This window comes from Rhyacophila brunnea, unplaced genomic scaffold, assembly GCF_057557595.1.
Source record: "Rhyacophila brunnea isolate RB1 unplaced genomic scaffold, BYU_Rbru_1.0 scaffold_10, whole genome shotgun sequence".
NCBI classification, from domain to species: Eukaryota; Metazoa; Arthropoda; class Insecta; order Trichoptera; family Rhyacophilidae; genus Rhyacophila; species Rhyacophila brunnea.
This window is the reverse complement of record NW_028232752.1, coordinates 15,321,609-15,382,170: the sequence shown is the minus strand read 5'-3', so window position 1 is coordinate 15,382,170 and position 60,562 is coordinate 15,321,609. Positions and strand designations below refer to the sequence as shown.

The window sequence follows — 60,562 nt, the reverse complement described above, 5'->3', positions numbered from 1 at the left end:
GAATGGTTGATGTTTTTTTGTTTTTATCGGCGGCCATCGTCTACAGCGCTCTATTCCTCTTTCTGTCATAGATCCCATCCCCACACACTTACGATACATTCGTTATTTTTTATTTAACAACCAAAATATTCACTAGAAATAATTTATATGGCAGAACAACGTTTGCCGGGTCAGCTAGTAATATTATATAATTTAATCTCACTCAAGTAAAATATATCGACATTTAAAGCTAAGTATTCTATTACTCATTCATTTGAATCCTATTAAGACTATCATTAGTAGAATAATTCTACAATCCCTGTGGTGAAATATCAGATAATATACCAATTTCTCGTGTACGAGTATTACGTCATATCAGAGACACAGAACGAGTAGGTACCGGTCAGAATGACAGGATTCTCACTAGAGATGGGAAAACTAGTCGATTTTGAAGACTAAGTATACTTACTACCAGTATAAAAACTACTAAATATAGAAACTTGTTCCAAGATACTTACTAGTATTTGGAATACTATATAGAGCTTTTGGCGTGCTTATGCGACAAAAGTTTCATAGTCAACTGAAACTAAAACCAACTCCATATTAGTATTTGAAATACATATCGGCTCAGGGAACTCAGGCTTGTATCGGCTTCAATAAATCGCTAAAAATACGCTGAGCTCCGCTTGTCGAATAGTCCCATTTATTATAAAATTTTAAACACATTATAAATTTATGAGTTGTTTTTCTGTTAGGTTACAATATTCTTGTTATATAACAAGCCAAAGCCTGTGCGTGATCTCACCACTGTGCTGCGACACAAAATGTATGACATATTTTTCATACATTCGAATGCAATAGACTAATTAATTAAAATATACCTATATTCAAGTGCTATCTCGTTCGCGCGTATTTCATGTCAATAATGTTGAAAGTCTACCAACTGGCGAGTGCACAAAACAGCGACTCGCGATGATATCATCACAAGTTTTTTGGAATAAGTTTATTGGGCCACACATACTGAGTATGGGTAGTTTCATCCGAAACTTGAGTACACAAACTGGTGACAGTATTTCCAACTCACCTCTAATTCTCACTTATATTGGTATCGTGCCTACATATATCTCTTTTAATTTGAAACTAACATTTGTAGGATAACTTTACAATCACGCTAGAGAAATATCAGATATCAAAAAAAAAAAAATCCTCGTGGATCTACATATTAGAGACAGGATTTTCATTTATACTGTTATCTGCCCTGCATACATATTTTGTAACGAACTGTCATATGAACGAATGCTTGAATATAAATAAGTTCGAAAAGCCATGGATAATGCATATTCAAATGAATAGTAATCAAGTAAAAAAAAACTCCCACCATAAAGGCACGATTTATATCACTGATACGGGGCCCAAATAATCGACCCAATCTATGAGTATTTTTTTTTTCGACCATGTCCGATCCTGATAGGATCATATGGGCCTCCACAGAGTGGAGGTTTTGTATTGACAGATTTTGTTTTTTACGAGAAATGGATGTCAGCCACTTGCTCAACCTATTAGGTCCATACCCTGACACACACAAATTGAAAAACAATTTTTGAACTTGCCAGACCCAGGATTCGAACCTGGGACCCACGGCTATGTAGTCCAACGCTTATGCCGCGCGGCCACCGTGGGCGTTCATGAGTATTTACATAACTATAATATTCCTAAAATATTTTGTAGAATACACTAATTTCTTAGTTAAACGCCAGTTTGTTTTTTAGCATTTTAACTTCGATTTGTGCGTTCCTGATTTTTTACGATTTGTTTTTGACACAATAGCAAACTATAATATGATGATCTAAATTCTAAATGATACACGAGATTTAAAATCGAAATTTTATTACACACTCTTAAACTCTGCATAACGTTCAACTTAAAATCAAATTCCAAATTACAATGTAAACATATCAACTCAATATAGAAACTAATGAGACAGTCCTGTATATTGCCGTGTTTATCCATACTTATATCTAAAATACAAAACCAAGAAATGCAACCGCTGTGTATCATTCCTCACTACCCGAAGTATCGTATCACGCACATTCAACTCAACCTTCCAGAACAGTGATAATAATTGAGATTTTAGCATCATGTTCGATTAATCCCCGATACCGGCAGAAATATTCGGCTTATTGTAATATAGTGTTCTCACTTTACTTGTATTAACACCTCTACTACTACTACTACTACTAACTACCTAAAGAGGAGGGGAGTGGTTGTAACTCATTGTCGAGGTGGTTAACAAACATTTTGAAAATACGGGTTATTATAGAATGAAAACACGACATTTTTACGGCGTCGTCATGGTATATAGAGACACTTGACATAATGAAAGCTACACAAATTAATGATATTAAGCCGATTCACTGCGGAGCATTTAATAATTTTTTAATTACCACATTTAAATAACATGCTAATTATATCTTATGGCCCCCTAATCAGGACACAACAGCTGTGGCGTTCGCGCTGTAAGGATTAAAAGTGAGTCCTGGTATGCTGCCGTTTTTTGGGATAGCAGAATTTTAATTCCGGTCTGTTATACCAATGTTGTCCGCATATGCCAATATGATTCAATTACAGTGGGTCATACTAATCTAAGCTTTTTATGTCTCATTAAAATCAAGATTATCTAGTATTTTAAGATAAGATTCAAAATTTTTGTTTTAAATGCCATTACGATAAAAACGATAAAAATATAAGGAAAGGAGAAAATAAGGAGAAACAAACCTATTTCGGCAAGATTCTATCAAATCATTAAGAGTTCGAATAATCCATTTATTGATGCAGTAATTTTATATTTAGATCGAAATAAATATAGCAGTTTCTAATCTATAAAGCATTATTTTTATATAGATTATATTTTATCATGTACTTTTTGATCATGATTATTTAAAATAATTTATAAACGAATTTTAATAATATATGTTATTTTTATCATGCTTAATCAATGCAGTCAAATTGAAAAACAAATTAAAAAAACACATAAAGACATCATGAACGAAAGTTTCGTGTGGTTTCTAATCAGGGACACGATACATTCACTCAGAATAAGTTTGTGAAGAATATCCCATGTAGTGCCATAAAACAGACCAAGCTCATGAGTACGACGTGTAAATTGATATTTCTGGATTTTCATCTACACTTTGATTGACAACATATATAGTTCCGCAGTACGTTTACGTTTTTGACGGGTTAGTTTCTTAACATCACAACCATTACCATTTAACTTGAATTTTCTGATTAAGTTACGAATAGTAAGCTTTGTGGGTCGATTGTTTTGTCACGAAATACCCGAAACTTAGCTCGAATAGACTCATTATCGTTGTAATGCATTTTAATATACGTCGTACAGTAAAATTGTGTGTCTTTACATGATGATTTGTCAAACAATACTGTTGGTTGTAATGGCTGCAATGACGCTTTAAAAATCTAGAGTACTAATATTTTGATAACACTTTATTAACAAAAAAAGATCATAAAGGGAGTTTCGTATAGTTTATTATCAGTGATACGACACATTCTGTCAGAATGAATTTAATGAATTTAACGACCCACGTGCGCCACGTAGGTCAAAATGGAGGTTTTATGGTATTTTCAAAGCATAATCCTGGACATTCCTTAAACGCTGTAGATAATCTATTTATATAATTTTGAAGTCTTATTATCCTTTATATTTATTTTAAACATTTGATGACTGCATAAAGTATTTTTATTACATAAAATAGTATTCTTTTAAACCTGTCGATCTAATGATTTAGAATACAGTCATATTTCAGTGCATCCACATGCAGTGGTGTTAAGATTTTTTAGATTTATTAATTTTTAAACGCATTTATAAAACCATTAGTAAAATTAATGTTAACACTATATAGTGACATATTTACGATAAAAAAATATATTTTTTAATCTTTTTGATCCCAAATTTGACAAGAATTAGGCATTTTATTATTCAAAAATGGGCACGATTAACACATTTGAAGATAATTCTTAAGATACTGATTATAAGTTATGTCTTTTACCATTCAAATGTGATAAACATCCTACGAATAATGATTGCTTTATAATAATTATTTACCTAAGAATAAGGTTGTGTTTTTTTGAAATACGCCATTTCTATTGGCAGTTCCCAGTGGCTAAGCTACAACATACGGCCGTAGCCATAAATTGACGAACGATAAAATGAAGTAGAGAGTAAGATCATGTTAACGCACGTGTTTGAACATGTACCGAACCGAATTTTTAAAAAAAAATTTCGGTTCGGTACATGTTCAAACACGCGTGTAATCTTAGGTAAATATAAGCTCTCTTAACTAAAATACGGTAATATAAAAATATTTGACAAATGTAACTAAGCTAAGAGTAGCACTTTATTCATTCGGGTTCAAATGACTGCACCCAAGATAACGTGTCAGCTTACAATCTCGCGGGTCCTGGATTCGAATCACAGTTCTGGTAAATTCCCTTGTTGATTTTTAAAATTTGTTTGAGATAGTGGCAAGTAAAAATAAAGATCTGTTAATACAACTGTCAGTCATGAGTAAGAGTATTAAACATATATAATTCTGAAAACACTCATAAACACTGAAAACACTCATAAACACCAATAGAAAAAATCTTTTTTCGAAAAAAGTAAGACACCCGGCTGGAAACGAACCAGCGTCTCTTGTGTTTCGCGCCCTGTGCATTACCACTATGCTACCACTGCCATGCTTAATTGCGACAAACTTTAACTATTGGCTTATTATTAATACCTGCTCATTAGTGCTCTCCAAATTACTCTTACTTTAAAAAAAAATGTTTATTGGCTATATTTTCTCATTAGTATTTTCAGATTTATGTAGTATGCTCAATAAATAGAATGGTACATTCTTAAATCTTGTGAATTATTCGTTGAATAAAAAAATTGTTAATTAAGAGTATTAAATTAAAATATTTTGCTAGATTTTTACAGAATTACCAAAAATTATCAATATTATATAGGTTGGTGGTGATTTTTTGTCATCCCTGAAAAAAATATAATAGATATTATCACTGTTATCAAAATTTATCATTTACATATTAATATACACTTAGTATGCATTTAATATTATATAATAATCAGATTTTACGTGATTATCGAACGTATATAAACGAAATAAAAGTATCAGGTACCATTACATCACGATGTTTCGTCTTGCAGTGATTGCTTGTTTCCTGGTCTTTGCCAATGGTAATTAAATATTTTTAACATAATATATATTTAATATTGATACTACCGACCGAAGGTTTAATATTTATCATCGATGCCAAACTGCGAATCTTTTAAAACATGATTTTATTTTTAGGCTCTGTCCTTCCCTCCATTCCTATCGGGGATGAAAGGATTGTTGGAGGAACCCCTGCTGATATCAAAGAGGCTCCTTACCAAGTGAGCCTTTTCGTACAACATGTTAATTTAACCATCTATGTGGAGGATCCATCATCAGTCGCAACGTCATTCTTACAGCTGCTCATTGCTTTAAAACGTCATTGATTATTTTAGCATTTACCAGAAAAAGTTATGAGTTCAATAGTCTATCTTAGTCTGCTACTTTGAATACTACGAAAAGGATTTCGACAGTCCGCACCACTTATAAAAAAACCGCACTGGATAATAGTGGGAGCACTCCAAGCCCTCCATGAATAGCGAAAGCTGCATCAAAATTGGTGACACTTTCACTGAATGTCTCGGGATTATGTCAGGAGTCAGACAGGGCTGTATCCTTTCTCCGTTTATCTTTATCATCCTCTTTCTCTTCGGTTTCATGTAAATTGTACGCAAAGTATTTCAGCGTGACACAGTTCGCCGTGAGCTTTATATCGGAAAGAGATGACTATATACTATACGGTCTCCAATTTTATTAGATTCAATATGAACAATAATTCCATTTTCATAGCTGATTTTGGCAAAATTCATAAATTCAAGAATGAAAACCTAACCTAACAAATAATCCAGGCTATTTTCAAAATTTGTATACTGCTGGCTTCCTGTAAAGTGTAAACCGATAAGAACCGTGTTTTATTTAGACATGAATTTTATGTTAGTACTATACGACCCAAAGAGGTTAGAGTGGTTAGAAGATCTTTTATATACGGCCTTATATTTCCGATACAAAAATTCACGGTGATACGGCGAACTGCATGCGTACAGGTTGCCGGACACGTGCATTGGCAGGCATAGACTTGGAGGCCCGAGGCAATGATTGATTTTGGATCTATACGGCCTCTAATTTTATAAGATTCAATATGAACATTAATTTAATTTTAACAAACAGCTGATTTTGGCAAAATTTCTGAAATAAAATAACAAAAAATCCATTATATAGCCAATTTTCAAAATTTGTTTGCTGCTGGATTCCTGTGAAGTGTAAACCGAAAAGAACCGTGTTTTATTCAGACATGAATGTTATGTCAGTACTATACGATGTGTGATACGGGGAACTGCATACGTACAAGTTTCCGGACACGTTTTCACTTCATACTATGGAAGTCACTATCACCTGACCAAAATAAAGCTGTCACTATGGAATACGCCGATGATGATGTTATGATGACTCAGATTTCTCCCTGATTAGGGAAGGGCATTTTATGAAATGCATTGGCGAACTCTAATATGCTATACTGATTTTTGAAAACGGCGAATGTTATTAGGTAATTGAAAATGTTTGAATTTTATACTTACTTTGTAAATGATTTTTATATTTGTACTTATTGTCTACGTTTATAATAGCGTTTTCACCATATACTAGCAATTTTTCAATGATTGTCTATGCTCAAAAAGTGTTGCTTAGATGCTTTCAAGCATTGAGTAAAAAAATCTGACGTTTCTCTGCGGTGTACTCTCGGTAAATTGAGCCTTCTAAGGGTTAAAGAATTTAAGAGCATACTTCAGTGAAACGGCAAATAATTTTCAACTATTATAGGTGTGACGAAATTTTGGACTCGCTGGCAATCAGGGAGCGAAAGTCGAGCTGGGAACACGTAAATTTGTTTCGTGATGGCGACGGGGGTATTAATTCTTAAATCGTGTAAAGATGACTAAAAAAACGTTACCCATTTACTTGAAAAAGAAAACATGTCAATGAATATATTATTATTGTTACTAATAGAACAATAAACACAACCTTAAATTGACGCATGTTGAATTTATATGCCAAATTATATTTCATTCGGCACGTGTCATTTGCACAATCCGCGATTCATCTAGCCACGATCTTTTTAGACCATGCCTCAACTGAGGCATAGCCTTAAACATTCGGTGATTCTTTGAGTCATCCGAATTATTTATAATAAATAACTACCTTTTATTTAAAGTCCATAAAATTTCGCCAATCGATGACGATCGGCTTAAGGTAGATAATTGAATAAGTAACAACTAACTTAACTTATTATAACTAACATCCGAAGTTAGTCGATTTTTTTAATGACATTCTTGTGAGTACTTGCAAAATGAAATGATTTTATGGTCTTCCAGGATAAACATTGCTAATAAATGGAAAGTCCGTGCAGGGTCTACCAAAAACGACGGTGGCGGCCAAGTGATCGAGGCCACGAAATTTGTGAATCACGAAAAATATAACAGCATAACTAACGATTATGACATCAGTCTACTCTTCTTGGCGACTCCTTTGACCTTAGGACCTCTTGTAGCTATCGTCAACCTTCCCAGCCAAGGAGCCCCAGTACCAGATGGATCCAATGGACTAGTCACTGGATGGGGAAAGCTATCTGTAAGTATAAGTTTTCAGACTTTAAGTTTGTAGCAGTGTTGACAATAAGTTAACTACATTAAAGGTGATAGTAATGTAATTGTTAACTACCATCGCCTAGCACGGAATACTGTTGGTTATTATTATTAATTCCGTTTTTGTCATGTATTATGGATTTTATTCTTTATTGATAAAGCGCAGACATCATTATGTTACATTATTATAGTTTTCAATTTGCTTGATATATTACAAGGATTGCAGAATTTAATCAATTTTCGTGTATTGACAGCTTCCGAGATACTTTTCCTGATTCCTCTGTCCAATTATACCAGTTTATTCATAGTGTTGCGATGAGAGGTTTTCTTGTATCCCATGGATGAATTCTCCTTTTGTTATTCAGTCTGGTGGCTTAGGATGTAATACCAACCAGGGCTCAATTTTTCCAATTATTATAGATATTGAAAGAATGGTAATGTTGTGTCGTAATATGGTTGGAAGGCTTCACATTGCATTAATCATACGTAACTATATGGGAAAGAAGGAGAGAAAGACATAGACCGCGAGAGCGTGCTGGCATATTATCATGGGAAGGCAAAAGAAAACTGTGCCGTGTAGTATAATATGGTCAAAGTAACTAGGAGATATGGACTACTGAGAAGAAGATTGACGAATGTGGCTGTTCTTGTGAAGTTATTCCATTTTACATGGAATCTTATAAGAATGTAAATTGCTGTATACTTTACATAATTCATGACTAGCTTTACATTATTATGTATTTTGTGGATCTTATAACAGGTTTATATATTTTCTAATTTAACGGCCAATGTAAATATAAATATAAATTTCTGTATAGTTTATATATAAAATAATTCATGACTAGCTTTACATATGTATTTTGGGGAGTCTGTGACTTGTTTATATTTTTTTTTAATTCAACAAACAGGAAACCGGCATCAGTCCCATAAATTTGTATAAAGTCACCATCCCTACTGTCAACCAACAGCAGTGCGTCAAGGCATACATCGGTACATCAACCATCACAGATAACATGATATGCGCCGGTCGTCTAGGAGTCGGAGGTCAAGATGCCTGCCAAGGAGATTCTGGTGGCCCACTAGTAATTAGCGGAATGCTCGTTGGAGTCACCTCATTCGGTGCAGGATGTGGGAATCCTAGATTCCCAGGAGTCTGGGCTAGAGTACCAATCTTCAGAAACTGGATTAACAGCCACATGTAAATCTTTCATTGTGATTTCCACGATTGTCTCTCTGTAATGTACCTACAATAAAAATAATATTTGCATCGATTACATATTTGTACAATATCTATCATTTTGATATAATAATAATTATTTTTTCTTTGAAATAAATGTATTTTGTATAAACATTTAAAAAGTTATGATTTTTGTTGATTTTTTCTACCAATTTCCTTATATGAACCTCATGTCTTATAGTCTAGTAATTATTAGCTAATTCCAATATTAATATTTTGTAGGGGTTGTACACTTTGAACAGTAATGAGTATTTTACAATGTTTTTATTAGGTCGTATACTTATTTGTCCGGTGGTTGTCCAGTACAAATCTTGCAATCGATTTTTAACTAACTTTCCGACTAGCTAGACATTTGAAACTTTTAGCATATATCAGAACACGATGGCAATGCATTCTTTAAATACTTTTAGCCATCTTTAAGCAGAATTGTATTCATTTTCAGTTAATTCAGTTTTGTATGAAAAGTCATTTCGGAAGAAATCCGTAATCCAATCCACTATTTTTGATTGCTAGGGGTTGGAGTCCTGGCAACTAAATTATTAATATACACGTGCGTTACTATGGAAATCAATATGAAATGTCAAACTGACATTTCAGTATTATTTCTATCAAGTACAATTTTTTTTGATCGTTTAAGCTAGTCAACTCAAGTTTATATGATTCAACAGAAAATTTAAATACGTTGTATATAAAAAGTTCTTTTTATCTTGTAATTATTTTTGTTTAGCTCATTTCACTTTCAACCTGAAAGATTTAAAAAAAAATTAACAGCCCGCTCGCCTACTAACTCTGTAAACCCATAAATAGCAAACTTGATGATACAAAATAATAATATTGAAACCTGAAAATTAGATTACATTTTCGATTTTAACAAAATTATTTCCCTATGTCATTAATCAATACTTATTTTTTTATTTGCGAAAAAATAGATCTGTATTATTGTTCAGTAAGTGATTAATTAAGCACCTATCTAAACTATTAATTGGAGAATGTTGATAAGGTGTATGCACATAAAGATATTCGCAGGAGGTGATAATCATACTGGCTTTTAATATCGCAACTAAATCCTAGTTCAATGATGATACGTCGCGTTCTTTTACGTCGCGGGCCATTTTTTCTTTTCAAACACTTTGGGGCCAAAGAGGATAGGTAAATGAAAAGTCAGTTAATGTCAATCCAAAAGATATTTTTTTATACAAAAAAAAACAAACATAACTCATAACTAGAAATAATAAAAACAATTACATTATTAAGTTATTTAGATTTTTTTTGTAAAAAAATTTATTCATCATAAAAAAAATCCGAAAATGGCTTTTTTGCTTTTGCTATTTCTAAACAAACTTCAAACGATGCAGATACTGATGCTTCTTGAGATTTTGTTCCTTGGTTAAAATAATTCGTTTGATAGTTGGAAAGCTGGAAAAATTAAGCAGTAGATATATTTCTTTGTTTTGAAAAAGTATTTTTATTATTTAGTATTATAATGAAATGTTTTCATATTTTAATGTATGATGGGTAATTCTGAACACAATTTTATATTTTCTTTCACCGGACATTTCACGTCAGATATTAATTCTGACAAAGTTTTGCTCCCCAATGTTTGATGAAAAATTTGCTGAATTGGCGGGCCGCCAGTTCGACAACGCTGCTATATCGTATTAAAAACATTTTATGGAGTTATGAGTTATTATGGAAGAGGGTTAAGTTAAATAGTGCACCTTATCTAAGAATTAATACACGAAAGGTTATTTGTATTAAGAAACGGTTATATTTGTCAACCTTTGACAGAAAACATATTAAACATTTTAATTGCTTACTGTTACTATTGAAACCAAGGAAGAAATTGGTCCAAAGTCTTATCTCTGTTGTACAGTTGTCAGTGTAGTTAAATCAGAAAATTTAGATTAACGGTTATGTAATATTTATCCAGTATAATGGAACTAGTGATTTATGTATTTCAAAGATGGCAAAACGCATTGAAAAACAGCATTATTTATCACATAAAAACACGTTGTAAGTAATAGTTAAAAACTTTTGTCATAACATTTTTTTAATGAAAATGCTATACTTTGACTCCGGGATAAAAAAACAGTAATAATTGGTTTTACAAACTTTTTGCTGTACCAATATTTAAAATTTAATCTAAAAATATTGGTAAGTGTCGACTTACAATTTTTTCCCCTGACCATATTAGGTATATTGAAAAATCCGCTGTTACAAAATAAATATTGATTGATCATATTAATATAACTACATGTAAAAGTACGTTCACAATTTTATTCTCTCAAAAATAATAATTAGCTAAAAAAATGTAAATTGTCGACTTACCAACTTTTATCACCAACACCACGATATAAACAATTAATTATGTTACATTGAAACTAGTGTCTCTTTCGGCTGTTGAAGACGACGGTGACTCAACTAGGACACGCAGCGAAGCTATTAGCAAAAATAACTTTCTTATTTCCAAGAGTTGAAGAAAATGCGTAGGTAGTTAGCAAAAAAACACTCATATATTAAAAAAAAAAATTAATTACTTTTATTATTCAACGAATAGTTCACAAGATTTAAGAATGTAACATTCTAATTATCGTACATACATAATTTTGAAAACACTTCTGAGAAAATATGTTATTGTCAATAGAAAAAATCTTTTTGAAAAAAGTAAGACATAATTAGCTAATTATTAGCAAGTTTAAGGAAGATACAACACTAAAATATCTTAGAGTGATCCGTGACGTCGGTTAGTAAAATAAAAAAACCGATAGTCAATAGTAGCTTAATTTAGAAAGCGCTTCAGAGAGTATTATAAGAGCCATTACTCAAAAATTGTCGTTATTAAATAAGGTACCTTTAGCATAGTAGTTTATGTGCGTGGGCGCGAAGCCCGAGAGATGCAGGTTCGATTCCTGCGGGTTATAATATATTTTTTTGTTAGAAGTGTTTTCAAAATTATGTATGTTCAATATTTTTAAACGTATGATGAAAGTCACGAGACACGAAGTCAGAGCTAGGCTCTTAAGCCACGAAATGCGACGTCGTCCCCTACTATGCTTGTTGATCTTTCCTTGTATGACAAGTTTGGGAAATTCTGTACTATTTTATTCTCATAATGTGGAGTAGTTTTATAATTTTGTTACTACGCAGAATTTCTCGTCATTTTCAATTCGATTGATATCTTGAACATTTGTCACCTGGTCAGTCCAAGGAATTTTGAGGATGTATCTATACATCCACATTTCGAAAGCCACAACTTTCCGTTACATTTCGTACTTTAGTGTCTACACGACAGAAAATAATTGAGAGAATATAACAACGAACCATACGCAGTCTCAGTAAACCTAGGTTAAGGTTTCGATTGCTATGGAGGCGTTACATTTTGAGAAAGGCTCTCCTTGGGATGTCAATCTAAATATTATTATAGATTTTTTTTTACTAATTTGTTGTTCTTAGTGAACCGAATCGAAATAATCGTAATTTTAAATGATTTATTCAGGATTTTGATAGAAACTTTACGCGAAGAGATTGTAATACAATCAATTGGTTATACGGTAAAGCAAAAATAATGTCTCGAATTTGGTTAAGAATGATTTTTGAAGTTATACTTTTTTGGGACGTTTGGTAGAGAGTGAAATAGAGAGCTGCGCGCGCACACCGTTACGAAAGTGCGCGACAGTATGAAGTTGCGAATCAGTCAGCTGTATACAAACGCAAGTTTGATAGTAGAATAAAATTGTTCCGTAGGCAACGAATTTACTATTATCGGCCATTTGCAATTGCTTACGTAAACAAACGATTATACATCAGAGTGACAGTTGTTACATTAAAAATAAAAACACCGAGAAATAATTATATAATTTAGTAATATAAGTTAAAATGTATAGAAATAAACCAACGGCGCTCCAATAAGTTCAAGAAAAATCTTCAGTGTATAATTTAACATTGGAAGCTTGCGCGTAACGATTAGGTGACCATTCGATATAATTAGCATGCTATTTAAATGTGGTAATTAAAAGGTAATTATCTAGTCAGCAGCAGTCAAAATGTTTTAAGAGATAGTCAAAGAATCCAGTTTATCACAAGTTTTGTTTTGGTTTTGTTACGCCAAAGAAATATAACTTCTAACGCGCGTACATAAGTACCTACACACACCGATTTTTATTTTATAATTCCATAGAAACTTTATCAATAATAAAATTAATCATCCTTTATGCAATTTTTCAGATTAAAAAAACAAAATTTATTGGATAATATGTTTTTTGGAAAGTATTTAATAAAAAAAGATAATTCTTTTATCAATATAGATCGAATTAGTATTCTTTAGTAGCATTTCGATATGAATACGATTATATCATAAAAGTATTAATCATATTTATATTATGTAAGAATCGACCTATATAAATGAAACCAAGTAATCAGTTACAACCACATCAGGATGTTCAGTCTTACAGTGATCGTTAGTCTACTTGTCTTTGCCAATGGTAAGAAAAAAAAAATATATTTAATACATGCTAATCTATGTTAATATTTTTATATGGTATATTCAACAGGGATATAGTACGCACCTTTAAAGAAAGTAATTAAGTAATTTCATTCTCCAAATAGGTATAAAGTAAATGATAATTGAAATACATTTTTGGGTTGACATCGTGTGTTCTTCCTTCCACAACGTTTCGGGGTTGTCGGAGAGAAGGAAGAAGTAAAACTACACCGTGACAAACCTAAAGATCTATTTCGATACCAAAAAACTGTGAAAGTCTCAAAATTTGTATTATTATACCTATAAATGTTTCTTTTTATATTTGCATGAAGGTAGATTAGGTATTTCTCATATTTTTTTTATAATAAGCGATAGAAGTTATACTTCTTTGGCATAACAAAACAAAAACAAAACTTGTTATTTATCGTTGTTTTTATTTTTAAAGTAACAACTGTCACTCTGACGTTTAATTGCTTGTTTACGTAATGAATTGCAAATGGGCAACGGAACCATTCTACTATCAAACTTACGTTTGTATACAGCTGACTGATTCGCAGCCATTTTCATACTGTCGTTACGGTGCGCGCGCGCAGCTCTCAATTTCACTCTCGCCCCAAAAGAAACATAACTTCAAAACACAAATTATTGCACCATGTTATGGTCCAGCATCGGAGCATTGAGTAAGCATATTATCGCATCTATTTCTTCGGTTAATCATCATATCTCACACTTCCTGCCATGTGAGACTTATAGCGAGTAAATCACTTCTTTAGTACGACTGCAGGGTTAAGAAGGGTCGGCGACTGTGATGGAATCCTTTATTCACTATCTCTTGCGGCATCCGAAATACATGTCGAAGCAAAGTAAAGCGTCTCTTAGTGACTACGTCAATCATCAAGGAATAATGTATCTGATGAAGATCTTATTTACCAGTGTCCTACGATTTGGCGGAGACACTAATTCTCAAAAGTCGAGAAAACAAAAGTAGAAAATACAAAAAAGAAGTACTTATTTAAAATATCCATTTATCCTCGGTGACTAAGTGGAAATAATTTAGAATTAATGTGACGCTCTTTTTAGGCGCTGTCCTTCCCAGTGTCCCCGTGCTTGATGGGAGGATTGTTGGAGGAACCCCAGCTGATATCACTGAGGCGCCTTACCAAGTAGCTTTACTTATTGACAGTAATGGATCTGGTAGCTACTTGCATCAATGCGGTGGATCCATCATCAGTCGCAAAGTAGTTCTTACTGCTGCTCATTGCACGGATGGGTAAGGCCATAATTTCATCATTTTTTCATTAAAATAAAAACTCTTAACCTGGTAAAAAACCAAAATATTATAATTAGTAATCTTCCAAGTTACAGCACATGTGGTAAAGCATCAATCATATAATAGTTTTTAGTCCAGCTTGATGTATGGTTGAAGCTCCTTTGAGAAAAGAATTATGGATAGGGTATATAGGTTAATTGGTATACTGTTGACCATGGCCCCCACATCCTGAAGCGGTCCCCCACTATCTACAGTTGTGTATTCCAAATAGTGTTCGAGGTAAAAATTAGGGTATTTTTAGCGATTTTTTGGTATTTCTAATACACCCACTTGAATTATGGAGTTATCAAATATTGACAAACAATAATCAAAAAATATCATCGCACAACCATATGTTTTAAATTTTGCTTTAAGTGAAATAGCGAAAATATTTTTTTTTACTATTAGTGCAATTTTGTGATGTATGTTTATCTCACTTGGCTGGTCAATTTGCCAGGCCGGGTCCCCCTTAAACCAGGCCCCTCAGGCTGGAGCCCTGTCAGCCCCCCTTGTGGGGGCCATGCTGTTGATCATGTTTTCCAGTCAGTAAAATCAAAATTGTATATTGAACGTTGTTTCGTAGCGATGGGAAAAATCTTTAAATATAGAAAAAAAATATACTTAAATACAGTATAGTATAGAAGAGTATAGTGTAACAGATAATATTATAAGATAATGAAAGTACTCCTTGAAGAAACTATAAATAATATATTGCTTGCCTTCTTACTCCAATGCACAAGCATTGAATTTGTTTTAAAAATATTTGGTCGAGAATAACGATAATGTAGATATATTGTGAGGTTACTGCCAAAAGTCTCGAAATCATATTGTTATGAAGTAATCGCAATTTGAAGTTTGACATTGCCTTTAAAATCTGGCATAATGCTAATTTCTTTGTGCTTTAAGTGCATGTTCTATATATCGGATGACCTAGATTTTTTTCTAGTATATATATTTATATATATATATATACATAATCCGTTGATAGCTCTAAATACCGAAAATATCAACTTAAAGCGATCCAAGCAACCCCACTATATGTTTTTCTTGGAAGAGGTCAAACAACAGATAATGTCAAATAGGTACACCAAAAAATTATTTGTTTTTTTTGGTTCTTTGACTTCCACCTGTTTTAGACGTACCTCTTTTTCAGCCAACATCTTTTTGTGAACTCTCTAAAGATAGGAGCGAGTCATTGGGTACTTTACAAACGCTGTGAAGGCAGCAACAAGTCAGATGCTATTTGGTGAACACAATAAGGGCCGTTTCAGACGGGACACCGATGTCGCGCTCGTATATAATAATGAGGCCTTTGTATTCGAATAAAGGGGTCTTTGTATTATGTTTATGAATGCCCCAGAGCTAATGAGTTAACGCGTGTCTGGTACGCTTTTCCGTCGGCCGCCACATTATTAAGCCGCCGATACACTTGTTTTTATTAACGCAAAATTATGCGTTGACTCATTAGCTCTGGGGCGTTCATAAACATATTATAAAGGCCCCTTTATTCGAATACAAAGGCCTCCTATATTATATCGAGCGCGACACTGGTATCCCGTCTGAAACGGGCCTAAAAGTCCGAGCATTATTCGTGAACGCGTTCGATGAGATTTTTTGTTATTTGCGATAACATGATATTATGTTTATGACGAAAAGACTTATGTTCAAATTTAAGTGACTTGTTTCCCAGAATACCCCTCATTACATTCCACATTACATCTCAGTTAATTCTAGTCGGTTGATATTATATAGAAATTTTATAATTTATTTTGACAATTTTCAGAACCACCGCTGCTCAATGGAGAGTTCGCGCTGGATCTTCCACCCATAACGTAGGTGGCCAAGTGGTTCAGGCTATCAGAATCGTGCAACACTCAAAATTCGTTACTGCTGGACATTGGCATGATTTTGACATTTCTTTGATGTTCGTATCGACTGCTTTCAACCTTGGACCTGGTTCTGCTATAATTTACCTTCCCGAACAAGGAACGTCCTACGCCGATGGCACCTTGGCACTTGCCACCGGATGGGGAAATCTTGCTGTAAGTTATCGACATTCTCAATTTTACTTAATTAAATAACTTTCACTACATATTGGCAGCGATTCTGATAATACTGTGTATGCGTATTTTCTTTGTGTTGGTTTTCATGTTTTGGAGTGTGACATTTTCCTGGTTTTTTACATTTATTGCAGTATCCAATCAACCCATTCATCTGATATATTATGTCTCAAATATTCTCTGTCTAACTATACGAGTCGACAACAAACTGGATAAAAAACAAATCGGGTGATGAAGCCCCTTATTAAATTTTGGTTATGGATTCAGCACTGTCCTTAGTGTACTTCTATTTTTTATAAATTTGAGTGGACAATGTATTTTGTTGTCATGTTTTATTCATGTGGCTTGTAAATTCATTCTATTTTCACATGGGAGGTCGAGATAAAAGTTTGCCTGTAGCTGTACCTATGAGGTTACCAGGAGTAGAGATTAGGTGGTTGCTCCGATGGATGGGGGAGCGAGTTTTTATTGCAGCGTAAACAATTGTTACAATTGTATGTTACAAGAGTTATGTTACATGAGTTATGATACTGATCCGAGGTCCAAGGCTCGGTAGATGAGATTTTATATAGAGCGATATAGAGACTAAGATCCAGATAGTCCGAGAAGTTATGATAGAGTGACCTCTCAAATCAATTGTGATCCGCTATTTATTTCCAGATGTACTATCGAATAATATGTTGAAACGACTTTTCAATAAATTGCGGATCAGCTATTTTATTGAGTGTGCGATAATTGGACATTTCGTTTACTGTCGCTGAATGAATATTAAGAAATAACGTTATAACCAACATGAGTTATATTGTTGAGTTTGTGATAGTTAGATACTGACTGATTCTACGGGACAATGAGTATTAATAATTATCATTATAATTAAGAACTGGGTCACACAGATCCGATGACGAACACAAACGTATTGGTGTAACTGCACATCTGGATCCAAGCGGATGGTAATTTATTCCATGACTACCCAATTGCAGAATTTAACTGAATTTACATGACTTTCAGTTAAGAGCACCCATTGAAGACAGGACCACAATGTACATATTGTCTTTTTTTAATATGAATAACTAACGCTAATACAAAATTGCTAAATAATCTAAGTAAAGAGATCTTTACGTTGACAGTATGACACCGCAAATTTTCTGAATGTAACAAAATTGGCGTTTGTTGTGGCCAAGTTGAACGGTATAATTGGCCCAACAGCTGGTTGAACCAACATGAGTATCTCTTCCCTTTCCGTAAACATTTTAGGACCTTCCCATATGGATATGTTGAACGGATAATGGGTTACATGGACTGTTAATAGACAATTCAAGACCACCTACTTTTAATGTACCTAGATATAGATATATCTCGTGTTGAGGGTCTACGTCTTGCAGCCATACGTGAGCACGGGTAGCACACATCGGTTGAACACCCTACGCTTAAGACATAATGGTAGGTCACTCTTGAAGTTACTATTCAGACGTCCGAAAGCACTCCATCCCAGCTTTGTTCTTCGAGCAATTTCATCGTGCATGCTTCCGTCTATGGACATAGACGTAGAAATATATAAATAGATGCTTATTATTACATGTGTATTTTAGGATACATCTTCTTCTTATTGTGCCATCCTCTAGCGGAGGTCGGCCACCATCAAGGGGATCTTATATTTGTCGTCTGCTACCCGGAACAGTTCGGTGGAGCTGCACTTGTACCAATCATGGAGGTTCTTAAGCCACGAAATGCGGCGCCATCCTCTGCTACGCTTCCCGTTGATCTTTCCTTGAATGACGAGTTGGGAATGCTGTATTTTTGTCCTCTCATAATGTGGCCGAGGTATTGTAGTTTCCTGGTTTTGATACTACGTAGAACTTCTCGGTCCTTCCCCATTCGATTGAGAACTTCAACATTTGTCACACGGTCAGTCCAAGGAATTTTGAGGATGCGTTTATACAGCCACATCTCGAAAGCTTCAAGTCTCCGTGACATCTCTTGGATTAGCGTCCATACTTCTATACCATAGAAAAGAATTGAGAGCACATAACAACGTACCATACGCAGTCTCAGACCTTGGTTAAGATCTCGATTGCTAAGGAGGCGTCTCATTTTGAGAAAGGCGCTCCTTGCGATCTCAATTCTAGTTTTTATTTCCTGAGACTGGTCCCATTTCTCATATTATTATTATAGGATATATATTATTATTATTATTATTACTATTATTATTATTATTACTATTATTATTATTATAGGATATGTATATTAGGATACATATAAAAATATAATATGTTTAATTAATTCAACAGGAAGAAGGCAACCGGCCGACAAATTTGTACAAGGTCACTGTCCCGATCGTCAACCAGGAGCAATGCATCAACTTATTCGCCGGTATTGAGACTATCAGCAGTAACATGATTTGTGCCGGATACGGAGGTAAAGATGCTTGTGATGGAGACTCTGGTGGTCCACTTGAAGTTGACGGAGTAGTGATCGGAATCACTTCATGGGGTAAAGGATGCGCCCAGGCTCAGTATCCGGGAGTCTGGGTTAGGGTATCAGCTTTCAAAGACTGGATTGACAGCAACATGTAATTCTTATATTTTGATTTGCATGATTCTATCATTTACATTTTACAATAAAAAGCATTTATTAAAATGCATCTGTAATCAAACTAATTAAATTAAACGAATTATTTTAAATGTAACAATTATTTTTTTATTGCCTTGAATATATTTTTCCCATCCTCACACACTGTCACAATCATGATTATTCGACCTACTTGTCGCTATCTGAAAGCAGTAGTGAGATAATGTGAAAAAAGGCGATTTTGAGATAAGTATGCCAATCGATCGTTGAATGATATGTTATAATACCTACATGATGAAACACTGAGATTAAACAAATGTAATACATATTCCATTTAAAAGAAAAAAATCCACTGTTGCATTTATTAAAATTGTCATTTAACTTCAAAGCAACAGTGGGATAACTAACCCTATATCATTAATGGTATAATACAAAATGCTACAATTGTCATACCAATATTATAAACTATAGAAAAAAACATGTTGTAAACGTTCTAGATAAATTATATCAAAACTAGTATTTTTGACTTATACCATTATTGCTTTCAGGTAGCAATATACTGGGTTAATTTATTATGAAATTTAAATTTCTCGCAATTTTGTCACGTCACAATAATAATAATCTATCTATCTATACTGTACTATACATACTATACTATACTATACTATACTATACTATACTATACTACACTATACTATACTATACCATACTATACCATACTATACTATACTATACTATACTGTACTGTACTGTACTGTACTGTACTGTACTGTACTGTACTGTACTGTACTGTACTGTACTGTACTGTACTGTACTGTACTGTACTGTACTGTACTGTACTGTACTGTACTGTACTGTACTATACTATACTATACTATACTATACTATACTATACTATACTATACTATACTATACTATACTATACTATACTATACTATACTATACTATACTATACTATACTATACTATACTATACTATACTATACTATACTATACTATACTATACTATACTATACTATACTATACTATACTATACTATACTATACTATACTATACTATACTATACTATACTATACTATACTATACTATACTATACTATACTATACTATACTATACTATACTATACTATACTATACTATACTATACTATACTATACTATACAAAACAAGGCGCTCGAGCAGTGATCAACGCAAGACGTTGCCCTCGTATAATATCGTTACCTCAATACTACAATTAGATAACTTTGATTTGAACTAACTTCTGACTTACCTAGTTTTATCATTTTGTAGAGAAGGAAATGTAGAATCATATTCAATAGCTATCTTAAAACGCTGAAAATCTAGTTAACTAGTTGTAGTATTGAGGTGACAATATAAAACATGTTATACCTATAAACATTGTGTTAATCTTTAATCAAATGATTTAAAGATAATTTTTTTTGGAACATTTCAATTAAAAATTTTGATCATTATTGTTTTTTTCCACCCTCATACAATATATTTGCCAGAATCACTTTCTAACCTCGAAGCATAAAGCTATGACAAGGGTATATATACTTTTTGCGACCATGTTTATATATATTATTCTACATCCGCCGGTCAGTGGCCAAGTGACAGAAAATAGAAAATGTTTCAATAAGGACTGATGGACCGGTTTTTCAACTCATGGTTATGGGAAACTTCAATGTTTGTAGTAAATAAAATTTAATATCAAAAAAAAAAACCTCCAGGCTCTTTTAGGTGTTTGTCTAAGTTCTGCCATGTCAGGACGTTGCAATTCAATTATTATTTTTCCGGTTTTAATTTATTATACTTAGGAAAAAATGATATATAGATATTCTATTCAACATCTTTGGATGGAACACTTACAAATAATGGAGTGTTCATCCGTTACGCCTTAGTTCCCGAGACCATGGACTAGTTATTAGAAAAAATATTTTGAAAAATGTTAATGTTTATCGGACTCAAGTGAATAATTTTTCAAGAAAGAGTGATAATTTTGTTAACATATTGTAGAAGCTAATATAATAAGAGGAACAGTTATATTTACATAATAAGCATGGATGATCAGAAAAATATTAAATCAATTAATTTATGGTAATTGTAGTATTTATTATACGTTTTATATCTTTGCACTTTTTTTCACTTTTTACTACAATAATACGCCTCTTTGCTTGATTTACCTCCCGTAAAATTAGATCAAATTTAGATATTCGCTTATATTTATTTATGTAGTAATAAATAAATACATAAATAAATAGATATGTGTAAAAATATATTTTTAGAATAATATAATTACAACATTTTCATCCTGGAGCCGGAATGTAAAGTTACTCTATAAACTATGAATGAACTATGTATACTCTAACTAACTATCTAGATAACTAGAGGCGGCTCTCGTGGTGTAGTGGGTAAGGCGCTGGCCTTCCACCCGAGAGTTCTGGGTTCGATTCCCGGTCATGACAAAAAACATTTATGTGTTTTTCTCAAAGCCTGGGGCTTTGTGATTGTTCAAAATTACTAACAACCATCTTGTACGAAAAAACAAGGACATGGTTATTGGTATATAAAAAAAACTAACTATCAAATCAAGACAACTTATATCTGTCAATGTAGGAGTCAGGGAACATAATTGTCTCAACCAAGGCTTGAATATGGCTTTAGCATATGGCATGGCCCGGGATAAATGAGATAAACATAAATTTACTCGTATAGTAAAAAAACATATATCTGGCATGGCGGGAGGCGTGAGGATTGGTGATGGACCGAGGGAAGTGGCGAGAAATCGTGCTAATCCTATGCTCTAATGCCGGAGTGTGACAGGGTGAATGAAGGAAGAAAATAAAAAAATGTGTGATGACATTTTTGAATATTGTATGTCGATGCTCTGTGTCGATTTTATAATTCAACTGATTGTATTGATAAATACAAAAAAATACTAAAAACACACTGAATACACTTAATTTTACGTAGAACACCATTTGAAAAACGCTACGGTAGAGCTTCACACTGCTGTTAACATTAGCAATGGGTATGGGGCCCATTTCAAAATGTGAGGGCCATGACTGTCATTGTTATGCAGTGACGTCCTTAGACAAAATGCCGCCCCTAGGCAGCGCCAAAATGGTGCCCCATTTTTTATACAATATTTTTATTATCTTATCATGACTCCAACATCTAAGAAATGTGTTATATGGATACATTACTAACAACATATACCTACCACCAAATCTAATTTAAACGCCATCTCTACTTCAATAAACAATATTGCGAGTCCACGGCTTCAGATACATTAAAAAATACACTTGACAACTTTCAAAACTCGCGAGTGACAAAAATATTCGGATAAATTAATTAGGTAGGTAAGTATGTACCTACCTTTCATTCAAATATAATTCGCACATCTGCACGTGTCATTGCTGGTCATCAAGGACGCTACTCCCAAGGACAACGGAAGTAAACTACACCTCGCAAACCCGGGAAAAAACTACAGTCGTGTCAAACCTTTTATATTAATTAATACATTTTGTTTCCAACCAGTATTATTATAGAAAGATATTTCCGTTATTTCTAAGTTTAGGTACCTTTCTATATATACCTAATGATTTTTCTCGATTTTATGCCCTTAGAGTAACTGCCACCCCAAGTGACGCTCAATCTGTCTACCCCCATGGGAGGTTACTGCTGTCATGATGTCAGTGCATCGGTGATACTTGTAAACCGATTTATTATGGTCGGTATAAGTGTTTGACCCAAGGCCTGAACAAAATATAACCTTAAGTGCAAGTGAGATAGCATTCGACACGCGTATAATCTCCGCAGTATGTGTTCGATTAAAATTTTCGACATATGAATAATAGAGTTAGACGTTAGACGCAGGCACTTAGGGCAAACACTGCGAGTACGTGTATGTTTTTGTGCGAAATGTTTTAAGTTAATTTAGTAGAAAAGATGTTTAAATGTAGTAACCGTACTGAGAAGCAAAATGGTGATAAAACGTTTCACAAGGTAATAATAACAAAAGTGAGAATATACTGTGCAGCATGCGCAAATAAAATGGCCGCATATAGCCGGACAATACCACTTATCTTTAGTATTATTGCTCTGAGGCCTGAAGAAATGTTTATACAACATGTGCAATGCATAATAAATAAGAGATAAATTAAAATTATAAATGGTACAAATTCTTAATGTTAAAAGAAACTCTGAAGAAAGTGTCTTTTGATATGAACATGATTCGTATTGAGAAATCGAATTAATCTGTAGATGACGACCTATATAAAAAGAGGTAAGGAATCAACTATCATTACATCAAGATGTTCCGTCTCACAGTGATTGCTAGTTTCCTGGTCTTCGTCAATGGTGAGAAAAAGAGTGTGGAGATTTTCATTAATACTTAGCATTATGTTCAAAATACTAAATACCCACGTTGTTGCATCAGTCCCGTATAGCTTCGTTTCGGGACTAGGAAGTGTGGCACGCACAGAACAGATAATTCTGAGTTCCCTGGTGGCACGTTTATAGTATCATGGAAGGCGGTCGTGCACAAATCGAGGTTGCATAAACATGACAGGTGGATATGGGGTAACTCAAATCATCGTTTCAAATACTTATTATTTTTTTATTTTCTAATCTCTTTCTTTAAGCACCAAGGTGCATGGTTGTTAAACCAGTCCCGTGTAGCTAAGTTTCGAGACAAAGAACTGCGGCACTAAAATATTTTCATTCTGACACGTTTATAATATCATGGAAGGCGGTTGTGCACAAATGTCGACTACATATACATACCGGCTGGAGATGGAGTAACTAAAATCATTGTTTCATAATATGTGTATCATCATTATCATCAGCCGGGATCGATCTTTTTCTGGAGGTAAGCCTTACTTAGTTCCTTCAACGCTTCAATTGGTTTTAGGGTGTCCCTGTGGTTGTATACTGCCCTCCGGGATCCACTGAATGACTGTATTTATCCATTTGATGGGTGACATGTTCAGTCTATTGCCATTTCATTAGGTTTTTGTCTTCTATTTAATCAAACATTTTTGTCTGCATCTTTATCCTATGATTGTTTTGTGGTCTTTCCTAGTTATGTCCACCTTCCCATATCACGTTGCTCTGCAACCTGTAGTTTTTTGATTTCCCTTACATAAGAAGTCCGTATTCCACAAGCATACGTGAGCCTGTTAGCACACATTGATCGCAAACCTAACGCATTAGGAAGTAGGGCGGTTTTGTGAGATCACTTAGCAAAATCGGTATACTTTCATGAACTTTTTTATGTTGCTTCACATAATTATTATATTCTAAATGTCTTAAATATATAATTTATGAAATATGTGGGAGACATGGATTTGGTGGATGCTCCAATGGATGGAGGAGCGAGTTTTATTTGCAGAGTAAACAGTCGATACAATTGTATGTTACAATACTTTATGATACTGTTCCGAGGTCCGAGTCCTGGAAGAGTGCGGAGCGACATAGAGACAGATACTAACATACCGGTAACTTATATTCGAGTGACATGTCCAATGAATTATGATCCCATATTTTATTGACGTATAATATCTCGAAAAGAATATTTACGAAATAATAATTATAATTGAGTCAGCTATTTTATATAGAGTTTGCGTCATCGGATATAGCTGACTAGGTGGAAAAGCGGATATGCGGAAATTATCATTGCAGTCAGCTATTTACTGAGTTTTCCATTATTGGACACTACGGGAAATGGATATTAAGAAATTTATAATTGCAGTCAGTTTTTAATATCGCCGATCAATATCCTGATACGGATTGAGTTGTTTATCCCCATAAATATATCTTTTTTTTAAATTTAAGCTTGCATACTATTCAAGCGAACAAATACGCTCATGCCAGTTTAGTTATGTGATTAATTTTGCAATACAGAGCTCTATCATATATTTTGTCCAAGATGGAAGTAAATGTTAAACCGCTCAATTGGAGAACCATTGATATTCTCTTTCACTTTTCAGTAGTTTATCATTATAATTACTGTATGGTTAGACATTTTTATGTTTTTCTCTTGCACAAATTCATTACTCCTCGGTGACATTTTTATAATGGGATTTATATCTTTAGGACAACTCATACCACTGGTCAAATCGAATATTGTTGGAGGAACTACAGCTAACATCAATGAGGCTCCTTACCAAGTAGCCCTGCTTATGGATAGGAATGGAAATGGTACCTTCACCCATGTATGCGGAGGATCTATCATCAGTCGTACAATCATTCTTACAGCAGCTCATTGCACCGATGGGTAAGCCAATGATTTCTTCCCCTGAAGAACTACGTTGTGTAATGTTTGAGATTTTCATTGTTATCGTAATATATTCTTGGGTTTCCACCGGATTTACCTACTTCTTCCTACATATCTCATATCTCTTGATAATGGCCTCTGCAAAGAGTCTGAAATGTCGAGGACAGAAGGAAGAAGTACACGTGGTGGAAACACAAGAGCCTATTATAATAACTACGTTGTGCGTAATAACGAAATCTTTTTCCGAATTGAGATTTCTGTGATTTCCCCATAAACGCCATTTTTGTATTAATTAAATACCACCTAGCTGGATACAAATGAAAGTTTGTACAAAAAATAGTGTAGTATTCCCATGTTTTTAGCCATCTCTTTCTAATGTTTAGGTTCCATCTCTATACAACAAGGTTTTGTTTAAAATCATTTCGATTTCAAATCGGTTATAACACAATATATCAGAAACTCTACAACCCACTTTGCGCCATGGGCTCTTCCACTGATACACCAGAATGATTGGTGATACCGAATTGAAAAAAAGCTTCATGCTGAGGAAATTTCATTTTAATATGTTTTGTATTCTACGAGGACAAGTTACCATGTTAATCGAAATTTTGCAGCCTGTTCTCGACAGTCTGATTAGGCGTAGTGTGACAAGAATGGCACGAAATTTCAAATTTCGAAATTATAGATACTTCATCGCGACAATTATAATATACTTAATATTATAATTGATAGATTTTGTTTTTTCATTATTTCGCATCCGTTGCATTTGCATTGAAGTAGCACATAACTTATAATTCATTTTCAAAAACGTAAATTAGTGTGCTTTCTTAATACCGAAAATCTAGATATTTTGGAATTTTAAAACCGGTATTTCGGTATACTGGAATAATCGATTTTATTTTATTTTCGTTTCCTTTTTCTTCGGCGTCATTTCTGGGTTTGGCTTTTTCCAAAAATATCACATTGTTCATAACTTCATAATCTATTTTGTGGAATTCCAGAACCCGTGCTGCTCAATGGAGAATTCGTGCAGGATCTATCACGCACAACGCTGGTGGCCAAGTTGTCCAGGCCAACAGAATCGTGCAGCATACGGGCTTCAACTCTCGTTTTGATTTTGACATCAGTTTATTGTTCGTGGCGACTGCTTTAAATCTTGGACCTAGTGTTGCTATCGTCACCCTTCCTGCTCAAGGAGCCACCGTAGCAGATGGCGCCCTCGCGTTTGTCACCGGATGGGGATATCTCTCCGTAAGCGTACCGCATTTTATGTTTTAATGTGTTAAGTTTTTGGCAGCGATATTGAAAATATGTAATTTTAATAGTATGTAGATTTAGTAACTAGTCTAATTGATGTAATCCTTTCATGGGAATGGAAATAAAGCCAACGCTTTACATACTGAAGTACGAGAGCCAACCACTTTAAATTTCCAACTTCTTCTTTACTGATTCAGATGGAAAAGTAAAAAATTACATCAATTAGAATGCATACTATTTCATGACTGAATTCACGCGATGTTGTTCAATTAATAAGGAGCTGACATATTATTTAACCAATAATAACCAAATATATATCCTGCCTCCCCTAACATTAGAACGACCCCGAATGCCCCCAAAGCATGCACCCAACTGGCTCTATATTAAAAAAAAAAAACCAGCGACAAGCGTAAGCGTTGATATGCTCTGACTGATTGCGGTGAAGTATTTTATTTTCGAGGAAGTACGTTGCTTGTCATTTGAAGTCATTCTAGTACTATTTGATATACGATGACATAATTGCTGTAGAACTCAGTTAATTCATGACTCTAGTACTTATTTTTGGACGCCTTTAATATTATTTATTCAATGTAACAGGAGACGGGAGGCAGCCAACCAACAACACTGTACAAGGTCACCATCCCAATCATCAACCAACAGCAATGTATCAACGCATACGCCGGTTATAACCCCGTCACCAGTAACATGATCTGCGCTGGTCGTTTGGGAGTCGGAGGTCAAGATGCCTGCCAAGGAGACTCTGGTGGCCCACTCACAGTCGGCGGAATTCTCATTGGGATCACCTCGTGGGGTAGAGGATGCGGCCAGGCTCAATCGCCGGGAGTCTGGACGAGAGTACCAGCATTCAGAAACTGGATTAACAGTAACATATTATAAACCTTTTTTTAGTTTGTATAATTTGCTATATCTAATGTATATGACAAAACATATGAAAATACATTGTAAAGTAACTCTTTACCTTTGAATAAGACGTTATAATTAATATTTATTTAAATAAAGACATTTTTTATACATAGATATGTTGTAATTTTTTCTGTTTCCACTAGTTATTGATTATTCCAGTGTTAAGGAATTAGGGAGAACTAAATGTTTGACATTTTTTTTCAAAAGAATGTACTGATATTTATAATGATCCGGTATCTCATTTCCTCGTTTCTTTTTATATCAACGTACTAATAGTATTTTTATATTAAATTGGCTAAATCGATATAAGTATGGGAATTCAATAATGACGATTATTCTCATCTTATGATGTTTTTGCTGACCCAATATTAATTTCAATTAGGCTTCGATCATTCAATAAATAATTTTCTTCTTCTTATGATGATGCTACAGCTCAATTTTAGGGTTGCCTTCCTATCATGGCCCCCACATTCTAAAGCGGGTTCAGAGGTCAAGATCTTCGGCGCCCCCTTCTACCGATAAAGTTAAGGGTAGTGCGGCGCACTGTAGTAGCACTTTTTTAATACATATACTTAAATTTAAATTATTGAGCTACCGAGTATTGACATACAATAATCAAAAATTGCATAGCACACGCACACATTTTAAAATGTTAATATCTTAGAAGTTAAATAACGGCGCAGGCGACTTTTTAAAACTAGCAAATTCTTGACGTATATTTAAGTCACTTAACTAGCCTTACTTTGGCTTGTCACCCCCTCTCTCCTTGTGGAAGACATGTCTCTTCCGTGCAGCCATGGATTTTCAAATTCTGCCCACTGCTTTTTTGTTTTTACGATAAATTAATGTTAGCCACTTGCTCTACCTATTAGGTCCATACTCTGACTCGAAACACAAATTGAAAAACAAATATCTGTATTTGCCAGTTACGGAATTCAAACCTGGGATGCATAATATTATAAGCGGACGCGTCAGCCGCTCGGCCATTGTGTGCGCCCACCCTTATACTATCACAATCGTAATTTCCCGAATATTTTTATTTTGCGTATAAATAAAATTTAAATATTTATTAAATACATTAACTAAATTGTCTGATACGTGTTAGAACACAATTATTATGAAAGAAACAAGATATTTCATGTAAGTACTTACATTGACAGCTGTTTCGAGTATCTATGTAAAACATAGCCATACTAATCATGTTGGAAATGGCGCATTTAAATAAAGCAGCAAGCGGCTATGGAAACTGGAGTAACACTACAGGAGGAATAGAAAGATTAGCTGTTTTTTACTTTTTTGGTGGCGCCCATTAGTTTAGCTCTTTCAACTTAGTCATTATCGAACAAACGTAACTTGAAAACACCTCAGGTATTATATACCCACTAGAAGAAATCACATTTGAAAAAAATACGATATGCCGGGGTATTTTTAGTTATGTGGTAACACTGAAATGTCAAATATTATCTAGCTGTCATTGCAGCGACTCTATACTCTGTTATCGACCTTATTAATGCTCATTTTGTTTTTTTCTTCTTCGCAGTAGGTTATAACACGACTTATATTCCTCCTGCTGACACTTTTCAACACTTTTTGCATTATTAACACCATGGTCATGCTTCACTTTATATTTGTCGCAGTCTAGCTAGGTCCTAGGATATAAATCCGCTCCCTAGACATCACACGCACACGCATGTAAGCGTCAGATTATTTTTGAACTGTACCTACGGTCGTAATATTAAAGGTGCCGAAAGTAATAAGTAATTAGTGCAATCAATAAAAACAATAACATTATTATTTATTATTACACGTGTCGTAATTAATCTTTTGATTGATTTTAGGATGCCAATGACCACAATAATTAATTTTTTGATACCGCCGTCCATACTGATAGCGTGATAGCAGTAATAACTTAAATAACTATCAAAAAAAATGCAGAAGATAATAATGAGAATCCAATAACGCAATAACAGTAGCACACTACATTACCATATTGTCTATCTAATTTAGAATGACATAAATTCATCTTTCATCTTGCTTATATTGTTATAATTTATAATATCACTAGGCAGTGGCGGTTCGACGACTATCTAGCTAGGTGGTGGGGTTTAGCCATTAATTATTAAATATACATAACCACATACTTTCTCATATTATACATTATGTACCTACCATACTTATAATATGATTTTATTAATGAGAAAATTAGTATTTTTTCAGAATAAGGCCCGTTTCAGATGGGACACCGGTGTCGCGCTCGTATATAATATAGGAGGCCTTTGTATTCGAATAAAGGGGCCTTTGTATTATATTTATGAATGCCCCAGAACTAATTTCGCGATATAAATTAGAACATAAAACTGGCTGCGGCAATAAAAACAAGTGTATTGGCGGCTTGAAAATGTAGCGGCCAACGGAAAAGTGTACTGGGCACTCGTTGACTCATTAGCTCTGGGGTAATCATACACATAATACAATGACCCATTTATTCGAATACAAAGGCCTCCTTTATTAATACGAGCGCGACACCGGTGTTCCGTCTGAAACGGGCCTAAATAATATATAGTGCAGGATCCCATAGACTTGTCGTATACATATTATGCGGAACGCATTCTGACAATTGGAATAGGTTCACCAATATATATAATGTCGATGTTGCCAGGCGATATTAGTGGTCAATTTGTTTTTATTGAGGTTTTAATTTTTTTTTCTTATAACCCACCAAAAATTGTTCTGAGTTCTTCAATAAAACCAAGACCGAATCAGGGATTGATTGATAATGCACTAATTGTACCATGCCATCGGCATGGTCGTAGAACGGTTCGTCCCATTTGAAAAAATAAAAATAGCGGGTAGTGCAATGTGTTCAAAATTATCGATTCTTAGGATCCTCCTTGGCTTAAATTATTTTATTTAGTAGCATTTGTGTATAGAATCACCCAGATTGCTTTCTTTACCATATTATATGTATATGACATTTGTTTTAGTATTATGGTTAATACAGAAACAGTGTAGGTTGCACATGTAGGTAGGTGAATAAATGAAATAAAAACTAACCACACTAAGTACACATTTATTAAAAAAAAGAAACAAGTCAAGTGTTCAAACTGCTTTAAGTATCATGATCACAGTTTTTACAAACACTACTTACACATTTGCACAATGATATACATGTCAAAGCCGATTTCTTATAACTACATGATAGTGTACGGCAGTTAGAATTACAAATAGTGGATCAGATGAGCTTTTCCATAAATAAACTTGTGCTGAAGCCTTTACACAGTGTAAATACAATGAATCATAATATGTGCATATCACTCTTGACAAATTTAAACTAAATCCAATATTTTGGGAAATAAATGTATATCGAAGTTCATCCGCTGTTGTTTTTGTTTACATAATAAGTAAGTGCAAACTTTTTCCAGGTCTTGAAACTGCTGTGGTTTCCAACAATTCATTTCCTAAAGCTGAAAGTGCATCCTGAACAAAACTTATTGGCGAGATGGTCGAGAAGAAATCGGCTTTGACATGTATATCATTGTGCAAATGTGTAAGAAGTGTTTGTAAAAACTGTGATCATGATACTTAAAGCAGTTTGAACACTTGACTTGTTTCTTTTTTTTTTTTAATAAATGTGTACTTAGTGTGGTTAGTTTTTATTTCATTTATTCACCTACCTACATGTGCAACCTACACTGTTTCTGTATTAACCATAATACTAAAACAAATGTCATATACATATAATATGGTAAAGAAAGCAATCTGGGTGATTCTATACACAAATGCTACTAAATAAAATAATTTAAGCCAAGGAGGATCCTAAGAATCGATAATTTTGAACACATTGCACTACCCGCTATTTTTATTTTTTCAAATGGGACGAACCGTTCTACGACCATGCCGATGGCATGGTACAATTATTGCAATTTCAATCAATCCCTGATTCGGTCTTGGTTTTATTGAATAACTCAGAACAATTTTTGGTGGGTTATAAGAAAAAAAATTAAAACCTCAATAAAAAAAATTTGACCACTAATATCGCCTGGCAACATCGACATTATATATCTTGGTGACCCCTAGAACCTATTCCAATTGTCAGAATGCGTTCCGCATATTATGTATACGAAAAGTCTATGGGATCCTGCACTAATAATTATCTGAGTCGTTTCTTAATCGCATCTAAAGAGCGTGCTTAAAAATTATAACTTAATTAATATAGACTTACCATTATTCGTTCTGAACAACGACATACAGCAAGCAAAAAAGATAATTAGGAAGTTGGTCAATTGATTAAAAAATATCAAATCACGACAAATGACATCTCTTGTCAGAGTTGAAGTAACACAATATAATAGTACTATATTAAAAGGAGTCAAGAAAGTAAATAGTTTCAGCAAATATTTATACATGTAATGATACAATAAATAACAGATAAGTTAACATTGCAAGTAATAGAATTATAAAATATTATTTAAAGAAAATAAATAGTGTACGTAGTTTTACTCAGATAATATGATTCTTATTAAGTAATTATTTTATAGGCAAAAGACGACATATATAAACGAAGGTTAAGAATTGACTATCATCACGTCATCACGAGATGTTACAGTGTTTGCTTGTCTTCGCCAATGGTGAGAAAAACAGTGCATGGAATTGAAACAACTACAATAATTATTACCGACTACCCAGTAGATACCTAATGTTACTGTAAATTTAAATATTTTTATTATTCACTCCCAAATTTACCATACATGAACGTATGTATTTATTTTTCATCGATGACAAGAGCGTGAATAATTTAATAAAGAAATTTTATTTTCATGACAAGGTCTGTATCCGTGGTCAATTCGACTATTATTGGTGGTTCTCTGGCCAACATCACTGAGGCTCCTTACTAAGTAGCTCTACTCATAGATAGGGCTAGAAATGGTAACTTCACCCATGTCTGCGGAGAATCTATCATTAGTTGTAAGGTCATTATCACATCTGTTCATTGCATCTAGAGGTTATTTGATTCGCTACCCAGTATGCATATACTAACGCTAATGCATTCACATCCTTGGCATAACAAAATTTGTACCGTGCGACAGGTTGGGCCTGAGTGACCCCGGTCAGCGAGATACCATAGCTTTCTTAATTTGTACATAATATTATGTCTCCATGAAATAGAGGGTATTTTATTATTTTAATGCAGCGTAATTATTATTATGTTTTTACATAATTTATAATAATTGCTTCATTTATTTGCATAATAATTATAAAAATCTATACAAAATTGCGAAGAGTTTAGATAATATAAATTAAATAGTTCATGTAATTAAGTAGGTAGGTATATTATGACGATGATAAATATATCGGACGTGTATTTTTGAGATGATAACGATGTGGGGATGGTCCCTAGGAACCCTTGAGATGGAGCCGCCCCTGTCACTAGGTGTTGTATTGTGTGTATAATTGTTTCCTTTATAATTTCGAAATGTTAAAGATAAGCACATGCTGTTATTGAATTTGTTTATAATACTAATAACAGGTTAATTTGTATATTTTTTTCCATTTTACATGCAGAATACTGACAAAGATGTTTGAATAAACGTTTTGAGCACATAACAGATTAATAAAATAGAATTCCAATGACAATATCCCAAAACACTACATTTTGACGCAGGATTGTAAATGTGTGAGTGTCCTACGAAAATAAACCACACATTATAGACGTGGAATAGTGTATGTTGGAATCTTCAATACACCAATATTAAATAAGCATCAATGCATAAGCCGAGAGCAGTTGTCAGTATTCGACAAATGACGTATTCTGGACACATGTTTGAGTTTATCCCGTATTCTTCCACACTCGAGATCGGTTGTCTGCTTTTCCACACCCGTTGGGTATTTCAGTTCCCATTATTTCTGAGTTTCCTGGTTCTGTGGCTCAATGTCTGGAAGATGACAACACAGCCGCATTGGATAAACAAATGTTTACGGATGCTGATATTATTATACTGAATAGCGATGAAGACATTATTTTAAAAATATATTATTATTATATTATATAGATTCGATGTGCAATATGTAAGTACTCTTAGTTCAATAACGTAATATTTTCCGACATTTAGGTACCTATATGCTTATAGATTTTTTATATCACTTTAATTGGTTAGATCCCTATTAAATAAATTATGATCTTAGAAATAAGTGCCTACGGTGAAAATAATTGATTATTACTCATTCTCTACATCGTTACTGACCCAATTCTATTTCTAAGGTATTAAAAATAATCTTGCTTAGGTTCGTCCAGAGGTACATGTGATTGGTAATTATTATCACTTAGGTTCATTAAACTTATAATCTCGTCTCATAGTTTATTCTCCAATATTTTTGAAAATACCTCATTCTGTTTATGATAATAGGTAGTAACTTATTATTATTAACGTTTTATAAATTCCTGTAAATCTACTTTTTTACTTAAACAACCTAAGATTGGCCGGCCAGGTGGGTATCCAGCCCATGGCCCCCACAAGGGGAAACACACATTTAAAAATATATATCTGTTAAATGCATTTTGATGTGATAATTATGGTTGATATAATTAAATGATAATTTATGTGTATAATTTAATTTTTAAATTATTTACCTGCTACTGGAACGGTGAAAGGTGACAGTGGCTTTTAGTGTCTGATACTAACAACGATTTATAGATCGTTCGATACAATGATTGGTTAAATTCGTCTCCTTAGTCTATATTTTTTCTCTCTGCAGTAAGAGACAAAGAGGAGGCTATTCAGTTCCCTCTCCATCTCCATAAATATAAAAAAATAAAATGTTTTGCATTGCTGACTCCGTCAATTCGAAGGAGTAACCACTGTATAACCCCTATTTTTCCGTGTTTATTTTTCTTTCTTTCTTTCCTCAGAGCCATGAAGAAGGGCTATGAGCTCTTCGTTAATATGTATACAAACGCGAGTACTAGAGATGACGAGGATAACAGGCGGTTTGGTCCTAGTGCCTCATAATGTACCTTATATACTTAATTGAATTGATATTTTTTACAAGTTGACAAAACTCTCTCTGAAGCAGACAAAACTGATCATTACTAATATTTTTGGTGATGTTGTAGTCACCACTTTGGCATTAGGTGAGGTGGATGAGCGATTGAGGTATGAAAAACTAAAGACCAAGAATGATGTAGATTGCGTGTTTATTTGCGGTTTGAAAGAAGTACAGTGATACAATGGTACGATATAACTGAGAGGTAGGTATTATTGTCCGAGGTACCAAGTTCTCCAGTGAGATACAATGTGGAGTGAGTAAACGAAGTAAAAAGATCGAGCGAGCTATTTGGAGTGTGTATTACGAGTGAGAGTAACGATTGAGATATATTTTGTTCGATTGTTTCAAATTTTTTATTTAACCCAACACGGTTAAAGTAAAAGCACAAGACTCTCAGGATTTTGATGAGATTTTTTTTTAATGTATTGTTACTGAGGTGAAAAAGTGCTTAATTGCAAGAAGTAATTTGACTGTGTAAATTTTGTATGCAAAAGAATATAATATGAAATGAACAACTTATTTTTTACCTTTCTCACCAAGTCAACGTTATACAAAACTGCTGACGGTCTGTGAAATATTAAATAAATACATGACAATTAAATAATTGATATTAATTTGAGAACTGGATGACACGGATTCATTGATAACCACATATCATAATAAGTGGGACAAGTACTACATATTACTATGTTTTATTTTAATTAATGTAATGTATTCCAACCAAGAATTAATATCATAGAAGAAAAAAATAGAAAGGTAATATAAATTAATATGAAATCACGATAAACGATACCTTTTCTCAGAGTTAACGTAACGCAATATAATATAATAAAAGGAGTCAAAAAACTGAATAGTCTTAACAAACATTTTTATATATGCAATGTTACAATAAATAACAGATAAGCTAACATCACAAGTGGTAGAATTATTTATATTAGATGCACAGTATACGTACGAGGATAATATGATTTTTATTAAGTATTTTAATATGTAAAATACGACCTATATAAACGATGGTAAGGAATCGAATATCATCACATCACGAGATGTTCCGTCTTACAGTGTTTGCTAGTTTTCTGGTCTTCGTCAATGGTGAGAAAAACAATGCAAGGAATTTAAATAACTACAAGCACCAACTACCGACAAGATACCCAATATTGTGTTACTGTACATTAAGATATATTTATTATTCACTCTCAAATGAAAATTTATTTTTAGGGCAGGGTCTTCTATCTGGAATTGTGGTCAATCCGACTATTATTGGTGGATCTCTGGCCAACATCACTGAGGCTCCTTACCAAGTAGCTCTACTCATGGATAGGACTGGAAATGGTACCTTCACCCATGTCTGCGGAGGATCTATCATTAATCGTACTGTCATTCTCACGGCTGCTCATTGCACCGATGGGTGAGCCATTGTTTTTTTTTCAATATGACAACGTTTTAATATATAATGGCCGAATATTTTAAATCTTTTTCAGTTGGACCCTTTTTTACTTTCGTTATTAAAAACCTAAATGCAATTTTGTATGGAACTGGGTAAGCCTGAGAGTATATCGATACCTTACGGAAACAACTCAAAATACCTTGTTCTCAAGGAAAAATACGAAGCTTGCAATTTGAGATTTTTTTTATAATTTACAATTTCAACTCTATTAATTAATAAATAAAACGTATCTGAAAACATTAAAAAGATTTTTTTTAAGTCAAAGATAAACTTTTTTTTTTTTTGCGACCATGTCCGATCCTGATAGGATCATATGGGCCTCCACAGAGTGGAGGTTTGTATTGACAGATTTTGTTTTTTACGAGAAATGGATGTCAGCCACTTGCTCAACCTATTAGGTCCTTACCCTGACACACACAAATTGAAAAACAATATGTGTACTTGCCAGACCCAGGATTCGAACCTGGGACCCACGGCTTTATAGTCCAACGCTTATGCCGCTTGCTTATGCCGCTTATGCAACGCTTATTACAATTGTAAAAAAATGTGAATTTGTCATATATTTGGTTCATAGGTTACGTTGTTATTACATTATTTTTATGATTATATTTAATTTTAAAATTTAGTTTATTAAGTTTTAAAATTTTCAGCGCTTAGATTTTTGATTAATTCATAGTTTTAATATTTTTTATATTTATTTTAAAAAACATCGATTTTTATAATAAATATAAATGTGTATAACTTGAAATACGTTTTTATATATGAAATCTTATTTAGGTACGGTACTAACCACAAAAATGTATACACATTTACACAATGAGATTGTAATGTGTGATTAAAATGCAATGATATTGATTATATAGTTGTATTGCAAGATGGTTACCAGAGGATGTGATTGTTATCAAAAATTGAAAGCTATCCCCCGAGATGGTATGTGTCCTCATTTCTATGCTAAGTTGCCGCACTATATCTATAGTAATATTAATCCATACTTTAGTTGCCTGAAATATCACATTAAAATTGTGGTATAAATCTAGTGTAAGATGGCAAAACATGATAATATGTCCGTTTTTCTAAATTGTTAAGGAGAGCAATTTTAAACTTATAAGACCTATATTAATACCCTATTTTGATATCTTGTAGATATAATTGATACGGGTCTGAATGTATACATAACTCAATTAGCCAAAAAACGGACATATCATATTTTGCCATCGTAACAAAGTAATTGTTTGAATATTTAAAATTATTATTTACTAACTTTTTCTTCTTCTTCGACGGTGTTGATTGTCGATTGACAACTCTATTATAGCTTTGACTCCTCCATTATTTTTTTTTAGACGCACCATGTCATTTATGAAAAATTATACAATTACTTAATTTCATAATCTATTTGTGGGGGAATTACAGAACCCGTGCTGCTCAATGGAGAGTTCGTGCAGGATCTACCCTGCACAACGCTGGTGGCCAAGTTGTTCAGGCCAACAGAATCGTGCAGCATACAGGCTTCAACTCTCGCTTTGATTTCGACATCAGTTTATTGTTCATGGTGACTGCTTTAACTCTTGGACCTGGTGTTGGTATCATCCCTCTTCCCGCCCAAGGAGTCGCCGTACCAGATGGCGCTCCAGCGATCATCACCGGATGGGGATATCTCTCTGTAAGTTTACTGCATTTTAGTGTACTTTTATCCGACTTTTGAGTTCCGCGGAACACCGGTTGGGAATCATTGACCTATCATAATGTAATGTGTATGATTGTTGAAAAGATTGCTTTCATGTTTTAATACTATATTGAAACTTAAAGATATTTTGTAAAGATTTTTTTTTTTTTTGACCATGTCCGATCTTAATAGGATCATATGGGCCTCCACAGAGTAGAGGTTTTGTATTGAAAGATTTTGTTTTTTACGAGAAATGGATGTCAGCCACTTGCTCAACCTATTAGGTCCATACCCTGACTCACACACAAACTGAAAAACAATATGTGTACTTGCCAGACCCAGGATTCGAACCTGAGACCCTCAGCGTGATAGTCCAACACTTATGCCGCGCGACCACCGTGGGTGTTAATATGGACAGCAATTAATTATTACTCAAACTATGTAGATCAAATAGATTATTAATAATTATAGATTTATAGCATTGCACCATCTTGTTGATTGGTGGATCACTGATTCTTCTCCAATTGTTTTTCATTAAGTTTTCTGTCTTACCTCTAGGTGTTTAAAAAATATTTTCTATAAACTTAATAGGAAATCCCAGGCAGCCAGCCAACTACATTGTATAAGGTCACTATCCCGACTATCAACCAACAGCTGTGTATCAACGCATACGCTGGATACAACCCCGTCACGAGTAACATGATCTGTGCAGGTCGCCTGGGAGTCGGAGGTCAAGATGCTTGTCAAGGAGATTCTGGTGGCCCACTCACAGTAAACGGAGTCCTTATTGGAATTACTTCATGGGGTAGAGGTTGCGGCCAGGCTCAATCCCCAGGAGTCTGGACGAGAGTACCAGCATTCAGAAACTGGATTAACAACAACAGCTGAATCTTTTACTAACAATGGCATTATTTGCTATCATTAATGTAAATAAAAAAATATTTATATACATTTGGAACAATTCGATACAATTATAATCGATGCATATTTATTTAATACATTTGCATTTCTTTATAATATCATGGGTTGCTGCAGAGATGTTGGCTGTGAGGTGTTAATAACCATAAAAGGGTTGTGAGAGTTAAGATGAATATTGTTCACTTTAAGTTATTATGATTTGATTTAATTGCTGAAACGCATGTTGTTGCTTTATGGATTATTTGATTGTTTTTGGCAGCGCTATATCTGAGTTACTCAAAGAGTGCGTCGAGGGCTTCACTTTGAGATCAATTAAAAGAGGTTGCCTTATTTGTGGAGTGAATGAGCGGATTGAGTAATTATGGCCTGGGAAGGGGCCGCTCCATTAGTGGTCTGAGATTGGCGGTTACCTGCCTATTCCAAGACAGCAGTGGCTATGACTTTTTATAAAGATTTCTAGCATGATGAGAGTTTTTCAGACAAACTTTATAATTCAATGGATGTAGACCCCCGCAGCTATCACAATGAGCTGGTACCATGTCTCGGAACTTTTTGCATTCTGCGGTGAGATATTCTTTACCGCAGTGAACACATTTAGGAGGAAAGTGGCAGAGCAGCTGCTAGAACTTGACTGCGAAGACAATGCTTTACAACTGGCGGCACCTATCCTCATCATCTGGACTCCTTTTATTGGAAATCCGGATATGAGGAGTTCATCTCGTATTTAGTCATCAGGAATCTCTGGAATCCCTCTGACAATGACTTTGATTGTTTTTTCCTCGACCACTTTCCCCTATGGCCAAGAAAACTTACTGCCTTACGATAGTCCGATATGTCTTTGAAATTTAAACATATACCTTTTTTAAGATCATTCATAGTGCCTATTACTGATTCCAGCTAATACTAGGTATTTTATTAAGTTAGCGTAATCTTTTTTGGAGTGAACTACAATGGGGGTAATTTTCTCGTGGATTAAAAAAGCTCCGACGGTGGGCTTAAGTAGACAACCTGAGAGTACTGGCCTACGTAGATGGGCTTTTGGGGCGACGGGGCTTTAAATAGGTCGGGGAAATAGATTTCCCCCATTCGCAGTGGTTGTTTCCTTATCTTTATCTCTATCGAAGACAGTGATTGTAGGAGTTTGTTTGAAGGATCATTCTCCATATCGCTTGGAGTTGGCATTTCATCCTAAACCGCGCTATTATCTTTTATGGTTTCACCGTTATCCGGAATCAGTTTTTGTGCCAACCGATTGGTTTTTTAACATATATATGTTTTACCGCTCGCCGTGACTATTAAAATAAAATTCTATGCACAAATTTCAAATATAACGCAAAATGTTACCAGCCGAGTGGCTGACGATTGTCGTCCGATCACTTAAGTTAAGGGACATTGCGGGCGGCGGATAATATTTGGATGGGTGACCGCTTTTGTAATATACAAAATAACATTTTGACATTTTATTATTAATATGTTAGTGATATAATTCATCAAGACCTGCTTAGACTAAACAAAAATTGACGATAAAAAATATTCTTCTGTCTATAAATTATCTAAAATTGTGTATGGTTTATTTATGGCATAATTTCACATAAAAAAATAACGCTCTCAGATGGGTTCGAATCACCGACCTTTCGGTTAGCAGCCAAACGCCCTGTCTTTGCACCAACGGTTGCCGCGGTAATAGCCAAAATTTGACGGTACCTATATACATATTAACTGCGAACGTTCCAATTTTTTCGAGAGCTGCCCGGCTTTAGGAGAAACAATCGCTCTTAGACATATACATGTTTTTATGTACTTTCGTGTAACGGAGGTACTCAGCATACTATACAGGCTACTGATGCATTTATATAATTTAACCTTAGTAATTTATAAATTTGTGGTTTTTTTAAATGGCTGCCTCCCGAAAACGATACATAATAGTGTTTTTCGCATTTTAGATATATTTGAGTATTTTACAGTAAAGATGGTCAATAGAATATTTAATATCTTGAAAAGTATTGGCCCGCTAGGGCCACCAACCTTCAAAATCCCTGTGATCGTTATAATGGCTGAAGCCTTTGTATCAGCCATTTCAAGACAGAAATAAAATTTAATTTAGAAAAATAAAATTTAGAGAAATTTAGGTTTAAAAAATTGCTAATTGCTATAAGAGATATAAGAATGGGTAAAATATTTATTATAATAGGTACATATATATAAAAAAAGAGGTATCTTTATAAATATCTGTGGGTTTAGCTGCTCGGTCGCTCGCTTAGCGGAGATCTCCGATGATCCAAAGGACTAGAACACAAGCACACACACCATTCAAAATATATCAAAATTTAATTTAGAGAAGACATTAATACGCTTATCTATGCAAACACGGAACCTATAGTATATTAAGTCTGCGAATTGTCGCTTATTTTGAAAAAAATTTAGCAACAATTTTGAAGACAAATTTCATAAAATGACGCACTTACTCGAACAGAGGTTGGCAAAAAACGTTGAATCAGTAAATTAGTAGGTAAGTCGATAATAGGCAAAATTAATCGCAAGATATGTTATCGCTTTGGTGTGTGGGTAAGAAATAACAAGTATTTTTGTGGCATGACAACAACAGTTTTCGGTTATCAGTATGTAACTACTTCTTTTAGTATTTATAAAGTTTTTACTATTTTGCAAAAAACAAGTATAATTGTTTATTTTAAAAGGTGGTTGTGCTCAAAATGAGATAAATATTTCGAGTCACAAGCTCTATGTACTCATCTTACACCGCGGGACTAAATGTGCTTACAATAAACAATGAAAGAATCTCGACCAGGGATGGCGAACCTTTTTACGTACGCGTGCCAAAATTTCCCAAATCATATTTTTCGACTGTCTGACGTTCCAAACAGTTTTTCATGACGAAAAAAAGTTTTTAAAAAAAGTAGTTTTTAAGAATTCTATTTAAAAAGTTTAAAATCATAATTGAGTTCTTGATATTCTATCTTTTACCGTATTTTTTGCCGAAGGCGCATCTCTTTGCCTCTTTGATATTTTTTCCTTGTTTTCAAATTAGTCAAAGAGATCGTGAAAGCATTTAAACCACTCTTTTTTCATATTTTATTCTCAATCACTGAAGTGTTTTCCATTTTTAGAGATTATGTTTGAGGCAAAATAACAAGCAGTTATTAAATTTAAATTACTGCCGATAATTAGTTTCATAAGGTTTGTTGATTGAATTTTTTTATTTTTAATTCGTCGAACCTAAGGATCGACCTATGCTATTGTATATGTACATTAAACGTAATGATTATTCTTGAAAAGGATTTGCCTGGAATTTTTAATACAATGCGATCGGTCATTTATGCATGAATTTTGTCGTTTCCGATTGCGCATTGATTGGTAAACATATTATAAAGAAAACGAAGAAAATACGCATGCCTATGCTTTCATTATTTTTAAATATTATATAAGTAGGTAAGTACTAAGTACAGCTTATATATTTATTTATAATTTTTTTTTTTTTTTTTGAAATAGGTATATATAAAATAGTAATTTTTTTCTCTTAGGAATGAAACATTCGCATGCCGTGCAAAATCATCTCACGTGCCATTAGTGGTACGTGTGCCATAGGCTCGCCATCCCTGGTCTAGACGAATATTATCGCCGAATACTCGTAAAACTATTATTTATTCACAATCTCAGGATAAACAGAAGAAAATTAAGGTGAGTGAGTTTAAAGTAAATATGAAGTTATTATTTTTTCACATGCGTAACCTAGAACATTCAAAACTATTAATGATTCTATATTTTTTTAAGTGTTTTTCAGAGCATTGCGGACGTATTTGAAGATTACGCTAATAATTAAGTCAATATCGATTCAAATTTGATCAATGAATTGGATGACAACATGGTTAGTAACAATGTAATTAAATGTCAGTGATGAAGACAAACTTTCCTCGCGAAATGTTAAACATTATTTGTTTTATTTCAACATTATTTTCGTGATTCGCAGAGCGTTAATGATATAATTCAAGAAGATTACGATGATAATAGCGATATCGATCCTTCATATTATTATGACCCGGTGTTCCTCTGAAAAACTTAAAATTCTTCGGATTAAAAGAATCACAATATAACTTCAGTCATAGATGTCATATTATTAATGATTTATTAAAAATACCAATATTAATAATAATACACACATTAATGTCCACACTTATTTTAAAAGGAAATACTGTGTGCAATTCCACGAAGGTGGTTCATTAACGATAGGGATTGCAATACCGAATGAAAATGTCAATACCGGTTTTTTGGTATTTCTTATTGAATACCGGTATTTCTTAAACATTAAAAAAACAGAAGAATGTGCTTATCAATAAATATAGTTATTAAAATCTTTTTAAAATATTATTTTATAGCAAAAACCTACATACCAACATTTATTATGTTGACATTTAAAAATATGTGTTGACCATAATAATTGTAGAACTACTGATTTTTTACGAATAATTTGAATATATTGATAATTTTAACTAAAGCCCTCAAAAATTCATCAAGTGCAAATAAGTCCTAGCTGCAGGAAAAGCTTCTTAAATTCAACGCTTGTACAGTCATCTATGAGTAATAGAATAATTATTGAACATTTTTGTCATGGATGTTTTCTATTTCGAAATAATATTATGATAATTCATAGCGATAATTCTGTTATTAGTTTTGGATTTCCGTCTACCAATGTTTGGTTATAATTAGGGATCCCGGGATCCCGAAGTATTTTCGATACCTATGAATCCCGGGATTGGTAAACATAATCCCGACGCTTTCGGGATATACATTTTTTTTTCAAAATATATATGTATATATTTTTTATTGCATTGACTTTTATAAAAAAGTAGTGATTTTTGCTTTCGAGTAAGTAGGTAGTTGTTGAGAATTATTACTATTTGTATTTTTCGGGATTTCGTTCGGCACCCCTATTTCAGAATGTTCTCAATATTCAGTCACGTAGGTTGAGTCGAGGAAAAAGATAATAACAATTATCGAAGTAATCATTACAACGTTTTTCGTAGCTCGTATTCTTATTTGTCCGGTGGTACTTTGTCCGGTACAAATCTTGCAATCGACTTTTAACTAACTTCCCGACTAGCTAGACATTTGAAACTTTTAGAATATATCAGAACACGATGGCAATGCATTTTTTTAATACTTTTAGCCATCTTTTTTCTTTAACCATAGACAAGATCGCCCTGATGGTAGCCGACCTCCGCTAAGGGATGGCACAATAAGAAAAAGAATTATATGAATAGGATACATATAGCACGACCCATACCTATCCTATTTCTGAGATCAAAGAATGTTTTAATGAGAGAAAATAAAACTCATACTTAATCATATTTAGAAGTATTTTTATTAACATTAAAAGAAGGCTTTGAATTTAAAAATTACCTATTGTGAAGGATGAATCTGATGAATTTCGACGAGTTTGTTCAGAAATTGTTGAACAACCGATCATACCCAGGGTTAGCCTGGATTCCGTAGGATTTTTATTGATAGAATTTGTCTGCCATCTCCCCACTAGATTTCCTTAGCGCCCCCCAATTTTCTTTGAGCCTTCTACTGCCCGCTTGAAAGCCTCCAACGCCCACTTTGAAAAAAAACTGTTCTAGTGCGTCAAATATATAAAAAAAAATGTTGTATTAATTTGATCAACACTCAAAAGAAAACAGTGTTTATTTTCTTCTTCAGCGGTGCTACAAGTACTAATCTTGTCCACTGATTTTCATCAATTGCCCCAGTCCTCTTGTATTTTCTCTAGCCGTTATATGTAATATTTAGCATTGTTCACTTCCAGATCTAGCGTTGCCCAATGGAGAGTCCTTGCAGGATCTACAACCTACACGCTGATGGTCAAGTGATTAAGGCCAGCAGAATCGTACAGCACTCAAGCTTCAACTCTCGCATTGATTTTGATATCAGTTTACGGTTTGTGGTAACTGCTATGAAGCTTGGAAATAGTGCTGCTGTCATTACCCTCCTAAACCAAGGGCAGTTTGTACAAGATAGCTCGGCAGCAATTGTCACCGATTTGGGATATTATCTTTATGTATGTTTACGTTCTTTTTAGTTCAAAGTGAAATAAAAACCAACTATATTTTGTTTAACGTTTGTATTATTATAGCGCTGTTTTAGTTAAGTGGGTCATGGCACATGACAATGACTCAGTGAAAATACTGAGCTTAAAAAACAGATGACTTTATGGATACCGGGTAGTTACCGATAACTGTCTTGATACTTTATAAGTAACAAGAAAATAAAGATGCAGACCATTCAGCCTCTTATCATTTTGAAAGTAAATAACCAACGTTGTAAATGGATAGGTCATGTGCTACGAAAGCCAACGGAGTTTCAATTTGGCCGGGCTATTCTTCAAGCCAACCAAATTTTGGTGTCCTGGAAGCATGGCCCCCACAAAGGAGGGGCTGACAGGGGTCTAGCCTAGGGGCCCGGGCTTATGAAGGGCCCGGCATGTCTAGTCAACCAGATACACGCATCAAAAATTCTCTCTGATAGTACAGAAAGTCGCCTGCGGCGCTATTTTACTTCATTACTGTTATTATTTTTAAATTATGTGGTTGTAAAATACAATTTTTAATTGTATATCGATACTCGACAACTCCATAATTCAAATGGATGGATTAAAATATACAACAAAAAAACACTAAATATAGGTACACAATAATTTTACCGCGTACACCATTTGGAAAACGCTACTGCAGAACGTCACACAGCCAGTATATTTAGCGATAGGTAGGGGGGGCCGTCAAAGATCCTAGCCTGTAGGCCCGCTTATGATACATGCCAAAACTACAGGATACCGGCATGACCTGGAGACGCTTTGCAATGGCCATATTATGCTCTAACTACAGAGTGGACATAGGCTTAAAAGAAGAAGAAACTTTGTCAGATATTGGGAGCGATTTTTACAATCAACTATATTGGTATTAAGTTGAGCTATCCTGATCGAATATAGATTTATTCGGTATATTATTACTGAAAATTATATGTCGTCTTCTGAAAGTCTAATCATTGATTTCTTGTACTGTCATTGATTAAGCTTTGAAATCTTCTAGTCCTTATTTTGACGTTTGCAATTTATTTGATATGTAATAATTATTACTCCAGCAATATTTCAATTATCTGAGCTTGATTGCTAACCAGATATAAAATATTCAGATTCTTCTTTCAAGCTATATTGTATGGTTAATAATGATGCTTGCTTAAATTTAATGATGATCCAAGGCCTGAACACAAATGCTCCAGCATATCTTTAGAAAATTTTATAAACACAGTAAGTCACAAAATTAAACATCTGAATAAAAAATATTATAGTTACAGTAGATTAATTAAAGTAATCTTATTTTTACATTTAAGGCGGGACATACCTAACCGATTTTTTTTAAACGGTACATGTTCAAACACGCGCGTTAACATCATTTTAGTCCCTACTTCAATTATAGTTTGTCAATTTATGGCTACGGCCGTATGTTGTAGCTTAACCACTGGGGAATGCCAAAAGAAATGGCGTATTTAAAAAAAACACTACCTTATTCTTAGGTCAATAATTATTATAAAATTCGTAGGATGTTTATCACACTTGAATGGTCAAAGACATAGCTTATAATGAGTATCTTTAGAATTATCTTCAAATGTGTTAATCTAGCCCATTTTTTGAATAATAAAATGCCTAATTCTTGTCAAATTTGGGATCACAGAGATAATCAATATAATTTTTTATCGTAAATATTTCACTATAATAATGTCGATATAAATTATACTGATGGTTTTATAAATGCGTTTAAAATGCATGTAAAAAATCGTAACACCACTGCACATTTATGTACTGAAATATGACTATATTATGACTATATATTATAAAACATCAGAGCGAGAGATTTAAAAGAATACTATTTTATGTAATAAAAATACTTTATGCTGTCATCAAATGTTTAAAATAAATATAAAAGATAATAATGCTTCAAAATTATATAAATAGATTATCTACAACGTTTAAGGTATGTCCAGGATCATGCTTTGAAAATAGAACAAAAGCTCCATTTTGACCCACGCTGAGCACGTCCGCCCTTAATACGGCAATTTAATAACTAAAATATTAACAAAATAACTTATATGACAATAATTGAAATGAATCGTACACAATTTTGGGAGTCTATAAAAGATTTTTGAAGTTATACTTTTTTAAGCGCGTTTGGGTAATCAGGTAAGAGTGTATTTTTGGCGTGTGACGAATTAGCGTGTGACGCCGCTGTTACGTAAATTAATTATATATCAATAAATAAATAAATTTTGTGAATGTTGACTTGGTAAATAATTCAAACAATGCTATGCTGTAAATTTACAATATTTAGACACTTTTCATACACAAAAATACAAATTTTTACAGTTTAGGATAATTAATATATTTCGTATATCCCATGTCAATTTATTTATTAGCGGTTTATAATATAATTGAAGACAATAATAATTATTATGTTTCATCACAAAAGCCAATATTACGTTTCAGTTAAACCATTGAATAGGCTTTGTTCTACTTTTGATTTGTAATAAATTATTATTGTTAACGGAAATAGTTGTACAGTCATCTGTTTAAGAAAAGATGGTCGAAATAGCGGTTTGCATAAATTTTTCAAACACAGGTTTTGAGTTTTTTTTTCTTCCAAGGTAGGTACATTCTGCATTAATATTATTCATTCGCATACATATTATTATTGCTGACGGTACCTGTATCGATAAAATACCCTTGAGACCGAAATTAATATAATCATAATAACACGCCAATAAAATTTGATTTTTTATTAATTCATCATGGGCACTTCTAAATCGATTATATCCGCTGTATGGCAAAGATGAGTTTTGGTCCAATACCGGGTGGATATGGGGAAACTCAAATCAAGGGCCTTGAACCTGTAACCGCTGGATTTGCGCTAGTGTGCTTTTCCAATTAAGCTACGGACATCCTACTTAATTACGACGATTTTATATGTATATTAAATTAAGCTAGGTATCAATTAAATGCATTAATTTCTATCCGACGTCACGGATTGCATCAATTATTTATGTATTTGCACTTGCTAATAATATAATAAGCTACCTCTTTTATTCAATGAAAGATTTTAGAATGTAACATTCCATATAACAAGATAACTCTAATACTACCGTAATTTTTATGAATGATAAAACAGATCTACTCTATCTATCTATTATAAGGTACTTTAGTACCATAAGACATTTATCAAAGAAACTGGGTTGAATTTCATATCTCTTCCATATTATACTGTTATCAATTAAGGTTGTAAATTAGTTGAAAAAAGATTTATAGTCTGCCGCAACACATGATGAAAACATTTTGGCAACTATTATGATGTTTCAAATAATCATTCATGGTGTACTAAATAGAAAATAAAAGTCAGTTTTCTACATTCGTGCTGGAAAACTATTGATTGGGTATTTTATCACGTTTTTATTAGCTCGTATTCTTTTTTGTCCGGTACAGATTTTTTATTGTGCAGTACATTTTTTTTCTTGTTTGTCCAAGGTTTTTAACCAACTTCCCGACTAGCTAGACATTTGAAACTTTTAGAATACATCAGAACACGTCGACAATGCATTCTTTTAATACATTTGGCCATCTTTAAGCAGAATTGAATTCATTTTCAATTAATTCTGTTTTGTACGCCACGGAAAAAAATCGTTAAAAGTAATATTCACTACTCACTATTATTGATTGCTAAGTGGGTCCTAGCAACTAAATTATTAATATATACGTGCGTTACTATGGAAATCAATATGAATTAATGTCAAAATTACTTTTCAGTATTCTATATTATTTATTCAGTATTTCTATCAAGTACAAAACAAAGTATTTATTAATATATAGAATTGTCAAGTTTATATGATTCAACAGAAAATTTAAAAACGTGGTAAGTATATAAAAAGTTCTCTTTATCTTGTAATAATTTCAATTGTAAGAATACACTTTTTTCATTACTATTTTACTACAACGGTTTTCTTAGCTCGTATTCTTATTTTGTCCGGTGGTTCTTTGTACAGTACAAATCTTGCAATCGAATTTCAACTAACTTCCCGACTAGCTAGACATTTGAAACTTTTAGAATATATCAGAACACGATGCCAATGCATTTTTTAATACTTTTAGCCATCTTTAAGTGGAATCGAATGCATTTTCAGTTAATTCTGTTTTGTATAAAAAGTTATTTCGACACCATTATTGGTAGCAAGGGGTCTGGGGTACTTGCAACTAAATTATTAATATATACGTGCGTTACTATGGAAATCAATATAACATGTCAAAATGACATTTCTGTATTATATAATATTTATTCAGTATTTCTATCAAGTACAATAAAAAGTTATTATTAATACGTAGAATTGTCAAGTTTATATGATTTAACAGAAAATTGAAAATGCGGTATATAATAAGTTCTTTTTATCTTGTAATTATTTCAGAATGATTTTAATGCTCAGAGTCACGAGGGTTGTGATAAGGAAAAAGAAAATTACAAAATTTTAAGCAATTATTTTTCCTCTTATTTTTCCATTCATCATCATCATTACTTTGCAGATGTTTATTTATATTGCTAGTTATTTATTTATTTATTTAAGAATACAAAACATTGTGGACATAACAAATCTAAATTCAAGACGTACACAACATGAGCTTTACATTATAACAAATATTACAATATAGAATATAATAATAATAATAACAGAAAAACAAATTAAATCTAAACATACTTAAGTACAATTTAAAACAGAAAAATAAAATTTTTAAAACTCAAAACTTACAATTTTACACAGAAAAATAAAGTTTCAAAAACAAAGTGCAAAGTACATCACTAAAAATGTCTATGTCTTTAGGGAGCGCATTCACCAATCTTGCGCCCCTCGCTAATGGTGCCTGATAGGCTTGACACAAAGAAACGGTTCCAATCCAGAATAAATCATGGCTGCGACCCCGTAGGTAATTGGCAGGCGCATGTAAATTCAAATTTATTAGGACACCAGGATTGGAAACCATCCTTCGCGCTAACAAGCAAAAGTGTTTCAAGAGAAGAAGAGACCGGCGAGATTCAAGAGAGTGAAAAGTAAGCATGCCTTGTAGAAAGGCAGTCGGAAAATAATCATTTGACGAATTATTGAAAGGAAAATAGTTAAATGTCTTAAAATAAAGACATCGAAGAAATATCTTTTGGACGCGTTCTAAAATAAGTATATAGGAAACCTCATTAAGACACCAGATAATCGACCAATATTCAAGAATGCAACGCACTAATGAGACGTAGAGTGTACGTAATACATTTGGATTATTGAATGGTTTGGATTGTCGCATGATGAATCTTAGAAGCTTACTCGCACGTAGAGCCATAGAAGTTATATGCGAGTGAAAAGATAATGAAGAATCACAAATTATCCCAAGATCTTTCTCCTCAGATTGACGCTTTAATGAACTTTTTGATATAATATAATTATATTTAATCGGGGTTCTCGACCTACAAAAAGTAATACAAAAACATTTGTCAATATTAAATTCTAATTTATTCTTTAATGACCAACTTTCAAGTGAACAGAGATTTCGCTGCAATATGCAACAGTCAAACTCATTGCAAATTGGTGCATATAATTTCAAATCGTCTGCAAAAAGTAAAAATTCTACTCCATCCATGGCTTTCACTATATCATTGATAAATATGAGGAACATAATTGGTCCTAGATTTGATCCTTGTCGAACGCCTTTTTAAGAGTTTGAAAGACTTCAGATGAACACCCAGCGTACTCGACATATTGACAACGATGCGAAAAATAAGATTTGAAAAAATTTACAAAATTAATAGATCCGCCTACTGCACTCAGTTTAGTTAAAATAATATCGTGATCAACTCGATCGAAAGCCTTTGACATATCCGTATAGATTGTATTAACTTGACAATGATTGTCTAGTGAACGAGATATGTATTCAGTGTACTCCATGAGGTTGGTAACTGTTGATCGAGTAGATCGAAAACCATGTTGAGCGTCAGTCAGCTGACCATCCATAATATGTTTATATATATATTTATGTAAAATTGACTCGAATAGTTTTACCGGTGCAGACAGAACCGCCACTGGTCGAAAGTTAGTTATTTCAGATACCGAGCCATTTTTATGCACTGGTCTTATACGAGTTAAGCTCCAACAATCAGGGAGAGTAGATTTACTTGAACACAGATTGAAAATATACAACAAAGGACCGCTTAAAAGTTTTTTGCATCCTTTCAATCGCCATGGAGGAATGCCATCTGGACCTACTGAGGATTTCGGATATAGTCTAGAGAAAGCATATTTCATATCTGATTCATCCAGAGGATCAATATTTAGTATGGGCCAAGAAGACAAAAAGTATTCAGATTGAGTTTGAAGTTTTGGTGGAATTGTGGAATAAACTGACCTAAAATATTCAGCAAAACCATCAGCGATAGATTTATAGCCATTCAATACACTACCCTTAAAATGGTTATCATCTGTAGTCTGCCACGTAGTCTGGACTTCAAGCTTCAAGCAACTGCTTACTTCACCCTATTATAGGTCCACAATTCAATTCAAAAGGTCCAATGTTTGATGGAAATTTGCCATTATGAAGTTTACCTGAATGTTTATAGTCTATTCATCAATGTAGTTATTTATCTTACTATGAGACTGTTGAAAGCTGATAGATTGGAGACAGCTAATCCAGAATTTTGCATTTCATTTTACCACGTTTTTATTAGCTCGTCTCCTTGCTTGTTCGGTACAGATTTTTTCTTGTGCAGTACAAATTTTTTCTTGTTTGTCCAAGAATTTTAACTAACTTCCCGACTACCTAGACATTTGAAACTTTTAGAATATATCATAACACGATGAAAATGCATTTTTTCAATACTTTTAGTCAACTTTGGGTAGAATTAAATTCATTTTCAGTTAATTCTGTTTTGTATGAAAAGTTATTTCGACACCATTATTGTTGGCTAGGTGTTCAGGGCTCCTAGCAACTAAATTATATATACATTATGTGCGTTACTATAGAAATCAATATGACATGTCAAGTACATTTTTTTTTGATCGTTTAAGCTAGTCAAGTCAAGTTCAGCAGAATTTAAAAACGTTGTATATAAAAAAGTTTTTTTGTCTTGTAATAATTAATTATTTTAGTTATTAAGTTATCGTATTAAATATAAAAATAATATTAATGTAACCTAATGCTTTCCGGTTTCCCGAATGTGAATATATTTTTTTATCATGTTGATAAAAAAAATATACTGAATAAACATACGCATGTTGATGTCAGTTAGATTAAAATTATTAAATATTCAGATGTAAGTACGTAGAACAATATGTGTGTAAGATACGGTCTATATAAGCGGTGACAAAGAATTAGATATTACTACTTACATCAAGATGTTCCGTCTTACAGTGATTGCTTGTTTTCTGGTCTTCACCAATGGTGAGTAAAATATTTTTTACCAATTCAAACATTATTAAATTTATTTTAAATGATCTTCATTGGATACCTTTAAATATTGCGTCTTTTTTTCATATTATAGACTTTAAATATACATGGATGAAGAATATTTTTTATAATATATTATAATTATTGTGATATTGTTTTTAAATATTGGTCTGTACTACTACACTTATTTCTTTCTCTAGTATTTTAGCGAGTGCCGAGTTGTTAATAAAATATTATATACTATATTTGTCTTCTAGTTTCTGCCACCTGAATTTTAAAAATAAATAAAAATAGTAATTAGATTATGGGAATTAGGGATTGAAATACCGAATGAATATATCAATACCGGTGTTTCGGTATTTCTTATTCGTCAAAAAATAGTAGTTATCGAAAAAAATAAGTATCTACCTGTCAATAAATATGACTATTAAAATCTATTTAAAACACTATTTTATCGCAACCTAAAGTACCTACCTTCATTTATTATATTGACCTTTGTAAATATGCATAGATCATAATATTTTAGAACTGCTAATTTTTTACAATATGTCGGGATCCATAAAAATCTATCTGAATTTCAATGTTTTTTGGATATACTATCAACGTTGGATCAAAAATAAATGGAAATATTAGCCACGAATGTTTTCTTTTAGAAATATGTTAATTTATCGCGACAATTGAGTGGTTCACAATCATAGTGAACCAAGACCATTCTGGTTCTTTTTAAGTAAGCTAGGTTCAAACATAAATATTTGAGTATTTCTTATTCTGTAAGAGTATGATTTCCCTTATGTAATAACTTAGATGTACTCAATATAACACTTCAGAATTGCAATCATACCCCTCTGTAGAATTAGAAATACTCAAATATTATCTTTGAACATTTATTTATTTTTATTTCATTTTTTTTTTTAACATATTGTGGACATTACAAATTATAAGTTTAAGACGTTCACAACATGACATTTAGAAACAAAGGTAAATAAATATAACAGTATTACATAAAAAAAGAGATAGATGAGTAGATAAATTAGATAGGTACCTACTCAAAAATAACTAGAATGGACTTGGTTTACTATGCTTGTGAACGACTCAATTATTTTTCTTTAAGTATATTTGAGTGATTTTGTTTTAATATTATTTGACCTTTGTTAGTTTCGGTCAATATATTTGCGTTTTGGAAGCATAAAACTTATACATTTAATTTAATATACAATATAGTGGTAAATAATATCAAAATAACATTAAGTAATTTCAATTTCTATAAACATAAATGTGTATGCTTTCTTAATACCGAAAATACCGGTATATTGGATTTTTGAAACCGGCATTTCGATATCGATAAATAATTGATTACCGTTTTTTAAATACCGATATTGCAATCTAGTGGGAATCATTTAAAAACGTGGCTTGTTTTTTTAGGCGCTGTCCTTCCTCCCGACTCCCTGCGCGATGGGAGGATCGTTGGAGGAAGCCCTGCTGATATCTCGGAGGCACCTTACACAGTAGCTCTACTCCTGGACAGGACTGGATCTGGTAGCTTCTTCCATAATTGCGGAGGATCCATTATCTCCCGAACTGTCATTCTCACAGCTGCCCACTGCACCGACCAGTAAGTCATTGATTATTTTAACATAAAAAGTTTCCTCTTGTAATATGTAATTTTCGTCCTAAAATCTAATGAAAATAGTAGATATATTTTGACACTTTGCAACACTGGAATTATTTGAAATATGGCAACACTGCTGAGTGATAAATAAACTCACTTTTTTGACTGAAGAGGCAAATAATGAGAGACGATTTGCTGAGAATGAAAATGACGATTAATTTAAAACTACTTAATTATTATATAATGTTTGAGGCTTTCACGGTTGTTTTTTATCGTAGTATATTCTTGGGTTTCTACCGTGTCTCCTTCTTCCTTCTTTACTCGACGTTTTGGGCTCGTTTCAGAGGCCATTATCGAGAGATGATATGTTTTATGATGAAAATGTAGTGTAGGTATGTGAATGTAAACGTTGCTCTAAGAATGTCAAGGAAGAAGGAGACACGGTAGAAACCCAAGAATATACGACGATACTTAATTATTTTTTTAACATTTGTATACGCATATTAAAACTTTTAACCCGGAGTGGAGCAGACCATGGAGCCGAGCTGGAGAAAGTATTTGGATCCCGGAGCGGAGCCGGAGCCGAGCAACTCAAAAAAGGGTCCGCTCCAACGCTTTAATAATTAAATACTTCCTATGTGGTGATTTTGACAAAACAACACATCTGTATTTATCACTTGCGGAAAGACCAAATAAAATCGACATTAAATTAATACTATGTGAGAGCATCCAAAATCATGCGCTGTACTGAATTCTATGCGAGCGTCCTCTGCAATAGGTCAGTATTGAAATAATCACTGGTGATTCAACGTGATAAACATGGTGCATCTAGAAAAAAACATGGAAAAACCTACGATTTTTCTAAGAAATAATAAATATAATTTATGAAAACATGATGATGAAAATATGAAAAGTGCTAAATAAATATTTTTTATTTTTTACAACAGGATTTTAGATTATTTCAGAATATGACCCAAACCACATAGGAGGTATTTACTATACAGGAATGATTATATTCTTATGCGACAAATATTTAAAAAAATGTTTAATAATTTTATCAGCTGTGCTACAACGCAAGTCTAGTCTTAGCTAGGGATTGCAATACCGAATGAAAATTTCAATACCAGTTTTTCGTTATTTCTTATTTAATACCGGTATTTCTTAAACATTAAAAAAACAGGAGTAGGTACTTATCAATAAATATAGCTATTTAAATCTTTTTTAAAATATTATTTTATAGCAAAAATTTACATACCTGCATTTATTATGTTCACATTTAAAAATATGTATTGATCATAATTGTAGAACTGGTGATTTTTTTAAAAATAATTTGAATATATTGATAATTTTAACTAAAGCCCTCAAAAGTTCATCAAGTGCAAATAAGTCCGGCTGCAGGAAAAGCTTCTTAAATTCAACGCTTGTCAGTCATCAATAATAATTATAGAATAATTGAACATTATTGTCACGGATGTTTTCTATTTAGAAATAATATTATAATAATTCATCGCGACAATCACTTATATAAATATATTATGATGAAATTAGTTTTATTATTTTTTCACCTCTGTTGGATTCACTCAATATATTTGCTGTTGTTTATTGTTTTATGAAACCGGTATTTCGGCATTGATACATTCTGGAATACCGGTTTTGAAATACTAGTATTAATTGTAATCCCTAGTCTTAGCCTCGTCCACTGTTTTTCGTCAGTTGCCCTAGTCCTCTTAGTTTTTTTCTTTAGCCCTTTTATGTAACTTTTTGCATTATACATTTTCAGAACCTACGCCTACCAATGGAGAGTCCGTGCAGCATCTACCTTCCACAACGCTGGCGGCCAAGTGGTTCAGGCCAACAACAACATTTTATATACTTTCAGAACCTACGCCTCCCAATGGAGAGTAGATTCAAATATTAAATAGTTTAATTTCGTTTTCTTTTTCTTCGGCGTCATTTCTGGGTTTGGCTTTATCCAAAAATGTCACATTGTTCATAAGTTCATAATCTATTTTGTGGAATTCCAGAACCCGTGCTGCTCAATGGAGAGTTCGTGCAGCATCTACCGCCCACAACGCTGGCGGCCAAGTGGTTCAGGCCAACAAAATCGTGCAGCACTCGAGCTTCAACTCTCTCCTTGATAATGACATCAGTTTAATCTTCGTGGCAACTGCTATAAACCTTGGACCTGCCACCACCATCGCCCTTCCCAGCCAAGGAGCGTTTATACAAGATGGTTCGGCAGCATTTATCACTGGATGGGGATATCTTTCTGTAAGTTTACCATTTCTGTTAAAATTGCAATAAAAAACATATGAATCCTATTCAACATCTGCGTTATGATTATACTGCTTTACTGTGGTGAGTCATGAAACATGACAAAAAAATTGTAAAAATACTGAGTTTAGATAATACATGACTATGGTCGATACAGGGGTGTGCAGTCATATGACTTTATAAGTAACAAGGAGATAAGAAAGCATACCATGCAACCTTTCGTCATTTTGAAAGTAAATAACCAACGTTGGAACTGACTGAGTCATGTACTACGTATGCCTTAATATAGTTTTAACCTGGCCGAACTATTATTCAAGTCAACCCATTGTTTTGGATGGTCGCTAAATAATATATAATACTAGCTGACCCGGCAAACGTTATTCTGCCATATGCATTATTTCTAGTGAATATTTTGGTTGTTAAATAAAAAATAACGAATGTATCGTAAGTGTGTGGGGATGGGATCTATGACAGAAAGAGGAATGGAGCGCTGTAGACGATGACCGCCGATAAAAACAAAAAAACACCAACCATTCATTTTATCAATCCAAAATGAGTAATGATGTGCATAATGAATGAATTACCTATGACAGGATCTCGTTGTTTAATGTTTATGCAATGTCTGTCTTGTCCCTTCCAGAAAATTAGCAGATATTGGAGAGCGTCGTATGAACGGTGTGTGTCAGCGATGAACTCCAGATTATTGTTTCTTCTTCGAATCACGATTTCTCGCGTCGATGTCTGGTCATCAACCATGATTCCTGCAATGTCGTCAACAACAGGCGCATTGAATCGACGCACGTGCTCTTCAGCTGGTGTTTTATCAGTATTGATAACAATAGCGTGATTTTCACTTTGCAATTCGTGCATGTGCGCTTTGAAGAATTTCAATAATTCATTGTGCTCATTCAATAGGGCGTCCAGTCTGCTGACGATGCGCCTGGCATTAGGCGAATTGACGTTATTGTAGCCGCAACGTGCATCATCCACACGGTTGATGTCCTCACCGCCCATGAATTAGATTTGTAAAAATGTATGTGGTTCGTTTGGCATTGGCAGCAATGAGCCTACTTTGTGGTATACTTGGCCTTTGATTTTGAACGTAGAATGGAATTGTTGACCATTTGCCGCAGTATTGTGAACTATTTCTGTTGCTCCGAACGAAGCCATTTGGAAGCATGAATTGAATGTGCGAATGGACTTCAGGAACAGGTTTGAATCTGGAACCGTGCCGATGAGCAAGCCGTTCAATGGTTCTGGTGGTATCTCAATTTCTGGTAGTTGCACTTTTCCTGATGCGCAACACATCCCGGCTGACTCGTGTTTGAATTTGAGCGCATGACAATGGGGACATTCTTTGTCCATAGCACCAATCAGCACTTTTGGATGAGCGGAATATTCAATATCTGGCTCGTACTCGAATGCAAGACGAAGGAACGTAGCGGATGTAAGTGCTCGATGTACTTGTTGGCGTTGTCAGTCATTTGCTCTGCGTGTGTTAACTACGAACCGGCGCGCTTGGCTCCGTTCCAATTGTCGTTATTGATTTCGTTCAGCTCGTGCCTCTTGTGATTGAGATGCACCCAATTGCGACATGCTTACACGCACATTTTTGTTATCTTGTTGGATTTGTTCGTCTGTTCTTTCTACTCTACTATTTTGCATGTTTGTTGCTTTATTCGTTCGACGGCCCAAATGGTCCCCCTTGCGTCTTGCTGGCATTGTGCACTGTAATACACGCACACAAAAATAGATAAATTAAAATAAATCGTACAAAATTTTGCACGCACTGCGTTGTGATATGCCGAATGAAATGTCAAAATGACGCGACGCTTCTCTTAAATTCTTCTCGGACGTAGCGCCATTCATTCAACAACATAAATAATTCGTTCTGTTTGAAATACGAACGTAGGTTAAATTTGTTCATACAAAAATAATAAAATCGCGATTAAAAAATGGGAGGGTTGGGGTAGGAAAATGAAAATTTTGGATTATAGGTATTTTTTGATGCCAAATAATAAAAAAAATACAAAAAAAATTGTCAAAAAAATAAAAGAAAAATTTTTCTGGATAGAGATACCCTAATCACCTAGCGGTATGAAATATACTTGTTGACCTATTCTAATACCTACAAATATACATTTAAAAAAAATCATAAAAATCGGTCAAGCCGTTTCGGAGGAGTGCGACCACAAACATCGTGACACGAGATTTTTATATAATATATAGAGATATTATTACGGGATACTGACATGAACTGGAGACGTTTCGTAGTGTCCATATTATGATCTAACTACAGAGCGGACATGGGTTAAAAAAAAGAAGCTTTGCCAAATTAATGTTGGGAGAGATTTTTACAATCAACAATATTGGTAGTAAGTGGAGGTTTTCTGATCAAATTTGTAATGATTCGGTATATTATTACTGAAAATTATATGTGTCGCTAAATTTGAAAATCAGCCAAGTCCACCTTTAGGTATTTTTAATTTTTTTGTGAATTGCTGAAAAACTACTGCTTTCTAACATTTCTGCATTATCAAAATGTGGACATTATTAATTTTAAATATTCTATACTCGAAATAATATAAACTTTCACCCTTGTGACTGTGTATTTGAGAAAACAAAAAACTGTTTTTCTCCTATTCATTTATTATGGACTTGGCTGATTTTGAAATCTAGCCACACATATGTACCTTGAAAGTCTTATCATTGATTTCTTATACTGTCATCGATAAAGCTTCGAAAACTTCTACTCCATATTTTGATGTCTGAAATTTATTTGACTTTATTTGATTTAATCATTAATCTGATCTTGATTGCTTATAAAATATAGTATATCCACAATCTTCTGTCAAGCTATAATATTTTATAGTGACTACTGCTTGCTTACAATAATGCATACAATAATGCTCAAACATAATTATTTAATATATATATAATTCTATAAAATAGTCGCAAAATTAAACATCTGAATAAAAAATAGTATAGTTAAAGTAGATTAAGACGTTAACGTAATCTTATTTTTATATTTAATAGGAGAAAACTAATTCTGAATAACTTATATGTACAATTTTGGGAGTCAATAAAATGTTTTTTTTTTAATTCAACTCAACAGGAAGGAGGCACCCAGCCTACAGATTTGTACAAGGTCACCATTCCAATTATCAACCAACAGCAATGTATCAACGCATACGCCAGTTTCAACTCCGTCACCAGTAACATGATCTGCGCTGGTCGTTTGGCAGTCGGTGGTCAAGATGCCTGCCAAGGAGATTCTGGTGGCCCACTCACAGTTAATAACGTTCTCATCGGAGTCACATCGTGGGGTAGAGGATGCGCTCGGGCCAATTCCCCAGGAGTTTGGACGAGAGTACCAGCATTCAGAAACTGGATTAACAGCAACATGTAAATCGTTCATTTTGATTTGCATGATTCTATAATTTACAGTACAAACACCATCTGCTTTGATTTTGTATTCTTGATCACATGTAGCTTGAATAAAATAAATTTAACTTATTGTGCCATTTAAGTTTGTTATTTTTTAATTGTTTGTAACAACTTATCACTGATATATAGGTATTCTTTTAAGTACAATTAACGCCGAATAGAACTTATTTTTAGGCAAGTTATATTAGTTTTTAGTGCACCCCTTAGGAAAGCATTTTTTAAAACCATCAATTGCCTTTTGTATAGGTTCATAAACTGGGAATTTCTCAATTCCAATTGATGAATCCCTGATGATGTAATAAACATAGAAATACGCAAAACACATATGTTGTGATGAAGATTACCCGAATGATCACATATTATTCTTCAATGTATTTATTTACCTTACTATAAGATCGCTGAAATCTGGTTGATTGGAGACAGCTGATCCAGAATAAATTCTAGAGTACCTTTTTCAGATGGATTTCAATACTCAGTCATGAAAGTTGTGACCGGGAAAACGATAACGACAATAATCGAAGTAATAAGTATTTTTTTCCCTCTTATTTTCTCATCCATCTATCGTGATCTCTACTTTAGCATATGTTTATTTAGATTATTTGTTATCTGTAGTCTGCTCATTTTTACTTCAACCAATTAGTCCGGAGGAGCATGGTGTGTAAAACTCCCACCTCCGCACCCGTTATGTATATGCAGCCACGTCATACGCGGCCGCCTAACATAACCC

The 60,562-nt window shown here is 33.5% G+C and overlaps 4 protein-coding genes across 4 annotated transcripts; all 4 read left to right on the top strand.

The window, feature by feature from the left end:
• The first annotated feature begins 5,359 nt into the window (after window positions 1–5,359).
• LOC147078918 (trypsin-like) lies at window positions 5,360–8,991 on the top strand. Its single transcript, XM_085951430.1, has 3 exons — window positions 5,360–5,531; window positions 7,520–7,775; window positions 8,698–8,991. Exon 3 carries the CDS (start codon window positions 8,803–8,805, stop codon window positions 8,989–8,991), a length of 189 nt encoding a protein of 62 aa, XP_085807556.1. The 5' UTR covers window positions 5,360–5,531; window positions 7,520–7,775; window positions 8,698–8,802.
• Window positions 8,992–14,158: 5,167 nt separating this feature from the next.
• On the top strand, window positions 14,159–19,448 carry LOC147078917 (trypsin-1-like). The gene is made up of 4 exons (XM_085955471.1): window positions 14,159–14,186; window positions 14,587–14,776; window positions 16,599–16,857; window positions 19,164–19,448. Exons 1-4 carry the CDS (start codon window positions 14,159–14,161, stop codon window positions 19,446–19,448), a joined length of 762 nt encoding a protein of 253 aa, XP_085811597.1.
• Window positions 19,449–23,485: 4,037 nt separating this feature from the next.
• On the top strand, window positions 23,486–27,875 carry LOC147078916 (trypsin-1-like). The gene is made up of 4 exons (XM_085955459.1): window positions 23,486–23,534; window positions 25,541–25,721; window positions 26,723–26,972; window positions 27,579–27,875. The coding sequence occupies exons 1-4, from the start codon at window positions 23,498–23,500 to the stop codon at window positions 27,873–27,875; spliced, it is 765 nt and encodes a 254-aa protein (XP_085811585.1). The 5' UTR covers window positions 23,486–23,497.
• Window positions 27,876–35,959: 8,084 nt separating this feature from the next.
• LOC147078915 (transmembrane protease serine 9-like) lies at window positions 35,960–59,911 on the top strand. The gene is made up of 9 exons (XM_085955448.1): window positions 35,960–36,038; window positions 36,165–36,354; window positions 37,804–38,053; window positions 38,648–38,939; window positions 39,560–39,694; window positions 52,401–52,499; window positions 53,928–54,117; window positions 56,139–56,385; window positions 59,504–59,911. The coding sequence occupies exons 1-9, from the start codon at window positions 35,960–35,962 to the stop codon at window positions 59,795–59,797; spliced, it is 1,776 nt and encodes a 591-aa protein (XP_085811574.1). The 3' UTR covers window positions 59,798–59,911.
• The last annotated feature ends 651 nt before the right edge of the window (window positions 59,912–60,562 follow it).

Coding starts and splice junctions, on each gene's coding strand:
- LOC147078915 (XM_085955448.1), top strand. CDS start 35,960: ATGGTAAGGAATCGAATATCATCACATCACGAGATGTTCCGTCTTACA. Junction 36,355..37,803: donor GCTGCTCATTGCACCGATGG/GTGAGCCATTGT, acceptor GGGGAATTACAG/AACCCGTGCTGCTCAATGGA. Junction 56,386..59,503: donor CTGGATGGGGATATCTTTCT/GTAAGTTTACCA, acceptor TCAACTCAACAG/GAAGGAGGCACCCAGCCTAC.
- LOC147078917 (XM_085955471.1), top strand. CDS start 14,159: ATGTTATGGTCCAGCATCGGAGCATTGA. Junction 14,777..16,598: donor GCTGCTCATTGCACGGATGG/GTAAGGCCATAA, acceptor GACAATTTTCAG/AACCACCGCTGCTCAATGGA. Junction 16,858..19,163: donor CCGGATGGGGAAATCTTGCT/GTAAGTTATCGA, acceptor TTAATTCAACAG/GAAGAAGGCAACCGGCCGAC.
- LOC147078918 (XM_085951430.1), top strand. CDS start 8,803: ATGATATGCGCCGGTCGTCTAGGAGTCGGAGGTCAAGATGCCTGCCAA.
- LOC147078916 (XM_085955459.1), top strand. CDS start 23,498: ATGGCCGCATATAGCCGGACAATACCACTTATCTTTA. Junction 25,722..26,722: donor GCAGCTCATTGCACCGATGG/GTAAGCCAATGA, acceptor GTGGAATTCCAG/AACCCGTGCTGCTCAATGGA. Junction 26,973..27,578: donor CCGGATGGGGATATCTCTCC/GTAAGCGTACCG, acceptor ATGTAACAGGAG/ACGGGAGGCAGCCAACCAAC.